The 72089-nt window shown below is 41.1% G+C and overlaps 1 protein-coding gene across 2 annotated transcripts; it reads right to left on the bottom strand.

Annotated features, from left to right (window-relative positions):
* Positions 1-987: 987 nt before the first annotated feature.
* On the bottom strand, positions 988-44640 carry XDH (xanthine dehydrogenase). 2 transcript variants are annotated; one of them, XM_008940855.1, is made up of 32 exons: positions 44391-44640; positions 37667-37724; positions 35189-35285; positions 33884-33992; positions 32750-32876; positions 31895-31956; positions 29591-29659; positions 28563-28631; positions 28021-28107; positions 26572-26713; positions 25687-25779; positions 24752-24903; positions 23745-23838; positions 22936-23045; positions 18977-19161; positions 18278-18452; positions 17739-17828; positions 16920-17089; positions 14330-14453; positions 13798-13917; positions 12146-12242; positions 10510-10634; positions 9632-9765; positions 8076-8163; positions 7353-7439; positions 5742-5933; positions 5267-5412; positions 4522-4603; positions 3835-3930; positions 2984-3112; positions 1897-1971; positions 988-1044 (listed from the first exon to the last, which is right to left on the bottom strand). In XM_008940855.1, exons 1-32 carry the CDS (start codon positions 44442-44444, stop codon positions 988-990), a joined length of 3495 nt encoding a protein of 1164 aa, XP_008939103.1. In that variant the 5' UTR covers positions 44445-44640. The 2 variants fall into 2 exon arrangements, with proteins under 2 accessions (XP_008939103.1, XP_008939104.1); XM_008940856.1 differs by having other exon boundaries at positions 31888-31956.
* Positions 44641-72089: the final 27449 nt, after the last annotated feature.

A 72089-nucleotide genomic window follows, 5' to 3' on the forward strand; every position in this document is an offset into this window, starting at 1 on the left:
TGCTAAAGCTGCTCTGTATTCCAAAACCTGACTGCAACGATCAAACTATTTTAGCCATCTTTATTTTCCCATGAACCTCAGTGTTTGTGATGACTATTATGAAATCATTCCCACTACACTAATAGCAAATCTTTTGCTTTTAGAGTGCAGTTAAACATTTCTCGGAGGTCAAAAATTTCAGAGCATAATCAAGTTGAAGCAGAAATTGGATTAAGCTAAGAACTGATTTTAGGCATAGTTCATGGCAAACTGTGTATTTGGTTACTTTATCTTGAAACTGGTTTATTAAAATACTGACAGTCATTCGGTTAAGACAAAAAAAAAAAAAACATTTCAGAGATGCAACAGAAATGAGCTCATATTGTATTTTAGTCCTAAATAGGTTCTTCTCAACATTGTGTTTAGTTTTTTATGTCAGCCCCTCTGCCTCCAAGATGATGGATCTCTGTTTTCTTTCAGCAGTTAATCTGGCTGAGAAAAGTGCCTTATTTTATAACTGAACGGGAACCAGCGAGAGTTTAGAGGGGGAGAATGAAACTGAAACACTGGTATCTGCTCATGCCACAACAGACAGGATGCCACTCTAGCCGATTGCCATAAGTAACTTTGTCCTCAAGGACAACCCCTGCCCCCTTTTTCCCTGCATGACAGTTCTAGTGCAACACTAAGTCACAAGGCTGACACAGAGCAGAGCCCCAGGCAAAGCTCTGATTTCATTCATGCCTCGTCAGACCTAGAGTGAAGTCAGATCTACCTCAGATTTACATGAGATCTGAACATGGCCCGAAGAGCTGTGCTCCATCAGGATCCAATTCTCCCCAGCTAGGGAGCATTAACCTCAGCTTAACATTTCTAGGTAGGAAAGGGAATGCAGTCCTAAGTGAGAGCAGTGACTAGGGCATAGGGGCTGTAAATGCTCCTAGAATTTCCCTGGATGCCATCCATGGAGTCAAGTAAGAACTGTGCCTCTGCAGTGTGAATATTCACTCACCTATAAAACCCGGTGGCCGACAGGCTAACACAGTTCTCGTAGGCGGCTTTAACCTGGCAAAGTGAACAAGAGTTTGAGAACAGTAGTTATCCAACCAGTCCCTGCAAAATAGCTACCCCAAACATTTCTAGAACAGCATGAGCAGAAGGTGTCCAGTGACAGATAGCTGTTATGCTACCCAGCACCAGCAGTGCCAAGGGAAACATCATGATGCAGCTGCTTCCCTGAATAGCCCCATCAGCAGCTACCAAGGGCAGAACTTGCCTGTTGGCAGAGGGATGAGACTTGTTCTTATTTGTTTGTCTCTCAGCTCCAGGTTAGACTTTCAACCTCAGAGACAAAGGTTAAACTGACAGTCATCTTGACTTCAGTGAGGCCAGGGGAAATGCTATCCTGACTTCCAAATCATGAAGTCAAAGCTCCTCAAAGAGAAGAGCTTGGATCTGAAAACAGTCTGAAAGACTTATAGCACACCGATCTCTTATTACTGAGGGTACAGAGATATTGGAGCCAAGAAGCACTATAGGAGGTGGATGGCAGCTCAACAAAGAGTCATCTTTGTTGCAGAAGCCCTTCACTACAAGTCATGTTTCTTCCTGTTCAAGACTGTAGCCTGACTAGAAAGACCTATGTAACCACTCAAGACTATCATTTGGGCAAGCTTGTCATTGTCAGGACCCAAGATCTGGAGAAATCTCAGTATTTAAGTCATAACTGATGTTTGGGGGATGACCTCTTGTGAGCTTTGGTCACTTCCCTCGCCAGGTTTCTGTTTCACTGTTTTTGCTCATATCTTTGGTAGTGAGATGCAGAAAGCCTGGAGGATATACCTGCATGCAGGGCTTGCCAATGAAAGCAATCTCTGACAATGCCCACTTGTCTCGCACAGACAACAAAAAACTTACCCAGTCTTCCCAGGATCCTTTGGGATTAGACTGTTTGATCGGCTCAAGTCTTTTTAAGATAGTCTGGCACGCATTCTGGAAGCAAAGGGAGAGAGAAGCAATTATTTTAAGATTTGAAAAGTCAGCTTATACTATTAAGAGTTCTTTAAGAGTTTCAAAGAACCTTCTGTTTAAATCAATATTGCCTTTAGGACTTTGGCATATCATAAAAAGGAACAAAGTTCACTAACAGATGTTTTGCTATATAGGAAGAAATGTTGACTGAAAAGGATTTTAAAGCAGATTGGCTGCGCTGATAGCAAAAGGGAATCCCAAACACAGCACAGAACTTTCTGAACCATGACATAAAATAACAAAAGTCCACACATTTATACAGTAACTTTATCTGTACCAAGTCATAGCAGAACATCTTAGCATATCTAGCATGTTGATCCTATAACACTGAAAAAAACATTCTTGCCATAATTGAACCCACTCAGACAAGCTGTGACAGCCTGATAGCTTTACATGACAGCTTACACCTCCCACTTTCTTTAAACCTGAGAGTGACCAGTATTAAACTCCTCTTTTCAATGTAAAACTTACTCTGCAAATGTCTGCATTGGTATTTGCTTCAATGGTATAGAACTCCACCGTGTCAGAGACAGTCATGACCATATCGTTGCTACAGAAGGATGTTTGCTTTGTATCAACACTTAGAGGTCTTTGGTTCTGGAGTACAGCCCATGGACCATCTGCTATTGATATTTGCAGCACAATATATTTGTTATAGATAAGGCTGCTTTAATTACTAAGAAGTTAGCTATTAAAATGGATGCTTTGTTATGTTTATGTAGAGTAATCACAAACACTCCATTTTAGAACTACAAAAGGATTGAAGCAGAGTTTCAAATAACTTGAAAAAAACAGTCATTCATCATCTAGCACCACCAGTTATAGCAGGTAACGAAGTTATGAGGTATCCTTAGCCTGGAATTGCCTTTTGATGGTTGTGTTTTCCTCAAGCAATAGACAAATACCCATCAACTTTTTATGTTGTGGAGTCCTAGCTTTTAACCCCCCAGTTGAAGTAACTCGGTTTCCATACATGGACAGCCATTCCATTGATGTCAGCACTGACAGATGCAGCTGTTGGGGAGGTGTTTGGGACAGTGTTTGTGCTGGTCTCACTGATGTGGATTTTGGAGGTGGGGATTCCCAGTGACCTGCTAGCAACCTGCAGAGCAAAGGTAAACACTTGGTAAGCAGCTCTTCTTGTACATGAGTATTATTATTCATTGTTCACACTGTTAGGATCCACACTGCAACCTCTACCCTCTCTCCCATCTTAAATTTAATTTTTCTTGAAGACTCAGTAGATTTGGTGACTAAGAGCTAGCCAGAACATTGTTAAAATTGCCCTTCACAGACTGAACACGTGCAAGCACATACACGTATACTTTTACCACGACAGACATTCACTGCACTGTTGTGAGACTAAAGTCTTCTCTCAACAATTATAATAGTCAGAGGATAAAGAGCCCTAGTAGATTTCCCTTTTATTTCCCTGCCAAAGCAACAGCGCTCCCTTAGGCCTTTTTAACTACAAAGGTGTTAGCATATGCAGATAAATGTTTGCAATATGACTGATTTTTTTATAAAATATGTGCAAACCGTAGTTTTATGGGATGAAATGAAACTGCCAGAGAATCTAGATTGTAAGCATAACCTGCATTATCTACCTAATAAGAGTTAAGAAGATGAAGAATCTAATTCTCATACTCATTTGTGATAATACTCTGGAAATCTACCACTGCTGCTAAAACGATTAAGAGGAATTAGTTGTGATTTGTTACCCTACTCATGCACAGAGAGAAGGTGTGAAGCTGTCTGAGGCAATACTGTACTGTGAGTGTAATTTTCTTGAAAAGATGTCTCATTCAGTTAACTCATTACTACCTGAATCATTTTGGTGTGAAGTCCTTGACCCATCTCAGTCCCGCCATGTGTAAGTAACACAGAGCCATCTGTATACACATGGACCAGGGCTCCAGCCTATAAAAGGGAACATTAATCCAAGAGTAATTATAAATGAACTAGTGAAGTACTTAGAAGATTTCAGTTACAAACTACAGAGAAAATTCACGTAGAACTAGAACCAATGCTGTTCTTCAGTGTCATCAAAGCCACTAGTTCACACTTGAGGTGAGTTTCTTTTAGTGTTGCTAACTTACTTAGAGGTTCCAATAACAAACTTCAGTCACTACTTCCAGCTCAGAAAGCAGGATGCAACCCAAGCCTGTCCTGTGAAACAGAGATGCACCCTTCACCTGAACTTGCTAACACCACTGACGGTCCATCAAGTCAGGTTAAACACAGGAGCAGTGTTCCAGTTGTTGAGGAAGAGGGAACAGGCAGGGAAATTAACATAAAATACCATGGAAATGTAGATGCATTGTGGTGTCTTTTGGACAGTATAAACTAGTAACTGTTATGTTGCTCATTTTGGTCTGAAAAATGTGTGGTTTTCCTTAACTAATTTATTATTTCTCTAAAAATCTCCAGCTTGGTACAAATAGAGGAGGGCCTGGGGGAGGCAGCATAACTCTAGTTTCTCTATTGAAAAGATGAACGACACTTACGGACCTGGTTCAGAAATGGAATAGTGAAACTGATGCCAAATTTGGTAGGAATGATGCAGATCCCTCTCTTTTTCCAGCGATTCTGCCTGCAAGGAAAAAAAAACATTATTCATAAACTCATGAGGCTCTCATTGCAACTCAGTATTATGTTTCCCTTTGACAGTTGGGTATCCAAGCAGAAATTAAATATTTGAATGCAATATAGACTGAGCTAATCAGTAATTTTTATGAAAGATTGGCTTTGCTTATGGGTCCAAACAAGAAGAAATCCAAACTGAAGAAGCTCCTCCAGGCATCATAGAAGTAACTGTCTGGACTATTTGCTATTGAGTTGTATATACAAGGCAACCGAAAAAGACTATAACGGAGGAAATGAGCCTAAACAAACTGCCTTGATAGCTATTCAGAAAGCCTAGCTGGACTTAACAGGCCACCTCTCTCTTTTGCTACATTTCCCTTATAAAATCATGGCATGCTAGGTCTTATCTCTGCATTATTCAAGTTCACTGATAGAGTTTCCTTCCCATGGTGAGGATGATGGAATTTCCAAAAGATAAATTTTTTTAAGTTAAAATAACATAATTAATATTTTATAATAATGACATAATTTTATAATTATAAAATAAAAATAAATTATCCCCCTCTGCAAATATAAGGTCTGACTTCACACCACTTCAGTTGCTGAGAGCACTTCAGAATTTGGTAGGCAACAGATGCACCCAATGACAAGACAGCCCTAGAACACCTACTTGTTGAATTCTTCAACTAGTTTCTTCCTGGCATGATAGCTAGAGCTTGACAAACATTCATCCCAGCATCTTCGCAGGGTAAATCCCTCCAGCTTTTGGTTAAAATGAGTCAGGTCTCCTTCATGATAAAGATTGAGCTTCCGCACCTTTCCAAAGAGACATATAAAGGACATGCCAAGTTTAATGCTTCAGAACAGGTCCTTTTAATGGATGACATCAAAAGCTTATTGGTTTCTAGTTTCACTTCTCTGCTTGTTCTACAGAACAATAGACATATATCTGTTTACAGGAAAATGGGGACAAAGACAATAGAGCTGGGAATTCCCAAGGGAGATTGACATTTAAGCACATTGTTAGTAATATTAAGGTACCTAGTGACTTTGGAGGACTGGATTTTTTTTTTTTAATACCTATCCTTAAAAGAGGTGCTACACGATTAAGGCTACAGAGAGGATTTAATGAAGTAGATCCGTACCTCCTCAGGTGGCAGGCCACACTTATGAGCAAGGTCACTCATCCAGCACTCAGCAATCATCATTCCTTGGGGCCCTCCAAAGCCACGGAAGGCTGTGTTGGAAGGCAAATTGGTCTTGCAAACAATGCCCACACTGCTGACATTAGGGATGTTGTAAGAGTTATCCAGATGAAGCAGGGCTCTGTCTAATACCTGGTGAAGAGAAGAAATGAAGGCAGGCACATTTGACATTAATTCCATGTCAGACTTTTCACTGGCTGCCCAAGCCAGGCTGAGGAACTTAAAGCTAATTTACAACCAGCACATTCTCTTGCACCCTGCAGTTCTGGATGAGAAGTGAGGTGCAGCCAGTACCCCCTCCCATTTGCAATGGAGTGTCAAAGCAGTATCTTCCTGAAGGACAGAACAATAAGCACACTTCTCTGCTGACAACTATGACACTGAGACAGGCTGAGCATCAAAGTCCCTTCTCAGCCCTGGGCTCGTGCTGAGCCAAACTGTTACTCAATGTCATTACCCATCTGGAAGAATAGCATCTTCTTTTAATTATACTGAATAATATCTTACTGGAAAAGAAGTCTTGCTGCTATCAAGTGACTCAGCAGTTGGGCTATGGCAGTAAGGGCAAAATAAAGATTTTTTTTCAATAACTACATCTAAACTTCAAGATTTGAGATCTTTGTCCACTAATTGTTCAAAGTGGGAAAGGGAAAAGCTTCTTTCTGGCTTGTGTTCCCAGATTTCCCTTCCAGCAGCCACACAGACAGGAGATGATGCACATCTCAACCTTATTTCAACATGGAGCACTTTCCAGTCCCCTGATTCAGACAAAGTCAATAAGACAGTTCACACAGATGTACCCTCAACCAGGCCCTTCATTAATGCAAAGGCACTTGCCTGCCATTCTGCTCTGCACAGCACCAATCACATTGCTAGCATCAAATGTGGCTCTGATAGAGAGCTCTTGCAGTTCTCACCTACTGAGACGGATTCATTTTTGCAGAAAATTATCAAAGATTCAGTGGACTAGAGAAAAGGAGCTAGGATAAATGTGACTGCTACTAAGCCATTGGGTTGGTGACTCACAAGAGAAGAAGGTAGATTTTCACTCATCAGCACAAAAATTCAGAGACAAACTCAGAACTCAGGCCTGTTCTTGTCCTTAGTACTTGTGAACCCAGTGTTAGCTTTAAGCCAGTCTTTGACAAGCTTGTTGATTTAGGCATTCTGCCCTGATCAGCCTATTGACTTGGATGTTTCTTATTCCAAGGAACTCGCTTTCCGCAAAGCCGTGGAGCTATCAGTCATCTTGTGTTGTGCAACAAGGTTCCCATCACAGCCCCGTGTAATGCAAAGCAAAAATTCTTGACCCTTTTGCCTAATCCAAGTTATTACAGCATCAATAAGAATTATGTGGCACATGCCAAGGCAGGTCAGTTGGCTCAGAGAGCAGTTACAGAAGCTCCAAAACCCCATCAAGGTCTGTTTTCAGTCATGTTGGAGAGCAGGATGTGCAAGCAGTGCCGTAGACAACTCTTTTCTGAAGTCAGAGCAAAGATTTGCACAGGGAATTGTCTTCTGCCTAGTTAGCCATCAGAAAATTTTACTTACACCATAAGAGAGGTCTACAGAGTTGCCCCCGTTGCAATAGTACGACACCTCCAAACTCTTGACTTTCCCATTCTTCATGAAACCAACCTGTCAAGAGAGTCTCCTCAGTAATCGATTTTCTACGAAATGTTTCATTTCATGCTTCCCTCCAAAAACTGAATGGACCTCATACAGGTAAAAGGCCGACTCTCCTCTGCTGCAGCACAGGCAAGCACAGGCAGCAACTGAGGAAGTTTCTCAGTAAAGGCTCCATGTATGCATCTTAACCTTGCTCCAGAGAACCCTTCCAAAATAAGTGCTGGCCACGTGTCACAGCCACACATTCCTTAACAGGTTTTCTCTTTGCAGTGCAGAAGCATTTGGATGGGGATTGAAGGGGAAAGGCAGTTACCAAATTACAAACAAGAGCACAAAACTGTAAACAAATGGAGGAGCATCGAAGAGCAATGTGATTGTCAACAGGGGCAAAGTCTTCATTTCATGGAATAGGGAAGTATTTCATGCTGAGGTGACAAGAAGGGAACCATCTGAGCCCAAAGAACTTCTGGAGGACCTTAACAGGAAAAATGCTATAACCAACCCACCTGACCTGATCCATTTGCAGCAGAGGAGATCAGCAGCAAAACAAACAGAGCCTCAGTTTTTTCACAGTATCATACTACTCTCTGATGTTTCAGGTGGCAACAGTGAGACAAGATTCATTCATTTCATCTGTATGCATACCTTGTACCTCCCCAGGAAGGGATGTCTCCCACCACTTATCAGCATGTCCTCATCTCGATCCAGCATGCATCTTACTGGCCGGCCAGTTCTGTTACAGGATACATTTATCAGGCAAAGCCTGAAACACTCAAGACAGTTCCTATAGATCAAGACTGTCTTTGGTGAACTTTATCTTTTCAGAGTGGCAGTGGGGAGTTAGGGGTAAAATTAGTTTATATATCTTCCTCTTTAAAAAATGGGAAGATTGAGTAGAAAAATAAAATTATGGTCTTAGAAGTTTGGACCTGTTTGTGAAAACTCTTGCAGAGACTCTTATGTCAAAAAGAAGGATAATTTCTTACAGAGACAGATGCTAATAACTGCGGAATCACTGATTTCCAGACTATTTCTCAAAGCACCCTCATAGCTCCTCAAGAGAGAACGCCATATGAATTATGTAACAATGCTGAGTAAGGTACTAGCTAGCCTTCAATGTGACCTTAGATTTTATTTGCTTCTTTATTATCCAAGGAGGAAAACAAGGAGGAGAGGAGGAATTGCTCTTCATTTCTGCCTTCCCAGTGCCTCTCTTCAGGTTTTAAAAATAGCTAGGGAACGCCACAGATATTATTTCATAACCTCTGGGATATAAAATGCTGGTTTGGCTGGCAGAGATAAAGGAAAGAAAAAAATGCTTTGTGTATTACTGATTAATTAGAGAAAGTAGGTGGCTTGGAACAGGAAAAATAGAGCTGATTGAAGTACAAGAGCTTCATTTTGGCTCTTCTCTTTCAGAGGTATTTTATCAAATTGCTGCTCTGTTGCAAGACCCACTTAGCATTGCCCCCAGCGTGCAAACCCACCCAGAAGGGCAGCATTGGGAAGGGCAGTGTGTTACACCCAGTGCACAAATGTCAGCTCAGAGGCCATGATCACTCACAGCCACAGAAACCTGCACAGTTAAAGATGACCCCGTATCAAAACTCCAGAAAACAAAGGCACATTGCCAATCTACACTTCACAAATGGTTACAGCCTAGGTTCATTCTCCGAGCTTTGAGGGGTTTGAAAAGGGTAGGTTTGTGTTCAGTGGCCTGCCACCCTTCCTAGGGAAAAATCCAAAGAGGAAGTTTGCAGAGGAGCAGAGAAACATTGGTGCAAGACTGGTGTGGTAGTTTTGAGCAAGGAAGAGACTCTCATACCTCTATTATATAAAACAACAAGCATGGCTAGTGCTGGATTTTGAAAGGGTTTGGGGTGACGTGGAGAAGCAGATTATTTGAGATACTAGAGTTTTCAGAGAGCACCAAAGGAACAACAGCATAAGAGGTTTTTCCTCCCTTTCCTATTAAAAGCTGACATTCCCACATAAGCTTAGCCCCTTTGAGCAGGTTCAGTTCCTCCTATCAGCTAAGAGCCCATTAGATGCTTCCTTTGGGAAATTCCCAGGTTTGCTATAAGCTGTACAATAACGACATGAAGAGTCTTGAAAGTGCTCTAGTGCAAACAATGCTCCAGAAAGAGGCAGACTGCAACGGTCTGAAAGGAACAAATCCTGTTCCCCACACCAAAACTCACTTGAAGGCTGCAACCACCACTGCAGTTGTCAAAATAGTATTCCTAGTCTCTTTTCCTCCAAATCCTCCTCCCATTCTTTTCACTCGAACCACAATCCGATTTGAAGGGACTCCCAATGCATTAGCGGCAAACTCCTAAAGAAAGACAGAATAGCAGAACACATACAGAGCTGAGCTGGTGTTAAGAACTAGATACCAACACATCACCTTCCTGTAACCATTGAAACAATGCAAATACTCCATTTCATTGCAGCCCCTGTTGGTCCTGCAGTTGGATTTGATGCAGTTGGAACCACTAATGCCAGTATTTCAACCCTGAGGTGGGAAGGCACACAGTGCTTCACCAAACTGCATCAGATTTAGGAAAAGACTGACATGAGATGAGGGTACCAATATACTGGTCTCATTTAGCACAGGGTTTGATATCCATACCACTCTGCCAGTTCTCCCCACTCTGTTATGAGACCTTTGGACAGTCTTGGTGAGTCAGTAAACAGGCCAAAGAGGCCCCATAGTACCAGTAGCTTATCTCACAAGATGGCAGATTTGGTGTATATATAGTCAGCGTTTATACCACCTCTCTTTCTGACATCATTCAAGGACCATGCCTACTGGCTAGCTGGCACCCTCCCCAGCAAGGGTTAAGAATGTAATCTCTTGTGACAAAGATGTGCTGCCAAAAGACACGTCTCTGTCACCTGTAAGCAGATTCAGGACATCAGTAGGATGAATATGAACTTTAGATCCCATACCCAACTCTAATCCTATGTGATTTTTTTTTTTAATTTAAGACAAGATAGGACTAACTGTAACACAACCATTTATCTAGTCTGAAACAGAAGCAAATACCTTTTAGATAGCAAGTCAATGAGACAGTACCTGTGTCTTCGTTGGGTTTTGGGTTGACACAAAGAGTTCCATCTCACCATCTTCTCCCTTTGGCACAGCCAAAGTACAGTGAGTTTCCAGATAAAAATGTTCCTGCCCACCAAGGTGCATCTCTCCTAGAAAATGGAAAGAAATGCCCAAAGTTAGGGTGTCCCTGCTGTATGAAGGTGTGCCTCATCATGTGCTGCCTGCAAGCTACTGACATTTTGACACGTGTTAAATAAGAGCCCTTTGCACTGCCCAGCACTGGCTATCCCTAGCTCTAAAACTGACACTCCTGGCTCTAGTTTTTTAAAAAAACTAGCACACACACAACAAACCCCACAAACCAACTAAGCCCCCACATCCCTAAAAAAAACACACAAAAACCACACATCAAACCCAGACAGTTCCTCTTCCCCCCACCCCCGCTTTCCAGAAATCTTCAGTCCAAAACACAAGTGGTTGGCATTTCAAAAATGACTGCACACCATGCCATTTACCCAGCATCCCTTCAGTTGTACTGAGTGGTGCCTTTCAGACTGCCCTGAGAACACCACTGAGACGAAGGATAAAAATAAACCAAGTGTAGTCTAGCTGAGCAGATAAAATACAAGGTTACAGACTTCAAAATGGGGGGACAAAAGTAGAAATCCAAAATGCTTTAAGAAGATCTAACTGGGAATCAACTCTGTGGTTCTTTCCCAGGACATCTTAACTGGCAGTGCTGAAGGCACAATTTCTAGTCATGCTACACACCATTAAATGTCAGAATAAACTTCCTTAGTCATGGACCTGTTCTATTCAGCCACCAAGAAAATTAATATTCACAGCAGTCCTCAAAATCCTGCTCCTCTCTTCCTTTTATTCAATTCAGCAACAATAAAACAGCTGCCTTCATTAGGTACATCAGTGAGCAATGCAGATAAGCATTTGCAGATAAGACATGAGTCTCACAGAGTATCCCAGTTCATAGCTCTGGCACTCTCCCATTACTAACTCATAGAGGTTTTAAACAGTTATTAATAATTGCTGGTTTTACTTGTGTCTGTACAATCTGTTTGGCATACTCCAAGTGAATGAAGTCAGGAAGCACACCAAAGAAACCCCATCCTCAAAGACAGACTAAAAATCAATGTTGAAAAAGTGTGACAGGGCAGTGTCATGCTCTTCATGACACCTACAGCCACCAGTGTTGGTGGATCAGGGTTTTAGATGCATACGTCCCATTTTCATAAGATACAGTTGTGTACCACATTAGAAGAACTTGACTGTCTACAAGATTCAGACCAGACTATGCCTGGACAGGGAAGAGTTCCTATATGGGTAGGTTTCAGAAAAACAAAAACAAAAAAACCCCACCTCTCTGTAGAATATTTGTTTATGTGTCCTTACATGGGAAGAGTGTGTTTACAGGGGCACAGCTGGAAGCATCCAAGTCTGTTTGAAACTGGAATTAAATCTTTCACTAGCTATTCGTATATAAATAGTTAGCTGAAACTTAACATGAAATTAATTTAGCCCTGCAAGCCTTAGTTTCATGAGTTTAGTATCATATGCATAAGAAGGAGGCTGACAGCATGACTTCTGATGTCACAAACTACTCTATTTTAAAAGATTAAAGCTTATTATTAAAGCTTATTCTCACCTTCCAAAATGTGATCAGATTCTTCAAATCCTTTCTTCACATCTCCTTTCTTAATCCTCTTTATAGGCTTAAGAAAGGATTGTTTCTCAATAGCTTCCTAGGAAACATAATGACATCATGAAATCTTTGTGGAAGTGGAGTGAAAACAAAGCTTCCTCTGACTGAAGAAGAATCCAAGATAAAAAAGCACAAGAACTTATCAGACACTGACTAAGGTAATAGCCAAGTGACTTGGCATAAAGCAGTACAGAGTAATTTTTGGCAACACAGCACTTTCACAAAAAACACCAAAACTGAATAATCTTAGATTGCTCCTTGTGACCTATTTTACATTACAGACCCATAACCTCAAGATCTGTACCCACCAAGCTATAACTTACAAGTTACATTAACTAGTCTGTGGTTCAGAAGGGAGGAAAAAGGAAATTGGGGGGGAGGGGAAAGAGACTGAAGGAGAAAACTAAATCTCTCAGACAGGATGAGAATTTCTGCAGAAGCAGTTCACTTCTGAACTAATATACAATACTCATTCTTGGGGAATTTTTAGAAACACATTTCAATTTTGCCAAAAGTGAAGCTTTCCATAACGAAAAGAAACCACAGAATGATCAAACAACAACAACAAGAAAAAACAACCCAACACATTTTTGGCTCCACTCTCCTCTTTCCTGGTTGAATAAAATACTGGAAGCCTCAGAAAAGGAAAAGTTCTCACACATTGTTTGTGAGCCTGCCAATCACATGAGCAACCCCAAACTTCTGTCCACAGATGACAGAACCAACATCTCTACTAGACAACGCACAGACTCTTTATATTTGCAAAAAATACAATTCACATTAGAAAACACATGGTATGAAATGCCATTTAAAAAATTAATTCAGATCCTGTGGTTCTAATTTCTTCTCAATAAGACTGACAATGTATTTTTTCTTATTTCTAGATGTGAATGCTGTATTAGATATTATAATTTGCTTTTACTGTCACGTAAGGAAATATTGTCAACAAACTTTCTAGTTAAAAAAAAAAGAAGCATGAAATAATCACAAATTGTAGACATTAATTTCTTCAGCTTTGAGAATAGTCACTTAAGGGCTTTGCCCGCACAGTCAGTGGAAATGTTCACAGTGGAGAGTGAACTTCTGAAAATTAATTTCATCAGCTTAGAACCTAGACAAAGTGGTCTGCAGAAATCTCAGAGAAGCAGTGCAGTGAAGGAGCTCACAGAGACAATTTCACACCCTGTTACTGAGCGTTGTAAATCAGAGAATGAAGAATGAATGAAGACCAGTGAAGTCAGCAGGGTCATGCCAAAGAATATTGAAAGCAAACACCTGTAGGCAAGAATATAACTGACTGTAACCTTGTTAATTTAAACAAATATGTGCTGAACACAATATATCTACCAGAGTTTGGTTTATTTGTTTTAGCTTTAAATAACACAGAACAAGTTAATGCAATTGCAATCAGTACCATATCAAAGGCTTGTCCTTTTTATGCTTGGATATAGAAATTTTTCCTTCTGTCCATATCCTGCTGCAAACACAAAGACTTACAAAACATGAGGCCAAATAACCACATATGTGAGAACAGAAGTCAACTAGACATCACAGGGTCTCAGCCTAACTGCAGAAGCAGATTGGAGCCATGTTACCTGAATCGTGACAATAGGTTTGAGCTCTTCATACTTAATCTTCACAGCTTTAGCCGCTCTTCTGGAATGTTCTTGCGTGTCTGCAAGCACTGCACCGATGATATGACCAACGCAAGTGACCTAAAGGCAAGAGCAGGACCCATCATCTTTTAGTGTGTATATATATGCAGTAACTGAGAGGGTCATGATAATTCTCCTAATCTGTTCCCTTTGTGCAGTTTTTCATCTGTTTGTTCAGATCAGTCTATTTAAAACCAGCCAAGGGAAAATGATCACAAACAACTTTGGATGGTAACTGAGTGAGTGAGCCTGTCCCAGTGGCCTGCAGCTTAGAGAAGAATAGTGCAGACAACACAGAGGAGAGGGGCAGGGGGCAAAGGGACTCAGGCCTTATTGAATTTGGCGCCGAGATTTCTATTGACTTCAACACAGTTAGGATTTATTTCTGTATAAGTCAAAGGATTTCACTGGACAATGAGAAATCTTATCTCTTGAGCAGTGTGATTGAAAAAGGCTATTTTTAACAACATACCACATCCTCAGCAAAGACAGTCTCATCATTAGCAATGCCAGTGATGTTACTGCCAGGTACATCCTTGGCAGAGACGAAACACACGAACCCAGGAACACTCTGGGCTTCAGATGCATCTACAGAACTGAAGAAAGAAAGGACAGGCAGTGTTATTATTTCTCATTTTTCTTTTTGTCATCACTTACGAGATACATTTTCAGGCTTGATTCCCTGAAGTCTGGCTATGTAAAAGTGGAGGAGTTTATCACATGAGTATCATGTGAGACCAAGGTAGAAAGGGCAACAAATCAGACTAAAATCATTTGGGATCCGTATGATAATCTGAATCCTAACTGAGTCTGACCACCAGTCTGCATCTTTGGACTATACTGTATCCTACATCTCTTCCTTAAGACATATCTGAACCTGATCCAATCACCACATGTACTGAAGATCCCTCAACACCCTTTACCAAAGACAGCTTGGTGTTAGTGATAGTATGCCTCCACTGCCACCTTAGCTGCCATGACTCTGTGAATGCAAGATTCCTCCCTCTCTATTGATAAACACGGAATTTTATTGCAAACACTTATTTACCATTGACCTCTAGAGAAAAATGTGGCTGTGAGTCAGGGGCAAGTTGCTGAGTATCAGTCACAAGGAAGCTGCAAAGTATTTAAAAGGATACAAAAGAAATGGCACTCCAAAAGACAAAAAGCTTCACAGAAGGCTTTCTTTAGTAATCAGCAAAAGAGATATCTCACCAAAATGCTTGTCTGCTTGAAGCATATAATCATATACAGATTTAAAACTAAATGACAAACAGGATAGAAAGTAACTAGAAAAGTGCAATATAATTTAACTTTTATTTGGAGCACTTCATAAAAAATGTATTACAAAAGACTTTCAAGCTCCTTTTGCAGTATTTTGTACATTGTCTATGTAATTGGCTTGCTTCACAAGGGGACTGTTGCAAACAAAAGCTGTGGCTTTGTTTCTGCTAACTGAATGATTTATTGTCTTCTGTAAATTGCTGCCATTTTTTCAGCATGCTTGTTTAGATTCCTGAAACTCTGATACAAATTGTGCCTGAAAGTACTTGTTTATGCATCCCAGTGAGCTGCAGACTTTTTTAAGAAGACATTAAATGTATGAATGAACTTTCCCACATGAACTCTTGGACAGCAGGAACTGAAGACAATGCTGGTTTTCTCTGGAAAGTTCACTTTCCCGTGCTTCTGCAGTAATGCCTCAGGAACAACCCCCTGGCAGTTTCCCTTAGTTAGAAATAGAGAGGCAGATGACTTCTAATTTACACTTGGTTGGCAAAATGTGGCTCAGGTGAAGCGGAAGTTTTCAGAGCCAATTTTTTGACTAACAAAACAATAGGCTGAAACACTTCTGTCACCTGATGAAATAAATATTCTGCTACTTCCTCTACAGAATGATACAGGCTCATAGCTTGAAATGTAAGTGCATGACATAAACGCAAGAGAATGTGTACAGCAGCCTCTAGAAAATACTGCACACTGTGGTCACAGGCACAGATCTGGTCCTTTCTCTATTGCCTGGTATTACTGGTAGCAGTAACAATACTTATGTGTTTGCAGCACTCATCAAGGACCACAATGCAACACCTAAAATTTAACTATGATGACAGAGCAATTTCTTCCATAACCTGGGAGTCAACTGCTACATATCTGTGCATGCATGACCACCATCCTGCCCACCCTGTGTTAGACGATTGTGGGAAACCTCTGGACAGGAAGCATTGGCTAAGGAATGAATAGCACCTCAGAGGGCTGTTGAGGTTGATGTGAGGCAATGCAATGCAGTGTCCCACATCAAGGCAGCTGAGAGCCTGCAGAGCCACCACGATGTAAGCACAATTAGAGAGTGTTGGGGAGCAGTTAGTCCCACAAATAATAGCATTAAAACTCAAATGAGAATGTCGATGGCATTATCTGCCAGGATAGGCATTTCAGAGTTGGTTAGTCCCTATTGTTATAAATTATGCATCAGTCAAGCCTTCTATGGATAAGATGTCTTCAGAGACAGCTGCACTTCCAAATACTGGCCTATCCATCTTGCTAGAGCCAAGCAAAAGCAAGTCTACATCTAATAGCTGAAGCTAACTCACACAGGACTGCTACGCAGAGGGTTGATCATAGACAGTGCAAGCAAGCACTGCATGTTACAACTTAAATTTTTAGGCAGATAGGAAAGAGTCTGTTCACACTGCATGCTCTGATTAGTGATTAAAACGACATCTCTTCAGACTTAATGGTGCTTTCGTACCCTGCTCCTGTTTAATCCTGCACCCTTGAGTATAAGAGATGGGACATGCAAGAGGGTTGCTTAGGGCTGAGTGCTATATGCTTCAATAAAGCTCCATGTTTGGTGTTAATTTCTTCATATTCCCACTCATGCAGACTTGCAAGGCAGCTGCAACACACAGAGCTCAGGTTCATAGAATCGTAGAATGCTTTGATTTGGAGGAGTTCCCACTAATGCAAAAACCTTTCGCACACCACAGCTTGACAGGTCAATGCTTTCTAAGACACCAAGTGCTGGATGCTTCCACCATCTGAATCTCAGAAGCAACACTTACAGGATCTTAGCGTGGGCTTTGGTGCTGGTCACCAGTGTTAGATACAGCTCGTTCTCATAGTGAGGGATGTCATCACAGTAAACTGCTTCTCCACATGCTTGTTTGACTGCTGCAACGTGCATCAAAGGCCGGCCCACCATATCTTCAACTGCCTGCCCCCTGGGCACTTCCTGGAGTGAAACACAGGACTGACTACTACTGTTGAGATTGCAGGGGACAAAAGCATTGATGGGAAAGAAAAATGCACCATGAGACATTCTAGTGAGATGGGGAATGGGATGGGGCTCAGTCCTGTGGCAAAAGAAGGTAAACAAGATGGAGTGGCTACACAGAGGGGGCTGTAGAGAATGAAGTGAAAGGGATTTGGGGTTTGAAACTGCTATGGAAGAGAAGGGTTTGATGTGACAGCTTGCATAAAAGGTTCCAGTTCTGAAGCTAGCTTCTGCTCTCAGAGCTGAAGAGAACAGGTCATTAATGGATAAAAAAGGAACAAGATAAATCCTTAATCTGGAGCCTGAAAGATGCAAAGAAAAGCAGGCTCTAAGTGAGGAAAGTGGAACGGCAATTTCAGTTTGGATATGGAGCTGTCTGCAGGAGGAAAGTGCTACCCACAGCAGTTTTTATGAACATGTCTTAGGCAATGACAGGAAAGAACATTGTATCCTAAAGCAAGGAAGGGACTGAGACCCAAATACAAGCCTCAGGAATGGCATTATATAAGTTCCTGTATTGCCCATACTTGAGGAGACAAGGAGATAGAAAGCACAGTCTGAGAGGCAGAGAAGCCTAGGTCTATGTCACTCAGGCACTGCTACTTACTTGGAAGAGCTGGGCATTTGCAATGGGATCTTTGTGAAAGAGCTCCGTAGCACTGACGTAGTTCGAGGGGATGGGCTCACACAGATTGTTCTGCCAGAGACATATTAAAGAATAATAATCTTCCCTGCCAGTCCCTCTCACATTCCCCAGCAGCCCAGAATATTCCTCCATTCTCCAGTGAGATAATCCATCTTTTACTGGGTGAAAAGCAAAGCAGGCTCAGGCTCTGTGCAAAGAATAGCCACAGACCCATGAAAGCAGTTGTAATGGAATGAAGGGGAGAACTCCAGAAATCCTGAGCGAACCCACAGATCAGCATCCTTCCACAGCAAGGTGGGGAGCCATGAAGAAACAAGTGGGAAGACACACTAGTGACTGTCATGAAGGTAAGGAGTAGAGTAGCTCTGGCAGCTCTTGCAACATGGAGTATGTTATCAGGTAAAACTCAGCTTGAATCTGAGCCCTCCCCATGCCTTCCCCACCAAGACAGCCCATACAGCTCCTCCTCCTCCAAACCTGCCTTCCCTAACAGCACTCACAGTGCCACTGTGGTTCTTGCTCATTTTCTGAAGGACGGTCAGGTAGAACTTGAAGAAGAAGCTGAGCGTGAGCGTGCGTCGGAATTCCACCATCCCGCCGGGCGCAGAAGGAGACAGGTCCATCTCGCCCGCCAGCAAGCGGCAGGCGTCCTGCAGCAGCTTCTCATTCCACTCTCTGCAAGGGGACAAAGGTGACACAGAGCTCTCGCCCAGCCCCAATTATCACCCGGGCAGACTGCCTCTTTTGACATGGCAGCCCCACAAGCTCTCAGGCAACAGCCCCCTCTTCTATCTCTATTTATAGTGTATGTGTCAGCTTTCTTCTCATCTTGGGCTCATGACATCTTTTCTAAAGATGTGGTAAATCTATTAAGTGATAAAAGCACAGATTTCTCAGTTCAGTTTGGAAGCAAATCCGTTTTATAGCTCATGCCCACTTCTAGCTTCTGCCCACTTCAACAGATGAGTGAAATTAGGAAGGAAATGGCTCTCTGATTGAGAGACTGACATGGATCTTTGAGGCTAAGGAGTACTGGAGGAAGCAAGACATCACACAGTGCAGACTGCTGCAGAAGTGTAGCTACACTTCTTCCCCTTTCTTCTGCGTACTATCAGAGAGGATTTAGGGTATTTGAACTGCTCCTGTAAAAATCAGCACTGTTCTATTAGACAACTTTTCTATCACAGAAAAAATCCTACCTGCCAGTGAGCTCCTGGCAAGTTTTTAGGGCCAGGATGGTTGTAGGAGCCATTCCTCCATAGCTTAGTTTTATCTCCTCCACTCGGCTAGTGCCATCTTGGAACAGGACTCTCATCCCACAGGTTACAATAGCAATGTCATCCTCCCGACGGGAAGCCTGCTTGAAAGCTGAGAAGTATTCACCCTAGAAGACAGGAAAATGTTTCTTTATTCTGTGCCTTGGCATGCTCTGAAGTATAAATAAGGACAAGCTGTTAACCTCTTTCTACATAGATGAGCTATTCCAGGGAACTCTATCTGGTTGATCCATCTTGCAGGGCCAAGCAGGACATGCTTTTTCACGCAGTGCTGTATATTTTCATATGATTCAATGATTAATTCTAATGTATTAGATCAGTGCTTATTAGCCAGCTTAGGACTGTGCAGGAAATTAGCTTTGACAGAGATCTGCTCATACCTGTCACATTTTTTCCATATCTTGAGATGAAGAACCAGGACAGATTTTTTTATTTAATAAACAAGCTTACAGCTCCTCAGGAACATTTTTTTTTTTTTTTTTACTCCTGGGCTGCTAAGCTAGAAGCCTAATCAGTAAAACTCATAGCCTAAACCCCTTCCTTTCACAAGTCTTTGAACTCTGCAAGAGTCTCACAACGGTCTCACAGTTCCAGAACAGACCAGGCTAATTAATATAAGACAATTTCAATCTGTTACTGCAAATGCAATTCTCAGTAACTATCCCAAATCCTCTGCTGGTCTCCACAGAGCAAGGAAAATCTTTTAAATGCAACGGCAACTACAACTCACAAAATTCAGCAGCCCTCCTAGGAAGAGTGGCAATAAATAGGAGATTAACACTCAACCAGTACACAACCAAGTGGTGGTGTCACCCTGGAGTCACAGTTTTTCCCCTTGCCTGTCCTGCAGATTATGACAAATTGCTGTTCAGGCATCCTGCAGACTTAGAGAGAAATGAGATCTGATGCCTTTGCATGGCCCTTCTGAAGAGTTTTCTGCCAAGTTTCTTCTCCAGTAGCTTAGCCAAGTGACTCTGCACAGCACAGCAATCTGTTCCATTAATTATTTCTAATCAGAAGGGGACAGCAATTCTTTCGTTATTGAAAAGAGCAACTCCTCTATTGTTGGCAGTGAGAACAGTTTTGCAAGTGGCTCCTTTTGTACAAGGAGAACTTGTTACTGGAGATATAACTGAAGGGTGTGTTTCATTTCCTGAATTCAAGTAATTAGTGGGCAGCCAGCAGATAATAGCAGAGGAGCATCAATATCACCCTCTCAGTGAGGACATTCTGCCACTCTGCTTGTTAAACCAATTAGCTTTCAAAGAGGAGAAGCAGCAGCATCTTCTCTTGCTGCAACACTTCAGAGATTTCCAATAACATGGTTGCAACAAGAGGGCAATATTTGCCTTCACTCCCCACAAGACACCTGAGTTTTCTTGGTACAGAGTCCTCGGAGAAAAGACTTTTGCTATTTTCCCTCACTAGGAGTGCAGGTAAAGTAACCATCACATCAGCTGCCCGTGTCTGCCCTTCCTCTTGGTAAAACAACACAGCATGTTCCCTTTAAACTATCACATTGAAAGCTTCTAGGTGTTAGTTGCTCTCAGAGTAAAACCAAATAACCCTTATTCTTGGGGGCTAAATATTTTAGGGACCTAGGTTAGTTTCCCTTCCGGACAAGATGCAACACCAGATAAGAGCACATTAAGAAATCTGCAGGCTTTAAAGAATTCATAAGCAATATTCACAATTGCAAAAATATTGTTTCCATGTCAATTTTTTCAGTCCAGTACTGGAAAAGTGGAATACAGAGGCCTGTAACAGATGAAGGTTGGAAGATACTAATTTAAAGGATGCAGTAAGACTTCACAACCACTTTCTGCCTCTTCAGGAGGGCAAAAATTGTGATATTCTGAGCCCATGATGTCAGCACTGAACAAACAGTAGGTTAAGATTGCTTTCCAAAGATAGACAGGCCATTGTGTTGTCAGGCTTTTTCTGTTTGAAAACCAGTTAATGTCTATGTGATACAGAATATCACTGTTATAAAAACTAAGTAACAGTGACAAATGTGATAGGGAAAGATGTATGCAAGGGAAAGGACATGAAAAACTGATAGTCACTGAGTAATAACACAAGCAGTGCATAACATTTGTGAACTTTATCTGGAACACTAGGAATGTTTTTACAGTCCAGAAGAGAAAGAGGTTTATTAAATAAAGGATATGTCCTGTTCTAGGAATGCCTTGTTGTATACAAAAAAACCAAGCAGTTTTCTTGTCTTGAATCTGTTTCTATTTTATCTCTAATCCAGTGAGATGTTTCCTTCTCTAAATCATGCCTGCTCAGCTGTAGTACCCTTAGAAGTATAGATTCAAAAATCTTTATTCCACAAATATCTTGAATATCTGACACACAAACTAGCAGGAGAAAAAGGCATTACCTCCTCTCCCTTAACAGCATCTCTGTGAGAAAGCCCACCCTGAGCTCAGACCCCCACAGTAACACTGAATAAACTGCTAAACCTCTTTAGTCTAATTCTTTCTGTTGTTTGGCCAGTCGTACTCTTGGTGTGACAAGTCACATCAGTGGAAGAGGTGACCATAAACATAAAACTTAGATCTTGCTGTGTGCTGACACAGCCCTGGTTCCAGTTATGAGGAAATGACAGTTCCAGAAGAGTGCCTGCCACATGCCAGCACCTTCTGACACCTGCTGAAGAACTTTAGTCTTCCTGGCTTCATGTTTGTGAGCAAAGATCAGCCAAGAAACCATGAAGCAGAGTTCAAAAGTTGTTTTAGTTATTCAGATCAATGAGCTGCATATAACCTAGGGAAAAAAAAATTGCCCTGCTGGTAAACATTTGTTTTGTGGAACTGCCATGTGACTGTCATATGGATGGAATAATATGGTGTTTCCCAATGACTGCCTCAAGTGTGTTTCTCATTGTGGCAAAAAGTGATGCCTTCTGCCATTATCACAAGATCAAGGAAGAATCATTCAGAAATAGATGGCAAAAACATCATAAATAAAATAACTGTGCTCTCTTAATAGTTAGATAGAAAAATTAGAGAGGACAGACAAAGGATTTATTTGTTCTATGCCACAATATGATGGCATTTCAAGTAAATCAATGTTTTCCATTTATAAAGAAAATGTGTCACTACACTGTGAATCTTTGCATCTCACAACTTGTAGCCTTAAGCCCTAAAAGGTTAAATACCTTCACAGACACAAAATTACAGTTCGGAGTTCTCAGCCCTAAAGGGAAAAAAAAGAGTTTTACCTCTTGGACACTCTGAATCAGTTATGGTTCATGCTGCTACAAAGAAGTGTTTATTGTTCTATTTGAAGGAAGTTTTGCAGGCTCATTTTGAAGTTGCCTTAATAATCCGTCCTTGTGGTTTCAGTTTTGCAAGACAAGAATGCAGAAACTTAATTTTCCTCTTACCCATACATACATTTTCCTATTTCTTTTCCCATTTCCATTCACAGAAATGAAGCAGGAACTTTGGGAACCATAAGTTCACTTTACTTCATGAACTGCCAGCATCTTTGCTGTGCTATTTTGCAAATAGAACCTATGAGAACCTCAGTTATAGACCGATGGGAACCTCACTTTGTCACTTTTCATCATTACTCAATGCACTCAAAAAGCTCCAGACAATAAAGTTAAATTTATATTTCTGGCACTAGAAAATTTTTTGGGCTTACCATACTTTATCAGAAAGCACAACTCCCCTTGCTTGTCAAAAAGACTATGTTGCTAGATTTGCACCAAATAATTTACTTGCTTCCTGGTCTGTTTGGGACTACGTAAGCATTTGGAGGTCATCCTCCAAGGGAAAAAAAAAAAAAAAAAATTGCCTAACATCAACAATAACACTCAAACAGCATTTTAGCTCCATGGACACTGAAGTCTTTTCCTACAAGCTCACCTTCTTGCTGTAGGGTATTTCAACAGAGAGAAGTATTTCTTCAGGCTTAACTATTGTCTTTCTGTATGCAGTGAAGAACTTCTCATCCATCGTGACAGTCCTTTTGCCTGCTGTAGAGCAAGGAGAGATCAGTGGTGGGTGAATCAATAACACGAAGAATGGCAAAGGTATGTGTGAAAGAGCCCTCAGCCTACACAAATCACTCTTGATATGGTATCAGTTTTCATTTTTCAACCCTCTTTCACCAAATCAGGAAGGATTTTCACAGATTTACTTTGCAGCTTATGTATTCTATGACAGATTCTGCCTACATACAAAGTTGTATTTGCACAGGAACTGATCAGAGACACCTCCTTTATCTAGTTAAAGCTGAGCCTTCAGGTGAACCAGTTTCCAACACCCCAGTGTAATTCCCTTTCCCCTTTCCTGCACACAAACTAATACAAGAGAAAGTCACTGATCAGACAGTCCAATTACTTCAAGGATTCTATTTTTAAAAAAATATTTCTAAGAGCAAATACCAGTTGAGATTTCTGGCTTCCTTGAAGGATATATCTGTAAGTACATATACACTACACCAGAGATTCATTCTGGCACAGAGGTTAAAAACTCTTTAAGATGCCATCATTAGCTGTAGCCTTAAGACTTCATTCTCAAAAAGGGCAAAATTCCTGAAAGACTCATACTAAGCCCATTTCATGTAATGTTAACTTCCACTTTCAAGCTCTAACCTGACCTGACAATCCATGACAGAGGACTGTTGATGATCCCACCCTTCTCAGTGCCACAGGGAAATGTAAGTAACTTACCATTTGATACCAGAGTCAGTTTGCTTCCACTTGCCATCAACACAGGATTTAAGTCAGAAATTGGGCTTGCTGTCATTATGTTCCCACCAAGAGCCTAGAGTGATAATATATGTATGTCAGATAAATACTTTAAAACCTGAATATACAGCCACAGCATCTTGTAATCAATCCTGCATTACTGCATACACAGTGCACTAGAGGTTAGCTCTGCTGGAGTTTACTTTGATAAGTTCTTTTTGCCCACTCAGCAATTTCAGGCCTTTAATTACATGGAAAAATATAAACCCTGTTTATATTTGAAACCTAAACAGTTTTAGGAATAGTCTTTGGGTAACGCATCAAAACTACCTTATGCTCAAATAATATATGCCCAGCAATGCCAAAATTCAATCACTGTAGCTGCAATTAAGGGAAGATCCGTGAAAGTATTCAGTAACATTCAAGAACCCAAGGTTTTTGGTTGCAATAGTATCTTGCACAGTATCTATGGAAGAAAATTTTATATTGGGCAGGTTGATTCATCTGCTTGCATGACATTTTTTTTTGTAGTATATGGAGTTTGAAGACAGTGAACCTACCTTCTCTTTCCCTTTAAAATGAGATGGAAATTTGCCAGATCTGATGCACTAGCACTATGACCACCATAGCTGTGCTGGCAAAATATACATACTTGCTTCTCTGAAGTTTGTCCAGGACTCTAAATATATTTTTGTTAAATTAGACAAATCACACTACAGTTTCCCCCACTTATCCAGGTAGCAGCAATGGAAGACCTGGACAATTGTCACCTTTTCCTTCCTTGCTAAATCTGGGATATTAGTGTAGCACAGACACCAGCTCAGACCCATGTTGCTATCAGTTCCTGGGATTGGTTTATGTGTCCTAGCTGCTTTGCCTACGCTTCCAGACGTTCTCATGTGAGAAGCAGAAGGCACACCAATATTGGATGAGGCAGGCCAGAGCTTAAGCTTTCGATTCCAAGTGCCTGCTGTTCCTCAGTCACTTACAGCAACATTCCTGATCTGTGGCCCTGCAAACCACCGCAGCTGCTCAAGGACAGCCTGGAAGACCTCTGTTTTGTAAGGAGGAAGCTCTGCCACCACTTTTCTCAGCACCTCCTCTACTGAGCTCAGGGTACAAGCAGCGCCAAAGGTGACCCCTGTAAACAAACAAATGAAAAGAATTGTGCTCTCCCAAACGTCAGGATACAGAAGGATGGTTATATCTATGTCTACACAGCTTAAATGCCACTGAGTTCACTTATACAGCAGGGTTTAAAGAAGACATTCAGTCACACTAGACTATTTTGTATGCACTGCACATAAACTTCATATCCTCAGAACAAAATTCACCTTTAAATCACTGCTCATGGTGGTACTGCCTCTTACAGGACAGTAATTCACCACCCTTTTGCCTCAGCACGTTAAGAACAATATTGCCCTCCTATAGGTATAAGTTTGTCCTTTGAGGAGTGAACTCCAACTCCTCTCCAGTTTCCACACCTTAAACGTGCCACCAGGCATTGTGTTGCATGCACAACATTGTCCTAATTGCTTCTATTTGTAAGGTGGGCCTGTTTCCAGCCCAAAGATAAATGCAATACTTAGTCATTTAGACTGTGAAATCCAGCATCTTTCCCCCAGTTACTAATATTAAAACCTTTCTAAATAAAAAGATTGCCCAACGAAACCGATTATGAACCCAGTTAATATATGTGAAACACCATTTACAAAACAGATAAAATAACAAATATACCTTCTAGGGAAAGCCCTCTTGGAGTCTCAAATTATTTCTACATATCACTCACTTGGTTCCCTGCATGGGAGAGGCATCCATGCGTATAGAAAGCAGTTTTTAATCTGGAGATTTTCCTTTGTATCCTCTTTATTATTCCATGGAGTCCCCACTCACTTCACAGGCATTCTGCCTCTTTTTGGCTCACCTGTTTCAGTGTGCTGAACAGCATTCATTTCAGAGATCCATGCTGGTGCTATTATCACTGGATACAACATGTTCTTCAGCCTCATCTCAATACCTTAAGGACAAGTAAGACTCCTTCAGTGACAGGCAGGTGACAGAGAGCCTAAGTTAACTGTTTCCCAGTGAAATGGCAGCAAGTCTGTTAAAGAGTCAGTTCACTAACTATCTGTTACACAGATTATGTAAGGGCACAAGGATACCAAACTAACAGTTTTTTTCCACTAATACCAGATTTCTTATAGGGAAGTTTTAGAGACTTCTTTCCTAGGCTTACAATAACCTCAAAAAGACTGTTTAGTGCTTGTGTAACCTGGCTATTGTTGTACATAAATCCTTCAGAAAAGACCAATAAATGCAATGAACCACACAAAGTTTGAGGATTGTCTCCTGAACCAGTTCCTCAGGATAACAGAATTACTAAATAGAACTGAACTCTCTTCCTCAGCACTTAGGTTTGCAGAACTATATATTTGGAGAAAAAAAAAGCAGTAAGATTTCAAGTCGTGAGAGTTTACTCACTGAAAAATCTTTCAAAATGCAGGTTTCACAACTGAATTAATTTGATTCTGAGGATGTTTTACACTGTCTCACTCTCCTTAAAATTTGACAAACTAGCATAAAAACTTGCTTGTGTAGAGAAGCATTTTTCTTCCAGCTAAGAACAAGGAAAAACATTCACTGTGATTAATCTACTTGAGAAGAAAATTTGTTCCTACATACAACCTGAATATTAAACAGCTATTTAACAGCAATGGCATGAAGGAGGTTCAAAGCTGCATTGTCCTTACAAAACACTCCACGGAAAGATTTCCAACGGCTCACAATGAGCATCAGCTCTTCCTCTTACCTACTTCCGTGTTCCCCACAACAAGCTTGGCATTGGGATACTGGGATTTGAGAGCCACCAGTTCCTTGAGAGTTGTAGGCTGGACCCACATCACCCGCTCGCCTTTGAAGCACAGCTGTTTCTGCTGTTTGTTACTCTGAGTCTGCAAAAGTGAATTCAGATAGAGCTCAGACAAGCATTAAGCCAAGAATCCCTGCTCACATGCTGCCCATGCCTATGCCAGGCCAGGCTTCATCTCCATCAAGTTGCTGACAGGTAGCTATGATATCCACACTGTTGTTGGCAGTTAGTCATTCCCCATCCTTCTGCTAGCAGTGATGAGACTCTTTTTCATGCTGACAAAAGTTTTCCCTTCCTGATACTGGCAGGTGCATCCTGCTGCCACATCTGCCTAGCAAGACTTTTGACAGCAAGCTCCATCTGGCCAAAATTCTATCAGATGCCTGTGGCTTCAGCCATCTTAGAAGCAATGGATTTTCCACTCTCATCCCACTGCAAAAATGTCAGTCCTTAGCACTGCTGAATCTGCATTACCATCTGCAAGATTCTGGTTCACTTTTTAACTCCTTCATCCCATGACTGAAGAAAACAGATTAACATGGTTGCTTCTCAGCAACATCAGATCAACCCTTAGGCAGAAGAATGCCTAAGAGAAGAAATAGAGGGGACTTATCTCAAGCTAAATATATATTACATTATGGTCTGCGAGAACCTACTCAAGCTGTAGCTCATGACACATTTAGGCTGAGTGCAGCAGAAGAACTAACAAGTGAATTTCAGTTGGTTTTACATGTAAAGGAAGCTGTAAACATGCCATATACTGGACTAGATTCTTGGCTGGGACACATTCGCTTAGGGGCAAGCTACCCAAAAAAAGACAAGAATTAAACATGAAGAGAAACTAATCTCACCTAACTTTTGATGTCAGCATGAGCCAGCCAATTTCTGCTCCTGATACACTGAGTGGGAGGAGTTGCTGCTTTTGGGAAGGCATCTAGTTAAAACATATGTTTAGCTACATCCCATAGCTCCTACTTCTCTTCCTACACTATAAAGGGAGCACGAGGCAATTAGCTCAGATTCGGCCCTATTTAATGAAGAAGCTCACATCTGACCTAGTAAATTGAAATCTAGATGTCAGCAACTGTTCCACCCCTGGATAGGCAGCAACAGAAGGCAACTCAAGAGCAAGCATGTATGGTGAGAAACATAGGGGAAAGCCAAGCAGCTGGGGCAGGCACTTGGCCTGCAGATCTTTTAAGCCACTGTGGTTTACAAGCCTTCCCTTTTACAAAGGAAGGAAGCATTCATGCCCACAGATCATCTTTTATCACCTGCCATCTTCTGCACTGCCATTTCCTCAGGGCAGAGACACTGTGGACAACTCAAACCCTCTGCAGAACAATGAAACCAACAAACCACCTACTACTGCTTTTTGCATTAACTTACCATTAACTCTGGTGGGAAGATTGGCTCCTGTGTAGGGTCCAATGGCTGGAACTCAGAAGGATTGAACAAGCTGGAGGACATCATTGTCTATGACAAAGAAAATGGAAATGGCTGCAAATGGCTGGGTGGCAGAGGAGAAAGCTATTCACATACGACTCTAACTCATTTATCTTCCCATGCAAATCCCTATTACTATCTCATGGAGCAAAGAATGGCAAACACGGCAAAAAGATGCCACCTGATCTAGCGTTTCAGTTCCTTCAGTCATATTTTTCAAATGCATACCCTTAACACACTAATATGTATTTCCCAATCAAAAGTGACATCACTTTCACATTGCCATGTTAAATCACATGTCCTTTTTTTTTTTAAATGACAGGTACCTTTTCTGAGGTAAGACCAGCCTAAAATATAGCTTATTCTAGCTGCTTTGCATAAGTTCAACTAAATGAGAAGCATTGGGCTTTGGCACAAAACAAGCAGAGACAAGACTTAAAAACATCCGAAATAGAGAAAAACCTAATAGTTGAGAGGCACTTTACCACATTATCCTCTTTTCCATTCATGCAACATCCTGGACCATTGGCTTTTCCTCCACAGCAGCCGCCATTCTGAAGAAGAAAGAAGCACACTTCAGCTATTCTACTCAAAGCCAGAACATTCCAGCTTTTACAGGATATATTCCTCCCCTTTTATCAACCCCTGGATAGTCAAAATTTGCAGTAACGTTTTTCATTAATAAACTACTTTGACAAAAGAACTCCAAGAAGTCTTAATTGCCGGAGTATTCCATGCAACACTAGATGCTTCCTCGTAAAGAATCTGCAGGAATACACTGGAGTTTCCTGACAAAGAATTTAATTATATTCTCCCGACTAAATTAATTTTATAGTCACACTACATTATGCCCTAATTACTTGTTTTCATCTCTCCACTGCTTGTACCTCAACTGGTACATAAAACATTATTAACTTTTCTTCTTCAAGATATTCCAAAAAGTTCCAATTGTATAATTTATTGGAACGGTGATTAAATTACCTCAAACTGCAAAGTTTGGGAAAGATGATACTGGAGAATTAACTAGTTTTAGATCTGTTTTCACAGAAAGATGGATCATTTCAACATACCAGAAGTGGTGACACATTGCTTACACCTGTCCCCATGCTATTCCAAGAAAGTGCTGCACCCCACAGATTCAGAAGGAATGTATGTAGTTCACTGTTGTAAAACCTGTGTCATGATGGCCAGTCATGCTAACCAAGACACATGCAGTCACAGTGTTTTCCAAGAGACAGGCAAATCAGGCCATGAACCAAGCTTCCAGTTCAGGGTTTCCTCTTAAAATAGGGCATGAGCGATATGGTTTAGTGGTGACCTGGCAGTACCAGGTTTATGGATGGACTATATGATCTGAAAGGTCTTTTCCAACCAAAACAATTCTATAATTCAAACCAGCTCAGAAGGCTCTGACTATCTGCACCACAATATAGTCAGAGAGATGACTAGTAATACATCAATACTTTAATATTATATTGCAAATTGAGGTTACAGCTTTTAAAATTCAGCTTACCATGCTGTTTTCCCTCTCAGTACGACAGCATCCAGTGCCATTGGCTACTCTGCCACAGCAATTCAAGTCCTGTAAGGATAAAATGTGTTCTGAGAAAGAAGTGCAGATTGCAAGGAAATGAAGATGATTTGATTCCCTTTTGAGAGAAATTGAAACTATATTTATTTTATCCAAAGCAGAAATGTGAGCTGGAAGATGCCAAGCAAGAAGATGTTTCCCTTGTCAATGGAAGGCAGTACCCTGCAGTGTGATGGCTAGCTCACATCCAGTCTACTGACAGGCCTCTTGTTCTGGTTTAGACCTACTCTGACCATTCAGCCAGTACCTCTGGTTCAGCTGGAGCTGTGAGGAGATACCCTGAGAAGAGTAAAGGGGTAAGCACATACAATACAATACGTAGTACTCTGCCAGTATCCAATTGCATTCAGCTCAGGAGGGCAACTTTAATCCAATGTTGTTTCTGTCTCTTTAGCAACCCTCAGTAGCCCTCCATCCAAGCACCTGCTCAGTCTCCCCTGTGTAAGTTTCTGGTGCACTCAACAGCAGGTGCTGCAGACCAGCTACCTGGTATGTGGCAGACCATTTGCCTTTGTTTTTGACCTGATTCCTACTAGTTTCTTTCCTTGACACCTTGCTCTTGTATTGAAAGAGGCAGTAAACAGCAGACACCCGCCTACATTCCACCTGCCATTCAAACTTGTAGATCTCTATCAGAGGTCAGCATAAACCTCTATATGGGCTATGTAGAGCCCCTTCCCCTCCTTGACATCTTTCATCCAGGTTGAAGCATCCCAGCACACTCAGTGATTCCTTGTATGGAAGCCAAATTACCACAGATGAGATCCTTATTCTGCTTCTCTGAATCTTTTCCTATTCTGCTGTACCCTGTTAGAGATGAGAGGACCAGAACTGCACAAACTATTCAAGTGTAGGAAGAGTCATGATGAAGACAATGGCATAGCAGCATTTCCTGTTTTTTTCTCTACCCTTTGAAATGTTTTTTTGACTGCCAGTGAGCATTGAGCTGATGCTTCCATAGAACTCTCTACCACACCTCCAAGATCATCGTCCTGCATGGTAAAAGGAAGATGATCTTGTGTCTGCTCACAGCCTATCACTTCATATGCAAAATGAGGACTGACTTTCACTCTGTAAATTGCTTTCCATTTATTTGCCCTGAATTTTCTATCTCATTCTATTCTCCAATCCCTCAGGTTCATAAAATCCTTTTGAAATTCCTCGAAGTCTATTCCTGTCTTCACTACCCAGACTAACTTGGTATCAGCTATTTTCTCATGTCACTGCTCACTCTCTTTGCCACCTCATTTAGGGGTAACTTGAACAGCCTTGCTCCCACCACAGGTCCCAGTAGAATTCCACCAGTGACCTCCCTCCATTGCAAAATGACACCACTTTCTTCTACCTGACATTTCCTGCCTTTTAACCAATCATCTTTCATCCATACAGAGATCTTCCCTCATATACCCCATGGCTGCTTATTGTCTTTAAAAGCCTTTGGTGAGACACTGTTGAAAGCCTGTTGGAAATCCAAGTAGATTATATTGACTGGGTTTATCAACCATTTGTAATGGATCCCACTCCTGCTTGTATTCGCTTTTGTTGATCATAATTCTGGATAATAAAATGAAATTAATGGGCAGCATTCTAAATTCTTTACTTTTGATTTTTGAATTCTTTTACACCAGCGTAGCCCTGTAAGTGGTTAGTAATCACTGAAGATCTAATGATCTACTTTTCTTCACAGCCTCCAGAAGCCTTTCAGGAACAAAGGAACTAGAGAAAACTTATGGCAAACTTATGGCTGGTTTGTACTTCAGCCAAACCAGCAGATGAGTTTTGGCCAAGCGCTATACAGCATCGACTTTAATTTCTTTACAGAGCTATTTTAGCGCTGCAGCTGATCTTTCAAGAAAGCAACTTTCTCATCATATTACCCCACAGTATATCCCTATTTGTGCACCATGCCTTTTCACTTTTTCCACATCAGGGATCATCTGCAAGCTGTGTTTTGTGGAGATGGTGAGTTTTTCAGAGGCTTACAGAAAAAAAGTACAGAATCTGATTACTTGTGATCCAAAAAGGGACCACAAGGCAAATCTTACTAACATGCTCTGTGTCCAGTAATCGGACTGAGTAAAGGAGCTGGTCTTCCTACATTATGAATGCATGAAGCAGAAACATATATTACCTTTCGCCCCATTTCAGCTCATGGTGTATTTTTAGTAACAGAAAGTCAGCCAGACTTCCCAATTTTTTTTTTAATCATTATCTGAAGCCACTTACTTTAGCAAATGTCCTGTATCCTTCCAGAATGGGTCTGTACCCTGTACACCGACACAAGTTCCCTGCGTTGCCAGAACAAAAAGGTAAAGATTTAGTGTCATTTGGCTGAGAACTTCTCTTCTTTTAGAACATTTTATTGTCTCTCACAAAAGCTTGTAAAATCTAGATAGAGCTAATGAAAAAACTGGGAGGAGGAAAATTCCATTAGCAATCTTGGAACAATCCTACCATTGCTTTCTGTTGAGATTTTAAACTGAAAATAATTTAGGGGGGAAAAAAAAATTGATCTGCCTTATTCAGTATTTATTTACCTCAACTGTGTGAGACTAATCAGTATACCGACTGTCCAGTCTCCTGAATTACAAAGAGGTTGCTTTCTCCTGCATCTGATTTCCTTTTGGGTCCTGGTTTGAAGCACAATAACAGTTCTAACCTCAACAATAACAGCAGCCTCTCAGATGACTTACACAGTTGGATTCTCCTTACTCCATCATGTATATTGACAGCAATGAATAAACAAGGAGATATGGAGGTTCTTATAAGCACCCCCCCCCCAGCCTCAGGACAAGCTACCTTTTGTTCTGTGTTAAGCATAGTGGGGTCCTAATCCAAGACTGAGGCCACTTACCCCTGCTTCAGAACAAACAATGAGCTACTCTGAGATTTTCCAGAGGCCATTTTTGTTCACTTCATAGCACCTGGCCAGTCTCCTAGTGGAAAGACTAGTTCTTAACCTCATAACAATCAGCTGTCTGTAACAAAATACATTAACAAAGGTGCACCTCCATCCCATTTGGTAAAGTAGATGCAATGAAAGCAGAACAGGTTGCATCTCTTCAGGGCTATGAGTATTACCTTGGAAAGCGTCTTCTATGTCCTCCATTTTGGGCTCAGGGTTGTTCCGAAGCAATGTATACATGGACATGACAATTCCTGGAGTGCAAAAGCCACACTGGGACCCATGACTTTTTGCTAATCTCTCCTGAAAAAAAGTAACAACAGACATCAGCTCATAATATCAAGGTGAGTTCACTACTGCGCTTGTTTCTGTAATACCTCTATTGAAGAAAAATAATCTCACTAGACAAGCTAAGACTATCATCAGATGTTCTCTGACGAAATGGTCAGTTAATCTGTAAAGCAGGCTTAAAAGAACACTGAAAAGTTGGTGTTTAGGCTTTGAATGCTGAGTGTAACTGAAGGTGACTTGAAGCCTCCAAAGAGATGAGGAGTTCTTCAGATTTACCATGCTAGAAAGGCTGGGGCTACCTGTATAGACCTGAGTTTGAACTTCAAAGCTTAGCTGTTACTCTTCAGGGAAGGCAGAAAAGAGAAAACAAGCAAACAAAGGTCAGACTAGTTGTCATCCATTCATGCGTGCCCAACTGATTTTTCACTTTGTTGTTTACTGTCTCAGGTATTGGCACAAGTCCTACTCACTGTACAAATTGAGGTGAATCAGTTTCCCTTAAAGAAGCAGTATCTCTGACAAAGCTGAAGCAAGTCTTCTTCCAGAAAAAGTGCATGGTAACACCTTGCTAGAAAAGCAAAGCTTCACATTCCTGTCACTCTTCCCCAAGAAGAATATTTTGGGATTCCAGAAACATTGCTGAACCAAACCTTACTGCATCACTGCAGGGAAGATTCCAAACATGCAGGATGAGAAATCAGGGTCATTCATGGAAGGCCATAGCAGAGCCAAAACCTAACTCAGATTTCCTGGCTCTCGGTCATTATATAAGTAACCTTAGAACAAAAGCATTATCAATGCAGCCAGGACAGCACCAGTTCACCTGTTAGGGCATTAACCCACGAGTTTGATTCTGCCACTTAGCAGTTTTTACTGCAAGTAAAGACTACTCGTGTGGAAAGTCAAACTCCCAACTTCAACATTATCATGGAGGTCCCAACACCCAGGAACAGGATTAACTAACAGAAGAAGAAAGCATGGAGAGAGGAGTTTTAACATTACCAGTATTAGTAGCTTACCTGCACTGGGTGAAGCCTGGATTTTGTGTTTCCTATGCCTTCAACAGTAGTTACAGCTACATGATGCAGGGCACAGACAGGGAAGAGGCAAGCATTGGCAGTATAGTGGCTAAAATAGTAAATTAAGGTCATTTCATTTGACAGTGTTCCTCAACAAAGGGAAAAGGAACAGGACTGAAGAGTACTCAGAAACCATAACAGTGGACATAATAGGAGAACATAAACAGACATGATACAGGTATTAGTTAAAAGAGAAATCCTACAACTCCTACTCAGCCAGAGTTCTCATTAGCTTCACTTGAAGCTTAAACTGAGTATGCACCATAAGATTTGACCTAGAAATCACAACTTTAAACATCCTCATTACATGTCAAGCTACAGAACCCATGGAAGCAATTTATAGGGGAAGACTAAATACCACGATATTACACAGCTGGCCTTGCCCACTCACAAGGTTATATAAGAGCATGAAGCTCTTGGCCTTTCACCTACAAAACAAGTTATAGATGGTACACATGGGGAAAAAGTCTGGGCTGAAGGTAAAATAGAACAACATTGCCAAAATTCTTACAGTAACTAGCTACTTTATTTCATTTCTATCAAGAGAATAATGACCCTAAAGAGGTCCTATTCAATGCCACATTACTAAGCAAAAGCATCAAGTTAGATGATCCCAAGTTAAAGTATCTCCAAGCATTATTCCAAATATATCCGAGATTTCAGTGTTTTCTGTTCCCCATAGTAAAACTAAACTGGGGCTTGTCCCTCTGCCTGATCCTCTCTCTCAGTTTCCCTTTTTGTTTGATTCCATCGCTTCAGTTGTCAATTAATTAAAGAGAGAACAGAAGGCAAGTTTATGTTTCAGGAAACAGGAGTCATTCTGAAGGTTACAAGAGAATTCGAGGGAAAACTTACTATCTGCTTGCATAAAGAAACCAGATAATTGTAGTAATAGAATAGTAATATTTTATCACCGTAATCATCTTTTGGATCATCACAGCAAAATGTTCCAGGACACTGCAAGAAAGGAACATAAAGGTTTCCTGATCTAGTGTGCTAGAGTCACTGCAGATATTTCAGAGCACAATGAAATAGCTCCTTATCAGCACTGTGCAATGCTGTGGGAAAAGATACCTTCTTGTCTTAGCCTTCTGAGCTTCTGTTCTGAAAGTGAAAAATTACATTTTGGCAGAAAAATACATTTCTATAACTTTTTTTAAAAATAGTTCCACATCCAGAATGTCAAGAACCTGGATCTATCCCCATTTAATTTCTCTTTTGAAGAGTTCAGACTGCAAAGGATACAGGATTTTCTTCCGAAAGGGATCATACTTGGATATCATAACAGTGCAAGCACCACATCCACCTTCTCCACAGCCTAGTTTCGTTCCACATAGGCCCACTGAGAGAACAGGAATCAAGGAAAACACAAAGAGTGTTGGCGGAAGCCTGCTCAAACAGTTGTCCATCAAGGCTTAGCAAAAAGTTCTTGCTGGAAACCAAGCATTCATTTTTCCTGCTTAATAACTTAACATAAGCAAAGCTTCAGCTGCTGCCATGTGAGTTTTGAGATCAACACCCAAAGGCCTCATAAGCAGGCAGTCCATGTTCAAGTAGACTCTTAGAATAAACAAAACATTTTTCAACTTCAGCAGTTGCTACTTTCCATTAGACTCAGAAAAGGAAATTACGTAAGGGAGACAAAGCACTCCATAAGTGCTGAGCAGGAGCTGTTCAGGCATGCAGCCACATCCTTGAGATGCACGATGACATCTGCTTCAGCACCTCTCACCAGTGGTGGTTGACTTCTTCCTACACCTGGTGATTCCTACCACTTAGAAAGTACCTAGACAGGGAAGTCATGCAGTGCTACAAATCACAAACTTTAAGCACTGACATGGGAGCTGCACTTGAACTGCTCACGAACTACCTGCATCTCAAGAGTCATGATCTGCCCATGCTAGCCTTACTCTTGGCCCCATTTATGATGACTTCCCCACTGCCAGGGACAAAACCAGCCAGGAACATAGCCCAATGGCTTGTTTCCCATAACTAACAGAAATGCACAGACACTTGGGACCTCACAAAGTATATGGACTGGCCTAAGCAGATTCCTCCAGAGGCTGCAGAGCACAGGTCTGGACAGTCAGGCATTACTTCAAGTGTTCTGCAGAGGGGTTTCAGGACAGAATTCCTCCTTACTCATGCTTTGAGTTCTTTCCTTACTCATTAGAAGGTAATTAGGTGCTGTTATTTATTGTGAAGAGGACTGGCCAATGCTGAGGGATTCTGTGGGAAAAGAACAGCTGCTTTCATTGGCAATGGCCTGTGCTGAGATAGATAATCATCTTAGCTGTGAGGAAATGCAACAGGCATCACAGGGAACTCAAATCACCTTTGCCTTCACTGCAAAGCATCTGGAATGGACTGTTTTCATAGAATCATAGAAATCACAAAATCCTTTCATTTGGAAAAAACTTTTATGATCAGCTACTCCAATGGTAAACTTGACACTGTCAAGTCCACCACTAAACTATGCCCCTAAGCACTTCTTTTCATACAGTCATGTTCCTGCTTCACCAGAGATACAGCTTTCCCAAGCAATCCAATGTTTCTTTCCTGTGCCATCCAATGTTTCTCTTGACAACAGTGCTAGTCTGTCCCAATAAAACATGATTCTCAAAGTATTTATCTGACCCTAACCAAACATCTCCAAAATAAGTTCACCAGAATGTTCATGTAGAAGATCAGAAGGTCCTGAAGAGCTCAGTTATCTCTATACAAAGCCATTTGCATTAGATATTAACAACCTTAGACATAAAAAGGTCTATCAGTAAGTGCACACAGGCACAAGAGTCATGCCACTTATTTTTTCTTGAATTTTATCCACCCAAGGTACAGTCAGACAAAATAGGGCTGTTGATAGTTCTGCTGGAAACCTCAACAAGGAGTGTGGTTTATATCCCTGTACTTCTTTCAGATATCATACAAATAGAAGAAGGAAGCATAGTGAAACAAGTATGCAGCATTTTTTTCAAGGAATACATCAACAGATGTGGATAATTTGGTGTATGTATACACCCAGCTGGTCAGACAAAAACTCAGTAAACATGGAATGACACTACCTACTGAACCAGATCTAGTAGGGCCAGCCTGGTCAGAGTAATAGCTGCCCAGCTCCTGAAGCTAACCTGACTCACGTGTTGACCCATTCCAAAGAGGAGTGAAACGTGACTACTCGCATCTGCTCATGTAAACATGCCCACAGCATGTGGTGGGAACCCCTGCCTCTGAGTTTCCATCCCTGGGTCATCTGATAAACAGGCCGCAGGATAATCAAGCTATTGGATATTAAATATCGAGTAGTATCCAAATTATTGGATGCTACAGCTAGCAGCTCAAGTGGATTTAGTGTTTTGGCCAGAAAATTTTTTAAAATCTGTATGGAACAACCCTAAATTTCCTTCAATTTTGCTGTCATCTCAATATTGCTTTCTTTCTGCCATATTCTAATTCCTAGCAATTTTTATGTTTTTCCCTCAAAAGTATTAATAAAATATTTAGAGTTTATTTAAAGTATATTATTTAAAATTTGCTGTTGTTTAAGCTTGGAATAGCAGCTGTCATCTTTGCCAGCAAGAAATACCAGGGCATGCAGAGCACTCCCTCTTACACTCTGTGCACAAGCTCTGCCTAGCGCTCAATTGACAGGCAGAACAGTAAACAATTATGAAATGCTGTAGGCATGTAAAGCCTTCTGCACTTTCTTCTGATGCTGGATACATTTTCTTCGTAGATAGGTTAGCAGGGTTGTCTCTGGGTCCACATCTTTTTCCACCACCTGCAAGAAGGGAAAGGCACTGTTACATGCAGAATGCTTTACAACACAAACGTGTCAGCTGGAAAAAGAAAGTTCAGTCTTTCTGCAACTTCTTTTCCAAAGCAGGGAGCAGAACCACTGGTTAACTTCCCTTACTAGGTTCAGCAATGTTGGTCACATGTCCAGACACAGCATTTCCTTGAATTTATTGTGACAGAGAAAAGTATATGTGTTACATACGTCAGAGTTTTTCAGCCACGACACACTGAGGCTAATCTTAAAAGAAAACCTTCATTAAAAATAGCAAAAAGAATTAGTCATGAGCAGAGAAAAAGAACTGTGCTTTTAACTCAAGTTTTGAATTCCTGACATCTCCCCAAATGGCATCTCATTTTTATTGACCATGCACAGCTAATCTCTGTCCCTTTTCCTTCTTATTATTAGAAGAGGCAATGAGCAGACAAACAGAATGATAGAAATGTCACCAGTAATAGATTTTGCAGAGAAAAAAAAACACAACAGTGGAAGCCTAATATGACCAATACAGGTAGCTGCAGGACAGACAGCAAGTAGCAGTTATCTTGAAGTTTCTCTTTCTTTCCTGCTAATGTTAAATCAATCACTGTTACATTAGTAACCATCCTAAAAGTGGGAATGTGACATTCTAAGCAAGGAGCAATCTCCTCCGAACATTTTGAGTCAGCTCTATCCTATTAGTAAACAACACTATTAGCAGTTATCTATTAGACATAAAATTAGACTTTACTTCGACCTCTGCCCAATAGTCAGAAACCAAAGTTCTGCCCTTAGCCTCCAAATGGCTGCAGAGCTTGTCTTCCCTTTTTTTCTGTTATTGAGTGTCAAGAAACTTTTCCAGATTCAGTGTGTGCCAGGATGTAATCATGTGTTCTTGGCTCTTACGATGTGCAAGTCCTAAGTACAATAGTTACAGTTTATTTAAATTAATCACTCCCGGTTTGAAGGGCAAATTGAAACAGAGGCCATTTGTGTAAGTTTTTTTCTTACTGATAAGAAACCTTCACAACTTCTGCACTGCTTCAGTTTTATGCCTTTGACACGTGACAGGGTTATTCTAAATAGACAAGGTTCGTACTTCCTATTTGAGTCCATGTTTTTAGAATTATCTGATAAAGTTGCTGCTACAAAACACAGCTCATTGTTTTTTGCACATTTCATTCCTTCATTGGGATAATCTAGAAGGAAACAGAGTTCATTCTTCTAGCTTGGGGATGTCTTTGTAAATCATGCAACACATGCAACATATTGCTGCTATTCAGAGCTGAGTGCTCCTGTTCCTTTACCTTCTGGATGCCTAAAAACAAATAAGAGCATACAGTTGCTCTCTCATGACCAGCTAGTTCAGAGTAAGCACGTATATCCCTCTGCAGTAGTCTGGCAAACAGATGTGAGTAGATAATTAAAAAAAAATGCCTGTGACTATGACAGTCCCATGGACCAAAGGCTTTCCACAGCCACTTCACAGGCGAAGAACCTTACCCAGCAATTCATACTCTCATTGTCAGGCTGAGCTTCTTCCTCAGGGCTGTGCCAGTGGCCATTGCAAGCACTTCCAAAGCAGTTTCCAAGATAGCAAGGCACAGAGAAAAAGCTTCAGAATAGTTTTCCAGATGGTTAAACAATATTGAGATTATTCTATGCTCAGATAAAAGAAGATGTCTCAAGAAATTTTCTTTAAGAAATCCAAGAAGCACTCCATTATGTACTCAAAGCAATTAGAAGTTTGGACTAATGGCTCCTTTTCAAGTAGCCAAGTAAAAAAAAATAAAGCATGGACCTAAGCCTTCATTCGGCAAAGTGTTTAGCCACTCAGCTCCACTCACTTTTAGTGAAGTACTTAAGCATTTGTTAAGCCCCAAAGTGAAACCTTTGCTCAAGTATGTCAGAAAGTGGCTCCCACTCTGCAGCAGAACATGTCCTGAACAATCCACACTCTAATGCTGTCCAAACCAATAGCCTCGATTCCTACTTTGGTCACCTCAAACTACTCCACTGTAGCTGTGTATCTGCAATGCTTGCAGAGACTTGGGAACAGAGGGAGTTAAGTGGTAAGGGTTTGGAGGACATTCTGGATTAAACCAAATCTTACACAGCAGAGAGTAATTTTTTTGTACTTGGATTCCTCATGGGGAGATGCTTGCATGGGTCTCTCTTGCTAGTCACAGAGTAAGATGTTCTTTCTGTTCCTGCCTTTTACTTCATTGTCATTGATGCTGGTTTCGTCCTCCAACATGTCATTCTGCCAGTGGTTTGTTACAATCACCTGCTGTGATTTGTTCTTAAAGTATTTTAAAACCCTGTGGGTGGGGATAACATCTTATCTTGTCTGATGCCCAGAACAATATGATTCATAGCTCGATATCGTACCCGTCAAAACAATTCTTGCTCACCCCTCCCAGCGTTGTACAAAAGGAAACTGAATTATATCCATTGTCTTCAGTGAGAGAAGGATCAACCTACTTAGATATTGCAATTAAAGAAATATTTCCTTTTTGCTCAGTTACTGGTTTTTAGGGGTTTTTTTAAACTAAAAGTCTTATTGCCAGATACATCAGATTGATGGCTACATTTTGATAGATTCAAAACTGTGGATTTTACTGCATGTTGTAGCTTAAATATTAATCAAAAGCAGAACAAAACTTTGTTAGAAATGTTAGGATGGCACTGACAGTCAAATGACTACCAACAAATTAGCTTTGCACTGCTGTGTTTGTACTACACATTTGTCTATGGATTCTAGTAATCTTAAATACTCAGATGACCTCAGCAGGGAGCCTAGCCTGATCCTACTGTTCTTCAAGCTTTAAGTGCCATGTGGAGCAACTTCCTAAGCAGTACTCTGAGAGCCTGTAGGCTGCCCCAGAGAGGTGTTGAGCTTAATTCCCTATGACTTCATATACAAAATTTGGATCTTGATAAATATTTTGTTTGCTCTCTTCTCTGTCTGCCTTTCAGTAGCTCAGAAAATTTTCCCATTACAACATAAAGCACCATATTTAAAGTAGCATTTCCACACACTTAAGGAAAGGATTTTTCAGTTTAAAAGAACAGTAGTTGAGTAAGGTAAATAGAGGAACAAAAAGGAAAAGAAAACAGAAACTTTCCTAGTTTGCCAAACAACATGCTAAACTTCCCATCAGCTAGTGAGAAACACATGATTTTCTGAACAACAAGCTCCCATTCAGTCACCAGTTCCTAGTCACTCAGCTGCAAGAAGAGAAGGTGAAAGGTTTTAACCAGACTGCCACACACAAAGTCAAACTAGTCAATGGTAAAGGTCCCCTAGGACATTAAAACCTGTGAATGTGTATTCCTGAAGTCAACAAGAGATTTCAAATTCATTCACTGAGGAAAAGGATTAGACAACAGATGAACAAACTGAATATTGCCACACAATGTAAATCTGCCATTGGTCATGAGAACATTTTGTTCTGCTTTAAACCAGCACACTGAAAGCTTGTAATTCATTGCTTATGCTGAGCCTTACAGCTCAAAAAAATCCTGTATTTTGGCTGATTCCATCTGAAATCAAACATCCACTGGCTTTGGAAGAGGTCTAATGTGTCTTTCAGCATAAACCTCCATTTAACATTCAGGGTAGAAATAGAAATATTGACTCCACATATTTGAAATAAAATTACATGCTGCATATGCAGGAGACAGACTTGTCAGCTGAGGAAAACAGAATTGCCACCATTAGCTTTAAATTGCATGTGTTGTTTTCCATTCTAGCCTAGGCAGGCTATCAAGATAACTTTGTGTTAGCTCTGTGCCAAGCTTTATGCACAGTGAAGTAAACAGGTGCTTAAAATAAACAATCCTGAATGTGAAGTATGCTCAGCTGTTCTGAGAAGACTTTTTCTTCACCACACTGCAGCCTGGGCTAGTGCAAGAGAGAAGAATTTGCTGCCATGAAAATCCCTATCTTATCAACTACCTCTTATCATGCAGTTTTGTACTATGACAGAAAATCAGCAGCCCAGTAGCAATGTCACACTGTCATAAATTCACACAGCAGTAACCTTTCCCACTGGCCATGCTATCACATTCTTTGCAGCGAACCAACTGGAATATTTCATCAGGACTCCTTGCTACCTGCTGTTTCAGCAGCATTGCCCAGGCACTGCCCATCACCCCTTCCATCACATAACCTCTCGTGCAGAAATGACCCAACAAATTCCACATTTGTTTCCACAGATGGGTTTGTCCCATGAGTCCAATTCTCTCTCCTAAACCTGCATTTGGTGTGAGAGTAACTCAAGCCCCTTTGGCAGCACACCCAAAAAGGGAATAAAAAAATTATGTCACTGGAGGCTCTGGGTAGAGCACAACCCAGGAACCAGCAGGGAAGTATGTTGAGACAGACTTGACACGTGAAATGAGTTGGTACTATTGGTAGAAGTAGTCACTCCCCAGTGGATTTTTTTAGCCAGCAACTGCCAAGCTCCCACTGTGATAAGCCACTTCACACATGCACAAAGTCAGCTCCAAGGTGTGGCTTTTGTAAACAGAAACTGCAGTTCTATAAAAATGGCTGAAATGCACCAAGGGCAATGCCGCTCACAGCGTGTTTGTTAGCTCCAGGACAGCAGATACAAAAGGAACTGGTTGTCTTGTGCTGCTAACCTTCAGGGTCTAGGCTGCTCTTTCTCCCCTCTCTGCCTCACCCCACATGCATAAGAGTACCACAGAACTAGATCTGTGCAGCTCAGTCTCTTCTCTTTTGCTTTGGCCAATACACATTTTCCTACCGATTTATAAAGAGTAATGCTCCTGTAATACCCAAGCACCAAGCAACACTGAAGCACCAGCTGTAAATGTATAGAGGAATTTGTCTATAAACACTTCGTACCTACCATGAGGGGCATATTGTTTTTGAACCTTAGCTGATCTAGCACCAGAACTACAATTCTTATCACAAGAGTATACCAGAAAAAGAAAACAAGACAGTACATTTGGCCTGTATCAGGGTCTGGATTGCCCAACATGTTTGTGGCAGCCTCCTACTAAAAGACTCAAGAAGCTCCCAGTTCACCCTCCAAAAATGTGGTCTCACAGAAGGATCTAAAGTCACTAAAACCTCACAGAGAAGAAGACAAGTGAATGGTATATCACCTGCACCCATCATAGCAGAAAATTCATCAGATGAAATTCACAGACCATCCTGTGCCACTGCTTCATGATCTCAATTGCCAGATTCAATTCTCTAGTCATAACTAACTTGGAGCTTCAAGTTTTCATCTCCCTCTAGAAACAATGAACAGCTGATATATTAATTAATGTTGCCCATTACCGAGCTGTGTGAGCAGAGCTTCACCCTTCTTTATAAAATCTCAGAACCAGGGCTGGGTTCCACATCAGTATTATATTCTAGAAGTTAGTCAACGACTTCTTGTCCCTAATAGATCAATGTCATTCTTTACCTAACTATTGATACTTAGGATAAAAAAAAAAAAAATTGATATCAAATGCTCTAGTACCCTGTAAAGTTCAAATTCCAATCCAGTTTGGTATCCAAATTCATAGCTAAAATATCTTAACTGTAGCAACAGTCTTATCCACATTTACACTTGACTAATTTAGCAAGAAAGATCAACAAAAGCAAAATTTATAGTAATCCTGTGCCAATCTGCAGTGCAGGGCACAGAGCTTTTTAACCAAATAAGAATATCGTGTGATCCCCCAGGAGACTAAAGAAATTGATTCTCTAGCCCAAAATTAGTGCTGCATGTGATTTACCCCTAAACAGTACACAGGGAGGATCCACAAACTCTTGGCTCCACAGTACACAGTGGGTATGCAACCCTCTCCCCAGTTTTCCCAGCTGGAAGCTCCTTTGGCACAAGTTTCTCTGCCCGAGTATCTCAGCAAGGGGAAGGTGTTGGGGCAAGATCAGCATTGAACTGAGCTCAGAAACAGAACTAACTTAGTACTTACAGTTCAAAAAAGAGGCAACCTTGACTTGTTACAAGCTTTTGAAGAGCCAAGGCTGCAATGCTAGTCAGGGGAAGTCCCAACTGAGAAAGGGGGCTCTGGGACAAACTGTTCAAAGGTGTCCAGCATGTGCAAGGACTACCTCACCCTCCCGTGAGACACAATCACTTCTCAGGTCATTGTCAGCAGTTAATCTAGGAAACAGTATCAGTTAATGGACTTTGATTTTAAAGAGTTTTCTAGCTTCTTAAATGGAAATACAGATAGCATTTTGCTTAAATCCCTTTTAAAAATCAAATGGCAGAATTACTAATCGAACATATGAATTATATATGGATGCTTACATTTGAGTTACATTTCCCATATCTGTTGTAATTACTGAAATTAGTTCTAGCAGAAATGCCTGTATTAAGCCAGTGCAACTTTATTTAGAAGTAGTTACCTCAGAATTGCAGTAAATTATTGCCAACAACTCCAAAATGTAAAAGGAACATTATATAGTTGTGTTACTCTGAATAATTCACAAGGTAAAGGCAAAGAAGATAAAAAGCCACCTAGCAAAGCAATACATTGTCCTCACAATTTAATATTTAAAAGTCATGGCAATTGTACTGGTATTAGAAAACTTCAAAGGAGGAAAAAGATGACTAGAAAGATAAGTAATCAAGCCATGATCCAGGAGCAAGCCGGACAGAAAACTGGAATCTTCCTTACCTTTTTACCATTCACAAAGAAAACAAGCTCATCCCCTGTCTCATTTGGAGCCATCCTGCACACCTTCCAAAATTCACTCAAATGGGGCCACAGGTCACCCTTCCAAGAGCAGCCCTACACCCCACAACGAAGTGAGCACCAGCAACACGACAAGTAACACGAGTCTGCCTCAAGAATGTTTGACTTTATTTCTACTACAGTGCCCTGTGAAACCCCATATTATATAAGAGCCAACGAAGAGGCGTGCCAGCTGCCTTTGGTTGGTGCTTCTGCAGCAGTAATGACAGAAAAGGAGCTGGAACGAGCAGAGTGACCCGCCCCCTTTTATATAGCAAGAGATCACAATTCAGCTGCATTCCCTTTAGGTTGTGCTGCCAGGCTTTGGGCACTCGGAGTGTGCCACCGCAAGGGCTGCCAGGAATTCACGGCGTTTTGCAATACAATGCAAACTTCAGGGAGGGGTAGTGGGGAGTGTGTGTGTGTGTGTCTCCCAACTGTCCCTCACCGAGTACTGACAAGAAAAAGCAGTTTTCCTTGCTCTGTGCAGAGCCACCCACACAGAGGTATTCAACGAGAGCACCTGCTTATTTAAAAACTCCTTGATCAGTGCGCAGCAGCTAGTGGACTGACTGCAAAACTGTTTCACGGTTCTTCCTTACATTTTTAAAGCTACAGTACCTTCTACCTGCAAGGACATCATGTAAACAGATATTTGTCCAGATAAAAGCAGTTCTAGAGAACCGACACTGATCCAGCAGCTCAAAAGAGGTGCAGGGCTAAGATCATAATGTTTTCTTTGAGCAGGTAAAACATTTACACTTACCTTTCTTTAGCTTAATCCTCACATCATGGATCTTAGGTACATGTTGCCAGTCAAAGAGAGAGGAAATCCAATTCTTTGAAGAATTTTTTGTACTCCATTTCCTCAGTGGTGGTTTCTTCTGGTTTCTCCGTTACGCAACTGTATATTTTGCAGTAAGTCTTCCTGGGTTTAATTCCAAAGTTGCCATAGAATTGTCCACAGATCCCTAGATATGACATGGATTGGTTTAGTGAACAAAATATCTCAATCCTAGTTCTGATTTTAAATTCCTCCACAAAACGGCACAATTCCAAAGTCTTATGGAAGTTTCCTAGCACTGTACTTAATCCTATCTGCTCCATTCTTGGTTTGGTGACTTTGCTTTCCGTCTTCAGCGTATCAAGCTTATTAGTTGCAATTAGGGGGTTTTTTTTGTTTTCTTAAAATCCCTAGGAAAGTACTACATTGAATTGCCCCTCTGAACAATTCACAAGACAACAAATCCTAATTGAATTACCCTTTTCAGAAATAGTCTTTCCTTCACTATTTTGGAAATGTGTCAGAGTGAGTACAACACATGCATTATTTTTACCAAGCTTTCATCTTCTGACTCATTCTATTGCTCAGTCTATTCCCTAGAAAAGCTATTTTATAAGGACTGTCACACACTGTCTCAGCATTTCTTTCCAGGCATTCTGTTCGCTTAAAGTATAGTTCACAGCAAACTTGTGCTTAACAACAGCTGCTTTAATCTACATTTGCAGTGAAGTTGTGAATAGCTGAACCAGTGCTGACACCTATTGTCTGGCACCTCCTTCTTAGTAACATACAAGCATTAGAAAAGTGAGACTTTTCTCAAAAAAATCTTCAAGTCTGTCACTTTATACCTACGTGCAAATTTACACAAGCACTACTGTCATGTAATCTCAAAATTAGTGTACAGAGACAGTACTCGTAAATAGTTTTGTAATATTTTATATAATAATTATTACTCATAACCACAGGTAACGTGTTACAGCAATCTTAAAGAAACTAGCCATTACAGTATTAACATAAAAATCAAACATGTTTAGTTTCCTAATCTGAGTTTTCCAGAATGCACTTATGTTTTTCTTAAGTTTAAAGAACACTTACAATTATGTAATCACTTTTCTCAAGGAATCCCATGTGCAAATTTTTGCCTAGGCTTCATGATAACCTTATAAACTATCCCTTTCTGCTAAATCAGTAAACATCATCTTATGATATTCCTTCATAATGTTTACTTTTGACCTATATGTGATATAAAAACAAAGATAAATACATCAACGATAGTTACCTCTATGTGTCAATTACACAGTAATAGAAAACACAAAGCAAATATAAATTTTATCTCCTCGCTGAGGTTTGTGAATGGATACTAGCTCATTATTCATGAATCAGTGATTATTCAGTGTTTAGCTTATAATTGTATGAACATTGTCTAATTGTATGGATTCATTTAATGAATTACGTTCTCTTCAGCTGCATTTGAAGATGGGTGGAGTTTAATTATAGTTCTTTTCCTACTCCTATCATCTGGCTTCCATTGACAGCAACAAGAAATCAACAAAGTTCATTAATTCTGCCTTCTGTTGAGAAGTGCCATTTGCCACTAGTCTTCAGAAAAATTAGCAAAGTGAAGATTTTTCCAATTAACTTGTAGTTTTTCTTCCATTACCTAGTTCCAGTGGACCAAACAAAGGATGCTTCTGATATCTGGCCTGAAAAGCAACTTACTTTCAGGCAGGTTTTTTACTGTATGTTCCTTGTCTTCAGCAGCAGCTAACTTGACACCTATCAGTTGTCTTTTACTTGCTTCCAGGGTATCATGAGAGAGAAACTTCAGATCCTTGGCCTGATAATCTAACTCAGTTATCTTCCTGGTCTTTCTCTTCATCTGCTGTCATTCTAGGAGCATCCTTCATATTTAATCATTCTAAAACTGCCCCAGGATGCACCAGAAGGAAGCAGAGTCCCCTCGCAGAGAGTGACTGTTGTCTTTGTCAGAGGCAGAGGCATTGTCTCCAGAGGGTGTTTCAAGGAGGAAAGTGGAGAAGGGAAGCTGCAACAACCATGTAGAGCTCTTCATTCTTCTGAACAGTTTCTAAATGACATCCTCTCTGGCACCAAATACCATCCTGATATTCCAAGATCCCTGAGCAGGCAAGTAGGAGCTTCTGGGCCAGTTTAAGTAAGTAAAAGCAAGTTCCCATGCCTCACTTGCATAGCACATCTCATTTTTCCACTGCTTTTTGTCACAGGAGACAGTGTCTACACAGAGTCCCGCCTCGCTTGTTTTCTTCTGCCCCTGTGAAGGTATGGATAAGTTTTGTGCAGGAGACCATGAAATCTAATTTTCTCTTATCTATATACCAGATTCAGTCTAGCATATGGCTCCCTGTCAAAACTGATACCACCTATATGATATAAATTTCCATTTAATGTACTCCACTAAACATGTCTGGGCATCTGCACAAGTCCTTTGGCTGCCCTGTGTATCTCACTGCTATTCACTTTCTCATTTTAGAATGCATTATTTTGGTTTGTTCAAAAGACAAGGTATCCTTCACAGATGCATCTGCTGACAGAAAAAAAAAGATGAACCTGACTCTGCTATCTAGGAAGGATTTGTACACCAAAATCCTGTGAGCATTCTACGACTGCTTAAGTTTAAGGAAAAGACTGTCTGTCCTCACTCACCCTGCCTAAACTGAGACCTGTATATCCTTGTACTGTGATTTCCTTTTATCTCCCAACTAGGTTCTACCATTAAGGTGACTGACAGTTGTCAAAAGTAGACATCTAGACTTCACAAGTATGACAAGTCAGACCACTAGAAACTTTGAGAAGGGCTTTGTTATCAGTGTAAAGGAGGAGAGCAGATGCCACCACCATCACCGCTGAGACAGGCTAGTTCTCTCAAATTATAGCCATCATGGTCAGATTGTATCCCCAGAATGTCTTAATTTCTCTTCAAAACAAACTCATTCCAAATTTGCCACTAAGTAGTGGTAACAGACAATAAGCATCAGGCAGGAAAGACAAAGCCCCACTGGAATATCATGGGCAGTGCTGGCTCAAGAGCAATTGCTATAAACTCAGCATGAATTGTTTAAAGTGAAAATTAGAAAACCTATAAACATTATAGAAGTAATGTTGAAGAACACCCTTCCAAGAGAAACAGTGCATGAAAAAGATTAACTGCTTTCAGAATTAACCTTGAACACCCTACAAACTGGGTAATATGCATACCTTACAGAAGTTGAAACTTAAATTATTTCAACTCCTGTGTTTCCCCTCCAATCCTACCTAATATTCAAAAGAGATTTTCTTAAGTCACGTTCCTTATATCCTACAGTCTCAACCTGAAATAAAAAAAGCCTTCATACTCCCAAAATTGTTTTATTAAGACTGGACAGGGGAGAAAGTATGTAGAAAGCCTGTAAATTATGTACATCTTAAAGATGTACATCCTGACTACTCAGAAGATATATTCTTAATTACCTGGATTATTTTCAAATGTAAGTACCCCATAGTCAGACTCACTGCTTTCAGTGACAGACTTTATGCCCAAGTATGGATATTTAAAGGCACCAAATAGAAATCTTACACCTTCATTCCTGAAGCTTTCCAATTCATGAAGAAAAAAATTTACCTTTACTTTTCAAGAATTCACTTGAAAACCAGTTAAAAGACAGATTAATGTATTCCCTACATTACATTTCTTTCTATATCTGAATGATGAACTTACAGATCCCAAATAATTCTGATCTTTTGACACGATTGCCCTTTGTACTACCTGAGGACATATACAACAGTTTTCATCTCTTTTCACATCTTCTTTTTTCAATAAAACTGTTTTCCCCATTGTTATTTTGTACCTTATGTTGCTTTATATCTGAATACAAAATATAGAACTGATAGTTTTCAGAGGTTGGCATGAGGTTACTTTGCAGAATTCAAGTGGGAAACATGAGGCTGAGATACTGCCCAACAAAGGACTGACAGGGCTGTTGCAATAAAATATCTAGCATGACTAATGCAGACACCTATACCTGTACTTCTGGGAGGAGGCTGCTGATGTATCTTCATGAAAAAACATGATTAACAACCTTGTTAAATTAAGATAAGGTGGGCTTTAACCAAACAGTTTAAAAAAATACTTAAATGATGAAAGAGTAAGATAAGGTATAAAGATATGTGGATATAGGAAAAAGCTGCTTTTCCCAGGACAAGGTAAATGTGCCCTAATGGTTAACAAGGTTGGGACTGTAGAAATCGATAACAGACTGCAAGTTGTTTTCTGTTCTCTGTTATCTCTGTTGCTAGCAATACAGGAATGTCCAATCACACCTCTGTCTGGCTTCTGCTGAGTAAACCCATGGTTTCTTTGCAATGATTTTCCAGTGATCCTTCCAGGAGATAAAACAGATCTAGACAAAGGATCACAAGTTAAGTGGTCAAAGTAGCCAGTGTTACTCACTTTATTGAGGACAACACAAAAAGTTTATATTTCCTTGAACAAATTATAACCTATTCTATATAAATAAGAACAGTGGAGTAGAATCCATCTCCCTTGAAGACTATGATAATTCCAATCCTTAACTGGATTCTGATAAGAAACTTCTGACATTTCTGTACCAGGAGAGTTACAGAGGTAGTCCTATAATATTATTGGATTTATTACTGAATAGAATACTTTCAATAAGAGGAAGATAGTTCAGTTTCTGTGACACAAAGCTTGCAAAAAAGGCTAAGAGAGCCCAGAGGAAAGAGTTTTTATCATTGTTATGATGGTGATTACTGCACTGAGAGCTAAAACACAAGATGAACTGACAGGATTCTAGCATCACTGACAGTAAGCCATTAATATCAAGTACCCAGATGCTAAGGAACTTCCATGGTCATCTGAATTAACTTTTTTTCCATCATCATATCATCCCATACCACGGCTGTGCACAACAGAAGCAATTTTTTTTTATCAGATCTTTATTTTAGTCAATTTATCTGTTGTACTAGTCAGCTAATATTTGCACGTGTTCATAGATTTTGCTTTCTACATTTAAACCCCCCAGAGCAGAAGTTTATTATTGTCACCATTTTGACTGTATAAGTGGACAAAGATGACAAACAAGGCCCCAGGCTGTTAGTTTCTTTGCCAGTTCAGAGCATGGAGTCAGCCTCTGCTCTACCATTTCCACTTTAGACAAAGCACTTGCTAAAGAACCACAATTTAGCACTCAAAATCAAGAACTGGCAGCCAATACATAATGATTATTACTTTAGAAACAGCAAAAAGTGATGTTAAACAGGTTTTCACTAGACTTTGTTCTAGCAACCACATGCTATTTCTTACACATGCCTCTTCCTTGATGAGGTGCAGACCTTAACCAAGCTGGCCTTCAAACACTACTGTTGACCCATCCATTTGGCTCATGCATTGAGTGATCTCCACTTTTCTATGAGTAGAACCAATATTTGGGGAAAAAAAAATACATTCAGATATTTTATATCCAACTTTTATATAAAAGTGTACAAATCCATCCTTTTAAAAGGAACATTCACAGAAAACCAGCTTTTATACACATCACACTTCTCATTTGCATGCAGGTTAAAAAAAAACAAAAACCAAACACTAGTTTGGGTTTGTCATCTTACAGAATAAAATCATTGCCTTACAGAAAAGTTAGACAACCTGACCAAACATCAGGACAAACAGTGATAACACCAAGGGTGAAATTTTCAAGAGTACTCAGTGGGATAGAAGTTAAATAAACATAAAATGCTTTCTGAATAATTCTATCTAGTGAGAAACCACCCACTGTTTTCACTGAGACCAGAATCTGAACCCAGAACCTAGCCCCTGTTGACTGAAACATAACATGTACATACCTCTACTTTGTTTACAGTTCCCAGCACTGATGCCCCAGCAAAAGGATGCAAAGTCAAAGACGGATCAATTAAAACAAAAATAAACACACTAGACTGTTTTCCCACACTGACCTGAAAGGCATGAAAGCAACATAGACTTGAAGAACACCATAAGTACTACTTTCTTGGAAGGGCTTTGTTTTGTTTTCTGGAGTAAGAGACAGCTATAGAGTAGCTTGTTCTGCCATACATAATCCAGTGGATTTCCAAGAGTAGAAGAGTTTAGAGAGGTCAAAGAATATTTCTGTTACCACAACTCCTATATGTCCTTTTATCTCATTCGGATAAATATCTGTAGCAACTACAGCCACTCAAGTAATCACAGAATCACAGAATCAGTATGGTTGGAAAAGACCTCTAGGATCATCAAGTCCAACCTTCATCCCAACATTTCCCTAACCACTAGACCATAGCCTCAAGTGCTACGTCTACTTGTTTTTTTGAACACCTCCAGGGATGATGACGCCACCACCTCCCTGGGCATGCTGTTCCAGTGTCTCAGTGAAGAAATCCTTCCTAATACCCAATCGAAACCCTCCCCTGGCGCAACTTGAGTCCATTTCCTCTCATCCTATCATCAGTAGTTTGGGAGAAGAGACCAACACCAGCCTCACTACAACCTCCTTTCAGGTAGCTGTAGAGAGCAATAAGGTCTCTTCTCAGTCTCCTCTTCTCTAGACTAAACAACCCCAGTTCCCTCAGCCAGTCCACATAAGGCGTGTCCTCCAGCCCTCTCACCAGCCTCACTGCCCTTCTCTGGACCCGTTCCAGCAGCTCCATGTCCTTCTTATCCTGTGGTGCCCAAAACTGGACACAGTACTCAAGGTGCAGTCTCATGAGTGCCAAGTCCAGGGGCATGAACACCTCCCTACTCCTACTGGTCACACTGTTTCTAATACAGGCTAGGATGCTCTTGGCCCTCTTGGGCACCTGGGCACGCTTCTGGGCTCATGTTCAGTTGGCTATCCAACAACACGCCCAGGTCCTTTTCCATGGTCTTAATGTTGCAGTGCCCTAAGAAATAAACTGAATAGTTTAATTTGTAGTTATTCATGTCTTTTCCTTGTGTCCCAGGAAAGTCTCTTTAGCACAAGAAATACTTTATACATTAACACTACCAATAAAAAACCCACATATGGATAAAACTGAGTATCCACCAGCTTTAAGGCACCATTGATGATATGTTTGATTTTATGAGATACTTTTCCCACGCTTCAGGCTTTTCAGGTCTCCTAACCTGACAGGTGTTCACGTCAGCATTTCATGTAAGAAAAAACATAGTTGTCCTTGATCCCTTACCTACACTGACGTAAGAGGAAGTTTGGATACAGAAAGATGACACGATGTTCAGGATAAACTAAAGAGAAAAAAAAAAAACTTTCAGGGTCTGCTGATCTATGAAAGCCTGACTTAGCAGCAGTTTAGCAAAAAGCAGGCCCCTATTGGGCAAGAAGAGGGAGCGGATCCCAGCGCTGGTCAGCTGGAGAGGTCAATGGTGGGACTAGAGGGAAGGTCAAGGCCCTGGCATCCAGTGCCTGGGCCACGTGCCCAGCAAGGGCAGGCAGGGATAGTCAGCGAGGCACCAGAAGGGTAATTCTCTTGTCTGCCCTGCTCTGGTCACTCCACAGCCCTCAGCAGGACCACGGCAGTGGGATATGGCTTACCATCCACTGATGGCAGCCCCTCCAGGCTAAGACTTTGCAGAGACTAGTTTAAATGCAGCAAACCTTCTCAAATAAGCAGATGTTATCAACAGTACTCTAGGCTGCACAAAAAGAAGCATGACCAGCAGGTTGAGGAAGGTTTTTCTCTCCCTCTGCTCCACCCTTGTAGGACCTAACCTGGAGTACTGCATCCAGTTCTGAAGACCCCAACATGAGAAGGACATGGACCCATTGGAGCATGTCCAGAGGAGAGCCATCAAGATGATCAAAGGGCTGGAACACTTCTTCTACAAGGATGGGCTGAGAGAGTTGGGGTTGTTCAGCCTGCAGAAGAAAAGCCTCCAGGAAGACCTTACAACAGCATTCCAGTACTTAAGGAAGGCCTACAGGAAAGCTGTGGAGGGACTTTTAACAAGGACTTGTAGTGATGGGACAAGCTGTCAGGGGTTTAAGCTGTAAGAGAGTAAATTTCAATTAGATATAAGGAAGAAGTTCTTCACTGTGAGGGTGATGAGAATCTGGAACAGGTTGCCCAGAGATTTTGTGGATGCTCCCTCCCAAGAAGAGCTCAGGGCCAGGTTGGATGGGACTTTGGGCAACCTGGTCTAGTGGAAGGTGTCCCTGCCCATGGCAGAGGGGTTGGAACTAGATCATCTTTAAGGTCCCTTCTAACCCAAACCATTCTATAATTCAAGAAAGGGGAATGAAAAAAAAAAAAAAAAACAAAAACAACCACACCACAAAACTATCATACACCCCAACCCAGACACCCCACTGCTTATATGAATGATAATAGAGAGCAAGTATAGCATGATAATAGAGAGCAAGTATAGACACTGTTTTGAACCTTAGTGGATGTCCGTGCCCTGCTCTCCGGCTATGGCGTGCCATCTAGTGGCTATTCGTTACAGCTTGAGATGGTCTCCACCGAACAGTCCGGGAGCAACTGCTGGTTCTAGAAGGGCCCTGAGACAAACATCAACACCAAAAGCTGAAAAAGTCAATAGCTAAAGAAAGGGAATAGCACAGACACTTCTAAAGCAGTTGACAAAAAAAAAAAAAAAAATTGTGATCACAGAAAAGTTTGATGGGACAAATACGACACATTTTCTTTCTCTGGAAGCAATTAAATTCTTCCAGCCCTACTCAGACTGACAAGTCACAGTAGGATGGCTTCCTATAAGATTCAACTTCTCCTGCATTACACACAAGATACTTCAAGAGCTGCCCTGACAAGCTATAAATAATTAACTTAATCCTCATTGTGCAAGAAAGAGGGCAAAAGATTACAAAATCCATTTATGCAACTGAGATATATTGCATTGGGACACCCAGAATACACCTCAGCAAGCTGATTGTCCTCTTCTAGTTTTTCTACTAATAGGAAAAACATAGTACAAGCTAAATTTGATTTAAAATATGGAAGTCCTAAGGTGGACCAAAAAAAAAAAAAATTAAATACTCATTGAGATTCATACAACATTACTAATGCTGAACTTCAGAAAAAGACAACACAAAAGTTGCCTATCCTATTCATTTCATTGTAAAAGGCAAAAGGGATCTAAAAATCAAGCCATCTAGACAAATCAGGATAAACAATCCATGCAACTTTTTTTCCTTTCCCCCCCTCTTCTCTTGCAATTTACGATCTAGCAAGAAGGTGACAGCTTTCCTGTAGGCTTTTTATTTTTAAAAAGACTTCACAAGTCATTCCAGCAAACCTTTCTTAATGTATTGATAATGCAAGTTCCTACAAGTGTTCTCTGAAGCACAAAAAGTTTCCAAACAATTGTGACTAATTACAGTTATTTATACCACTCCATCATTTAAATATCGTCGTACAATTGATAGCATTCCCTATCTTCCCTAGAGAAGGCAAAGTCTTGTCACTATTTCTTGGTGAGACTTTACAGCCCTCTTCACTGACTCCCAGTGGGGGGAAAAAAAAAAAAAAAATCAAGGCTAAATTCAGTATTTTGTTCTAGCCTTTCCATGTAAAGGATGTCTCAAGATCACTGCACACTCTGGAATTGTCAAACTGCTGCTTTGTTTATCCTACACCTCACACAGTATTTTAAATAAGCATCTTTGAGTTACAAGAGTGAGAGTCAGAATGAAAAGCTGGTTGCCAAGTTATGACAATGAATTGGAATTCTCTATCCTCAAGGGAAAGGAACAATTATTCCAGATGATCCCATCTTTAACATGGCATACTAGGAAAAGCACAGGCCGGCAACATTCTCAGAGAAAGAGGCCTACAGCTTTTGACCACTGAGATGTCAGAGGACATTAATTTCATCATATTTTAAAAGTCTCCTCTCAGGTATCATGGCTTTTAATCTAGGCCAAGCAATTCCACAAGAGGGTAACTGATCCTGCAGGGCTCTTGGAGTCAGGCAGTCTCACACTCTGCAGAGTTGAATGCACCCAAGGTCAAGAGGGGACTGTCTGTACAAATATGCCCACAGACCAAGTCCATGAGAGGTCACAGTGTTCACACAGTCAGACATCTCATCTGTGGTTATGACTAGGTATTTTGAGTTTCCCATCCAGTTCCACAGAACTTCTGAGTGCAAGAAAGGAAGGGCTTGAACAGACAGATCTTAATGTTTTCTTGTTGTCATTGCTCATTTCTTTCAGCCCTTAGTCTTACTCCTCCATAATCATTGTCTCAAGACCATGGCTCTTACCCTTTTCAGCCAAGAGTTTTTACTCAGAATCCACTGTATCTTTCGTTCATTCAGAACTGTGACTTCAAAAGTTCCTTCAAAGTTATCAAACAGAAAAATCATAAACATGTTTTAACAGTGATTCCCCTAGAGAAGTTTCTGAATGGATCCCACTACAATATCTATCCCCAAATCTCATGCATCTCTACTGATTATCACCAGTTCCTGAAAACCCAGGCTGTTTCAGGACGCATGCTATGTGTTTTGGTCTCCTCAAACTACATCTGCTACTTGCTAGCCTCAGAATCACACTCAGCAGCAGATCACTGCTGCCTCAAGTTCCAACCATGCTGTCAGAAGAAGGTTGATTGCCTTTCTGATCTAGGCTGTTTGTCTGGAAGCATGGCGACATATTTCCCCTTCCTTACATCTGTTCCCTGCTCAGTTGCCTATGTCTGCAGTGCAGCTTACTGAATCAAGGCTGGCTTACTGCTCCCTTCATACAGCCTTCCTGATGTACTGTTTGAATGTCCTTCCTTCATTTAATTCCCTTCTCCTTGGCTGCATTTATTTTATAAGGGCCATGCTAAAAAAAAAAAGCAGTCTTCTAGCTGACTTTTTCAAAACTTGTGTTCATGAAGGTGTTGAGGGTTTTCTTTGCTGGTGCATCTCATTATTCACACTTCATCAACAGAAATTTCTTTTCTCTTTTGATTACTGCTGGAGATCCTTAAGGCAGTTTAAGAAAAGCTAAAACTTGCCCTGATAGCATAAAAAAAACATTGCAAGCAGGTGTATCACAGGCATTCAGGTCTGTTGTGGACATAAAAGAAGGATACATTGTTCTAAAGCTAAGATAACTGCAAAAGCAGCTCTTTGATGAGCACATCTTAATAACAAGTACTTGGAGACCTGAGTATCAAAACCTGAGTAATCAGCTATACAAGTTTTATATCTTATTCAGACATCCAGTTCTGCTGTTTTCTCTCCCTCCTGTTCCTATGACACCGAGCTCTCTTCAGGGAGCATTTTATGACCACGCACACCAGAACTACCTCCCATTCTTCTATTGTCAGCTGGTTCGTCTGCCTTAGAGGAAGTCAAACCTAAGTACACACTCTGTAACAGTTCCACTCCTTTTTGAAACAGGCCCTAACACAGGTAGGATTTTGACAGATGCTGTGCACTTTTTTTCCTCAGTTGGTAAATTCAGTCTCAACCTCCTAGTTCCAAGAAAGTACAACCACTTTCTTACATCTGGTGCAAAGCAGACCTGTACCATATTACTTACTCAATACTTCCTCATTTCCCATCCCCTGATTAGTTTACTGTTTTCCTCCTGTGGTTCTTAGTCTCCAGCTTCTGGAAGAACTGGTTTAAACCCTCCTTTATGTCTGTGTTTTTCTCCCCAAACAGTTAAAGTCTTTCTGTTGCCACCCGCACAGTACTTCTTCCCATAACCAAACAAGTCAAAGGCCCCAGACAGCTTCTCTGACACAGCTACGCATTCCCCATCTAGGCTTCTATGCTCAGCTTTGAAGATTTCCCTGAACACTTCCACCCTAACTTTCTAGGCACTTTAGTATTTCCTAAGCAGCTTAGGAACTCAGGAAACTGGCTGAGAGCACAAGTATTAGGTTGAAGAATCCACAGGTATGTCCATCTGGCACAATAACACCCCAAACCCCATTAGGACAAAGTCTTGAGTATTACTCCTCTTGACTTCCTTGAGGGTGAAGTCAGTAGACCTCCATCCTTGGCTATGTAGTGCTCTTCTGCAACTCCTTTTTTATTACCTCAATGGAGTGGAGACTTGGTCGCATAAAAAGACAACCATCTTCCAAGTAGGATGGTCAGTGTTTGCCTCCTTGGTGTGGAGCCATGGGTTCTCCTCCTCACAGCAGTGTTGGTGCATTCCAGGATCAAGGCAGTTGGCTTCCTCCAGTCTGAGTATCCTGCAGATGAAAACCACATACTCCCACTTTTGCAATTCAGCCACCACCTACAGTAGTTGTTGTAGATCGTTTGGTAAGTGTTTTACCTTGGGTGGCACCACTTATCCTGGCAGCCTTTAATAAAAGTATCAGAACCACATTCCCAACAAGTCAGGACCAGCACCAAGGTGCAGACAGAAGCAGAAAGAGCAATAGAGACATTAGAATGCCTTGTTTTCCCTCTTGGGAGATAGAAAATAGGCACCTTCTGTCCCCTCTCACCTGAGGAAATCAGATGGTCTCTGCCAAGCAAACAATGGTTAACTTTGGTTTCCTTGTCACCCCTAGACCCTATTAGCAGCCTAAAGGAGAAAAAGAAAAGCCTGCAGTCCAGCATAGTTTACTGTTTCTCTAGAAGTAAACAGTGCAATGACAGCAAGCTTTGCAGGCATAAAGCAGCAGACCCCAAATAAACTTCTTCCTTTTCACACAGATTTGGCTTCATGAACTCCATGTCTGAAACACTAGACTTGGGGAGGAATGGCTGGAAAGCTGCTGGGCAGAAAGGGACCTGTGGGTGTTGATTGACAGCCAGCTGAACAAGAGCCAGCAGTGTGCCCAGGTGACCAAGAAGGCCAACGGCATCCTGGCTCGTATTAGGAATAGCATAGTCACCAGCACTAGAGAAGTGATCGTCCCATGGTACTTGGCACTGGTGAGGCCACATCTCAAGTACTGTGTTCAGTCTTGGGCACCACAGTACAAGAAGGACATCGGGATTCTAGAGGGTGCAAAGAAGGGCAACAAAGCTGGTGAAGTGCCTTGAGGGTAAGTCTTGTGAGGAACAGCTGAGGGAACTGGGGTTGTTCACCCTGGAGAAGAGGAGGCTGAGTGGAGAACTTATCGCTTTCTAAAGCTGCTTGACAGGAGGTTGTAGGGAGGCAGATGTTGGCCTCTTCTTATATGCCACAACTGACAGGACAGGAGGAAATGGTATTAAGTTATGCCAGGGGAGGTTTAGGTTTGACATTAGGAAAGACTTCTACACCAAAAGGGTGATCAAACACTGGAACAGGCTTACCAGGGGAGTGGTTGAATCACCATCCCCAGATGTATTTAAAAACTGTCTAGATGGGGTGCTCAGGGATATGGTGTAGAGGGGGCCTGGTAGAGTTAGATAATGGTTGGACTTGATCTTAAAGGTCCTTTTCAGCCATAGCGATTCTGTGTGGTCCCTGCTCTGCTCAACAGGAAACTCCAAAATTAAGCATCTCTACCTGCTTTGCCCAGCCTCTGACTTTTCCAATGTGCATGCAATTCTTTGAGAGGAGCAATTTAGACCTAGCTGGGATTTCTCTAGCCCCAGACAATTTCTTCTAATAAAGAATTTCTTTGCCAGTTACAGATTTCCCTTCTGTCCCACCCAATAACACATGATGCATCAGTTAGATCAGTGCAGTAGGAGTTCAAAGAGCATCACAATCTCTTCTTGCTGGAATTTTTGGACACTTCCCTTCTGTGTCTGTTTGGTCACCATTTAGCTTGCTACACCCAGTTCCAGATCCTTTAAACAACAGTCCCATCCTGGTGAGTATGGCAGAACCTACAGGAAGGCACTGACCTTGTTTAAGCCATCTAAGTGATACCAGGACAATAAGATAATCTAGAATGGGACAGGTCCTGCTCCCCTGCAGTAATTGTACTGCCATAAAGATCAATTAACAATATTATGACATCTTCAGGCACATTAAAGAATGCTCAGCTCTTTGCTAGTCAAACAAACATTAGTATTGATCAAATCCTGAAATGAAAGCCACACTTGACTCACAGCAAACCGTCTACAACCAGCCACACTTTGTTCCAATGAATGTTTGTGAGGCATGTGGATTGACAGGGTGGCCCAAGCCCTGTATTGACAGCTGAAGTTTCAATGAACCAAGTCAGCTTCCTTGCTGCTGGAAAGCAGAGGACTGAAGTGTCACCTCATCATCCACTGGAATGGAGAGAAAAATGCTCCAGAGCCTAACTGGAGATGCAAGGAGATGTTAACATTTGGAAATATCACATTCCTCATCCAAAGGACGTTATGCAATCCCACAATGACAAAATCTAGCTGGGAAACAGACATGTCAGAGGAACTGTGATGTCAGACATGGGATACTACACATGCCACAAAGAGCCTTCAAAGAGTACGCCAGAAACAAAGCAAATAAGATTTCTGCTCTGACTCATTCACATTATAGGGTACCTCAAATGACTCAATGGTACACTGCCAACGATGTCATTCTGGAAAGTTTATACAAGTGTTTATAATTACCCAGGAACAGTTCATAAATTTGCAGACCAAAGGAGACATCTCATTCATGACATAATCCTGCTGTATCCTCCTAGTGTGGCTCTGAAACTAATAGAATATGAAGAGTAAATTTAAAACCATCTGATTGGAACCCAATTTACCCATCAGGTACGGGCCAAAAATTACACTGTATAGATGAAAGAGCACATACAAAAATATTGACATTTTGCCAAAGAAAACATTGCAAGAATAAAAATAATAGGGCACAAGAGATGCCAAAAAAGAATTATATAATAAGAGAATGAAGATGTTTCTCTGTATTAATTCAGTGTTACACACAAGATGTTGCTGATGCATATACACCAACTACAGCAGTGACTTCAAAGCCATACCTGTAGAAAGCTGTAGAATGGTGTCATCACAGAGGAAGCATCTTATGAAAGTGCTATGCAGGCTAGTTTTGGTCAGCCAGACTGCTTACTAAAAAATCCTAAATTGCCACAAACTCACTCTTTTCTACAAAGCTCAGTTGTTCTTTTCATCTGGGATTTTTCCAGGGTATACAGCCCCAGGAGAGTTATAAGCTTAACCCTCTGTATCTCCCAAAGTCAGTTATTAAAGGCTTGGAATTAAAGTTATTCAAATACAAAATTTTACATCTTCAATATGCATAATAATGATTTGACAAGAGCCTGTAGGAAATACCAGAACTCCTTTAAGTCTACTTTACCCAATATTTAACATTAATTTGTTAACAAATGCTTGAAAAATTCAACAGATGTATTCATTCACTTTTGCACATTGCTAGCACTGGGGCACATATTATTATTTTTTCCATGTAGTAACTTCATGGTGCTATGTTGCCAAGAGCTAGAATAATCTTATTAACATTAATTAACATTTGCACAACACCCTGCACTAAGAGGAACTCTTAGATCATATCAGTAGTAGCACAGGAAGAGAGACAATAAATCCACACTCCCATTTCAACAATGTCTGGGCTAGGCGTTTTTTAAGTGACTAAACCATCCAACCAATTCCATTACTCCAAATTATTGCTTCAAAATAATTTATTGAAATTCATGTTACAGCTTTCCGCCCAATGCTGATGGGTTTGCTTTTCATTTACTCTAGATTCTAGGTAAGAAAAATCAAAGTTCCTTAAATTATTAGAAAGCAGCAACTGCAATACTGTAGAGCTAAATTAAGAAAATTTCCATGATTTCACTTCCAATTCCCACCTGCTTCTGTTGCAGAATGGGTAGGGAAGAAGAGTTTTCCAGGTCTACATATACAGAAATTTCTACTAGACTCACCCAGCAGATCCAGCAACAAACCACAGTACAAAACACTGATTATAGCTAAGTTCTTTACTTTCCTTTTGCCTGCGGATTCCTCCTTTCTCAATCACATTGTCCAGCTGTTACCCAACATGATCTTTCGGTTACAGCTCTACCTTCCCACACATCATATCCATTTGCTGTAGCATTTTTAGAGCAGAACACGAACTGTCAACTTCAGAGCCCTCCTCAAAGGAGGATCTGACGTGCACACACTCAGGGAAAAATCAAGTTCCCAGTCTCGCCCTACCCCACATGCTACTCAGACACAATGAACACTCTCCTGTAATAAACATGGCCATGCAGGAAGAATTGTCCTGTAGAGACAAATTCAGGCCATATATCAGCTCAAAGACTCCCCTCATGTGTAAGGATCACTTCCAGATGTGTCTGTCTCTTCTGAAGGTTTAATTTTTGACTATTAAAAGACCATTCAAAGAATTGCACATGCTTGGTGTCCTTCACCAAGGGACACAAAACTGAGCAGTTATGCAGACTGCTCCAGGGGCTACCAATTGCACAAGCTTTGTAGAATGTTATTTGTCATTTTATCTTGTCAATTTGTTTGCACAGTAGTTGGAAAGTGGTACTGATTAAATTTCTCCTGCAGTTTGATGTGCCAGTGCTAACTTGCCTCTGGTTCAAAGCCAAAACATAAAATAAAGTGAAAACTAAAGTATTCATAAAATCCAGTGTCTTGTGATTAATAAAGTTGCTAATGTTTCTCTTAAATTTAGGTAGCTATTTCCTAGTTGGCATTTTACTAATTCCTCTAAGGTAACCAGAGCCCTTATCAATTACAGACTCCACTGCAGTTAAATCTTACTTTTTAAATATCCACTCTTTAGCAGTTCTCTCTTTTGAAGTTTGTTCCTTCTAAATAGAGAACTTATCCAACCCAAAGTGATCTTAACTGATTTATGTCAGTTAAGAATCTGAAAAGGTTTGCTGCTGCCTGAAAGAGATGTGTACTTATTCTTGCCACTCCTTCCAGATTAATATCCATAGTTGCCACTGATGGAGTTTTCCTGTGTATTCAGTTTAACGCTGATAAAATCAGCAAGGTTATGTAATTAGGGAGATACTGGCCAATATTTTGATTAGATTTTAACATTCAGAAGTTCTACATAAAGACTTATGCTGCTGGGTTGTACAACTAATACAACTGTGGTCTTGGCAGTTAGGTTCAAAATTCATTCTCCGTGTTCTTGTAACAACTTGGACACCCTGAAGTTCATTAATCCTGGTAATGATATAATCAATAAAGCACTTGTGTTTATTCTAGAGCCAGTACCCTGAGCTTTTGTGCCCAAAATGCAGTCTACAGGTGACACTTCATTCCTTAGTTAGAATGAAGACAAGTACAAGTAGTATCAAGCCAGTAATGATGATTTTATAGGCAACGGTGTCCATTCTATTTCCAGCTCAGATAATGAAATATCCTACAAAACTATGTTTACAACCACTTGGTGAGACCACACTAAACTGAAGCAATTCAAACTAGTTGTGCATTTCCTCCACTTCCATTAACAAAGAATATCATGAGATCTGCATTATCATGAGATCTTTTTAGATTATAAATCCATCATTTGCAATAAATGATGTTAATACTTTAACAAATCATACGAAAGCACTCATTACTACCTGACCAGCTTCCGCTTATGCTTAACCACAGTAGAAGCAAATTACTCCCACAGCCTCCAACTGAGTGACACACCTCAGAAAGCCTAACACTAGGTCATTTTTACAGATGTGTGTATGCTCTCCCATTGCAATCACAAAAGAGCAAACATGGACAGGTTTAAGTAATCTGTTGTTTTGTGATGAGTACGTGAAGAACTATTGCGACCTTGATCCATCCTTGTGTAGCAAATGTCTAGATGACCTATCTGGTGCAGCTTGCAACACCTTTTCCTGCCTCTTCCCTGCTTAGGTTGAATGGCACAACCCCAGCAGAGCCAATGCACTTTGGAACATTCACCAAGTATTTTACTGTTCCCACAGAACTTAAGGATTATGCATGACAGGAACACCCATGTCATTAGTCCTCTTGGCAAAGGGTAGAAATAGAAAATGCTAGAATTACAGCTTCTCAAGAGTGATCTTAAATGTCAAGATTTTGACCAAGTACAGTGAGAGCCTACAAAGCATATTCTGATGAAACACAGCACTCTTACCTACAGTTAGAGTAGTCACAGTAACCTTACCTTCTGCCTTCAGGGAAGAGTTTCTTAGAAACAGTGCTATCATCTAGCCTCTCCCTGCTGTAGTACTCCTTACATTTAATTTAACAACATCTGGGGAAATACGCATATGTTCCCCTTATTTGCAAAACATTATATGTGGTTCTCATGTCAGTGAGAAGGTGAATAGGGGGAAAAGGCACACAGTGCCTTCCAAAAGAAGATGAAACTAATTTTGGGTATTTTTCTAGTTCAGGTTGCCTTTGGCATTGCACAGATGAAGAATATTCAGCTGTGCAGAGCTTTCCAAATCTTCTAGTCACACCTTCTTGCAAGTTCAGGTGTTAGACCTAGAGTTTCCTGCACACACTAATCTATTGTTGAGACAGGCAGGCACTCCCTGAAAAATGGTTTGTCATATCCTTCTAAAGACCTTGTGTCATAGCTTAGAACTTGTGGGTAGCAGTACGTGTAGTTACCCTGCATGAACCAGGTCTTGAGCCATTTAATCTCCTGCCTCTAAAGGCAATCATACTGCCTTTCAAAAGCTATTTATATAATATTTTGTTGTACTCTGTTTCTCCTTTTATTATTTTCACAACATCAAAATATGTTCAAGTAACTTCATCACTGCATTACAAAATTTCTTCTCCAAGGCACCTAGACCCCACGGCCTTCCCAGCCATGGCACATCAGGAAAGCACTTTCCTGCAGTCATCCACATTGATTATGCAGGTTGCACTCTCTGCAAAGGTAACTTTGCCACACCCTGCCAATTCCCTTCCAAACCCAAGTTCTCCTGAGTTTCAAGTTACTTCTCCCATTTAGCTAAGCCCAAGGCAAGTACTTATCCCTGATGTTGACCTATGTGATGTAGTGAACTTGCCTGGCTTGTACTCACTACAGAGGCAGCACTAATGCTTTTTTAGCCAGTGGAAATCACCATATCATATCCATGAAGGACTTTCCTGAGAAGAACTGCTGCGTGCAGCTAACACAGGAGGCCTGGTTTCCACCTGACACGTTGCTGCATCAGCAGAGCAAAGACAAGCTAGTATGCCCTGCTTCCAACTGTGTCACAAAACCAAGATCCTACATTGGATTGACACTACACTGGTCACACCTCTTTCAGGTACTCTTGCTAGCTGTCCCAAAGAATGAATATGTAGAGTGTACAGACTACACTTTCTACTTGCCCTCAAATGTCACCCTTCCAACTTGTTAAGGTAGAACTTTTGCCCCTTAAGTCTAAAATCAAAGATCTTCGGAACATCCAGAAGTTCCAGGATACTCCGGTGTTGTAGGACACCTCTTCCCCCTTTAGTTTAAGAAGCTCAGGCAACACAGACAACAGAACTGCTAATAATCTTGTAGGTTTGTTGCTGGGTTTTTTGGATTTTGGTTTGGTGTTTTGTTGTTGTTTTTTGGGTGTTTTTTTGGTTTGTTTTTTTTGTGGTTTTGTTTGTGGTTTTTGTTTTGTTTTTGTTTGTTTGTTGGTTTGTTTTTTTGTTTGTGTTTGGGGTTTTTTTCGGTTTTGTTTGGTTTTGTTTTTAAAGCAAGCCAGTCAAGAAAGATCCTTTCTCCTCATCTCTGCCAACATTAGTTCAGCCCACTCACTACTTTTTCAGGCAGGCAAGTTCAGCCACATCTCTAACCTTGAAATCTGATCAGGCAATATGTTAAAAATACCTGCAGTGAAGGTGTAAGCTATCGATGACATGCAGCTCCTCAGATGTGCCAGCATTTTTAGGAGACGACTAGTCGTAACAGTAGCTGGATCCTTTAACCTAGAAGCATGCAGAAAATAATTCAACTGAGTAGACTGCTAAAAAAACCTGCTAATTAACTTCCCCCAGGACCAGTCTATCAGTAACTTGTAGCTTGAAGCAATTAAGCACAGAAGATTTTTATAACTTTGCTGTTTCATTTTCTAACTGCTTTGCTCTAGCTGCACAGACACTGAACCTTGAAGACCAGTTTGCACTGCATTACTTACACCAGCCTGTTCTGAAGACATATCCTATAACTGCATTTCTGTAGGCAGCTGGAGTATGACATAATATTAAGTCACTAGCTCAAATTTTAATGAGCAACAGTGAGGTTTGCAGAGCATCACAGAAGTTATGCCTGCACAATATACGAGGCAGGTTTCCCTCAGCTGAGCTTAGCAAGTAAAGGTTGGAAAAGTTTATCTGGCATTACAAAGGAGCATAGCTACCAGGGCTCCTCTTTACTCACTAAGCAATCTGCTTCTTCACAATACTGCTAATTCCCCCAGACACTCTTCTATCTCCATGGAAATCAAGAAACACTTGATTAATGAATTTCATAGGCTGTGGGCTGGGGTTTTAGCTTTCATGGAACCTTGTGATTCAGACAAGACAACTGCAGTTGTTCGCTTTCTACAAAGGGAAACTACTAGCCTTGGCTCCTAAAGAAGACACCTACCTTCTAACTGTTCTTTGATAGCAGTAAAAAGCACATGTTGAACAAGAAAGGAGAGGTTACGCTGCAGGCAGATTAATTCAGTGAAAGCAGAAGTGCCTTTCATAGACAGCAAAAATTAACTTGCATTAGCAATGTCTCCTAACATCCTAGTCTAGGTCAGCATTCTTTCAAAGTTCCTGTACTCACCAGCAGCAGCCAGAGAGCTGCTTGCCCAAAGCCAGGGCAGTGGCAAATATTGCAGGCATCCAGTGTAGGGCATGACCAGCCATAGAGGAAGAGGCTTTGCTCCTGCTTACAGGGAGCTTAAGCCAGAGGCACAGCAGCCCAGGCCTGTTTGCTGAGGACACCAGGACACCAGCCATCCCTGGAGTTACAAAGCACATCAGTTTACCCCCATCTGTCTCAGACCCCTTTCTGTAGAGTAAAGCACTTGAACCTGAACCTCACTGATGAGAAGGTCACACCAAGCAAGCTGCCAGCAAGCCCCCAAGACCTGCACCTCAGGTAAAGAAAGATCACACACCGTCTCAGACTGCTCTGCCCAACTCCTCAGAAAGGGCAGGAACCTTCTTACAGGGAGCTGCTCTGGGTAGGAGAACGCACAGACCCCACTGACAGGGGGGTGGGAGGACTCCCAAGGAAGACGCCATGGGCACACTTCATCCCTGCAACAGGCCCCGCTCGCACCAGGAGAAAGCCAGGAGGAACCACTGGACTGGCTCCTCAAGCAAGCATTGCCTCCAGCAGCCCCTCCAGTGCCCTGCTTTCAAGGAGCTCCCGTGCAGAGGGGACAGAGGACTGCAGAGCTCCAGGTAATGAACAGATGGACTGCAGGGCTGTCACCCTCACTCCACCCCCAGCACAGACAGCCACACTGCCCAAAATGCTGCTAAGAGGTCTGCTTCCACCCTAACATACAGGGCACGCAGCCCAGGGCTGGAACAAGTACTGCTGCACCACTCAAAACACAATACAGAGGTTTGCTTGCTTGTACATGAGAAAGAACAAGCTCCTTCACACATCAAAAGCCTCCTCAGAGTAGGAAGGAGGCTCCAGCCTGCCAGCCATTTTGCTTACCCATCAGCAGGGGGACAGTTAGGCACACACTTAGGACATTTGGAAGCCCACAGCACTCAACAAACCAAGGAGCTTCAGAGGATTCCAGATAGCAAACACTAGAGCATAGCGCTGCTAGGCCAAGCAGGGGCCATCATAACAGAGGTAACTCCACCCTCAGAGCAGACACAACTCTTCACAACAAAACACTGCAGTACCAGAGGAGATCTCATAGCAGCACCCAGTGCTCAAGCAGCCCTTTTCCTCCCTTTCCTCTGCATTTATTAAGCATATACAGGTGCACTCAGTTTGTGTTGCCCACCCATGCCCTTCCCCAGACCATCACTGAAGATAAAAAGCCTTATTCATCCTCCTCTTTCACTGTTATTCTCTTCTACTTTTTATTTTTAACATCAACATGAGTATTTTGTCTCACCTGCAGTTCCAGCCTTTTTTCAGTGAGCTGTATACTAACGCACTTGTTTCCCTATGCTCTGCTGTCCTCATCATTGCTCAGCTGCCCTATGTCAAAGGATTAGCAAAAGGATCTCTGATCCTTTCTTACCTTCTCTTTGGGTTGAAAGAAATAAACTTAATTGTGCCTTGCATTTAAACACATATCCTTCCAGTGAGTTATTTACCCTCTCCACCTGAGAGCCCAGTTAATTTGAGAAGCACTCATCTGACCCTGCAAGCTTCTGGGTAGACACCACAGTCCTGTCATAAACTGGGTGAGCAACTTCAGGCAAAGTACAGCAACTGAAACAGCCATTGCTGCCAGAGGGGTTATTAACCCTTCCCTGCAGAAAGAAGGGATTAGGTTCAGTACCTCATTAGGACAGTACCTCATTGCAACACATTACTCATATCATGGTGGCCTCAGTAAGGTCCAGTAAAGTTATAAGCTCCTCCATTCTGTAAGTACATAGCTGCAGCCCTAGATGCCTGAAATTTAAGTAGGTAAGACAGACAAAGAGTGGAGAAATGAAGTAGAATTTAAATTACTTTCCCAAAGTCACTCAGGAGGTCTGTGACAAGCTGAAGTACAAACCCCAAGCCTTTGGCATCCAGTTGTTAACTACAGAGGCCTCCTTCCTTCATCTCCCACTCGGTACATCTAAAATACATTTTGCCTCCTGCCTTCCTCCTCATTAATGTTGCTTCATTTCTGAGATTTAGCTCCTGGCCCATGCCACATTTGGCAAATCTGTCTGCACGTCACAGCCCCAGGAGCTGTTATGTTATTATACTTGTCTATTTTAATAATGGTATGTGTCTCTGTCTTCCCTGCTTTGCTTTGTCATGTTCTCCACCTGGTGTTTCTGATTGTTTTTACAGTCTGCAACGCTGTTCAAACCCAGGGACTGATATACAGGTACTGGGAGTTGGTTGAAGTGAGGATGATAGTGCTGCATCACAGATGTGTCCTCAATGGCCATCACACAAAAAATGTCTCCTTAAAAAGCCTATAAAGTCAAGTAAGTAGTGTCATATTTTCTGAGACTTTTGAAACCACAAGAGTTTGTTCTTGCCTCTTCATGTCTCATGTTCTTCAAGTGTGTCTGCACTCAACAATGATGCTTAAAATCTCATATCAGAAATATTCTTATTGTTAAAGAATCATAATCTGTCTATTTTCTTCCTAGTTATCAAATAACATTACTGATTGGGCCCCTCGGAGAGAGAGGAAAGTTTCTACATAACTGACTCATGAAACTTTCACAGGAACACTGGGATTCAGGGATCTTCTCTGATCCCCAGGACAACATCTCACAAAACCAGCTCACACAGGCTCCTTGGGGAAGCCGGTGTTTGTTGATGCTTGGACTTCAGTAACCTATTTTATAGGTTCACCACACTCTGGGATAAGGAAAAGTTCTGCCACTAGGCAGACATCCTGAGATTCAAATCAGGTTAACGGAAATGGCAAACAAACATTTATAACAAATTTAAATATGAAACAAAATTTAAGCAAAAAAAGGCAATGTAGAGACTCATACTTAAAAAAGATACAGATGAAGACATGAAAGGGAAAAAAAAGTATAATTTATTTGTACCAAGGTTAAATTCTCAAAACACCTTTCCATCATCACAACTGAAGTACTGCAATTATTTTCTGTATGCATATTGAGACTGTTTAATTAACATGTGAAGGGATCTTGACAGATTAAATTCCCTTCTTTAACTTCTCTGCCATTCTCAACAACCTCATATAATTCGTATTCATTTAGGAGACAGACTTGGTATTTTCTAACTAATGAAGAAAGTGAGAGAACATTTATTTTAATCAATATCAGTCAAAATCAGGACTCTATGTTCTCAGAGCGTGCATTTCAGTTCAAAGCCTCTCACCACCAAACTATGTATTTGATTATCAAATTGTCCATAAAAATATGCATGTTACAAGCATGTAAGGAAAATTGGGTCATTAAGTTCATAACTAGTTCTTGCTCAAGACTGGACAAAAAAATACTATGTGGAGGCAGTTGACCCTTTAGCATCTACACTTTAAAGATTCAATACCATCAACATACTCATAGGTCTTCATTATATTTAGGCAAACATTTCAGGTTCAGATTTCCTCTGCTCATATTTCTGCAAAGCTACAACAGCTTTCTGTGTCACATTGGCAGCTTCTCCTAAAAGAAGCATAAAGATGAGCCACTGCTTACTGTGAGGTGACAGACAAGAGTTTTGTGTGTACCTAGGCGCATAGAATCCATTAATTTTCTTGATCTATTAAAATACTGTGATTATTTTTTTTTTTCACCTGGGATGCTTTTCAGTTTCTCAGCACAGAGTAAATTATGTGATACAAGTCTAAACAGAATTCAGAGAATTCATGCAGCTTTGGGTTTAGATTCCCTTTTACTTCAATTTTCTCTTATGATGCACTCAGAGACATCACAATTTTTAGGACTATTTTCAGTATTACTCATGTCATCTAAGCCTCCTCAAATATATACGTGTGGAGGAGAGGGAAGTTATTAGGATGACAGATGCTGCCAAACTGATTCTAGAGCATCTGCCTTGTGCTGTCCAAAGCTACAAAGTGATGGCATTGTCAGGCAATATGCAACCTAAGAAAAGTGAGGATTAAATTTGCATCAGGCTCAGAGAAAAATACTGTCTATGTACTACCCAACCTCATACTATTTGCAGTTGCCATCAGATTCCATGAGTTCAAACATGGCAACATGTGCCACAAGTCCCCAGTAGTGAGAGATGCTTCAACAAGGGAAGTACATCTTTGGCTACTGCAGGACAGTGACACTAGTTCCTCGGTGTATTTTCCCTAACCTTCATAATAATATCACCATTTAATACAGACTACTTGTAAGTAAACCAGTCTACAGGCAGGTCCTAATATTTGGCAATCCTGAATAACAGGAAAATAGTTCACCCAGGTTAGGTGAAAAGGAGTTGCAGAGTTACTTCATGAGAGCAATGCACTCTGAGAAAGGTAGACATTATTTTGAATAGACAAGGTTAGTAGAACTCCTTGTTTCTAAAGCTGCCTGGTGCTTCCCATCGCAGAGCACTTCTTTCAGTTGCTTATGGATTTGTCAGCCAAATCTGCTGGGCTGTAATTTTCCATTATAGGTGAAAACCCATTAGCCTTAGTGCCCCATTATTTGGAAAATGTTCAATCAAGACTATCCATCCATGTTTAAGAACAAGGCCAAGGGTTGACTTTGATGTTAAAAAATGACAATGTTGACATCTGTTCTTTTTGGGGGGAGGGAGGATGTTTTTTAATTTTACTAGAGGAAAGCTAGAGAAGCATTTTATATGGAGAAGAGAGTTTAAAATTGACTTGGACCAAGAATTCCATAGAAAATCCACCCAAGTTTGCAAAAAATACAAAGCCTTTGAACAAGAGTCTGTTCATCTTCAGCAGAGTTGCTAGCTTCATGTAAAGGCTAGAATTTCATCCTCACCAAGCGTGCATTCATGCACCTCTTCTGCCTGCCAGGGTTGTGCATGGCCCCCCCACAGAGCAACCATCCACGCCTAAACCTCGTAGGTCCTTTGTGTTACTGTACTATACATTTATACACCATCCTCACAAGAACACAGCCCAGGCACACATGTGGCAGAAGTAAGTTTTCTCTGTGTAGCTACCTGTTTGCAGTGTCTCTGGGCCAGAGTGATGCATGAGCAAGGGAAACCTAGGAGGCAGTTTGTCTGTCCCTCCTGCTGACAGTATGGGGAAGGAAAGTGCCTCTTCTATGGCAGGACATAAACAGAGGACATGGGAAATAAAGTCTAGAAAGTAAATTGGAGAAAAGCACATGAGCAACATAGCCTGGAATGGAGGTGGTAAAGATTTTTTGAGGACTCCTTGAGGTCCGTGGAGAATAAGGAGGAATTGGAGGGCAAGCAAAGGATTAAGGGTAGGAAGGAATGTAGGTTAAGGACACACAGAGAAAGAGGAACTAATAGAGGAAGGACATTATGTCTAGGAACAACACTGATGGAAGGTAATATGTGGAGGTATGAACAGATAAATCTATGGCAACCTGAACTTTTTCTTCCAAGTCCTGGAATGACAGGCAAGACCTCAAGGCTTCCACACTGTCAGAAAGCACCAATGAAACCTGTCTGAAAAGAGTCCTGACCCCTTCTGGTACTGATCTGCTAAAGACATGATAGCCTCTTCCTTGTGGAAGTCTCACCAGGATCCTCAAGAAATCTCTCTCTATTCAGCCTGACTGTTGTTTAAAGCAGAGAAAAATTAGAAACAAGCTGAAAATACGAAAGAAGCATTTTTCACATTGCAGAATCAATCACCCCAAAGTGATTCCAAAATGTGCAGAAGAGCTCAACGATGACAACCCAAAGCAAACAAAGGTGCACACTGATTTCAGCTGGCTTTTTTCAGACCAAAAAATAAGGCTAGCTGATAGTATACAATAGTGTGAAAACAAACTTGTCACGCTGAAAATACTGTTGCCACTCACTGAGGAGTCACACCAAAGCACAGTGACTTTTTTTCAGCCTCCCACTGGTACAACATAGGAGCATTCACCTGGGTCAGCCACTGGTATGCAAACCTTGCTGTGCTTTAACCCTCGCACAAAGAACAAGCTCTGTAGGACAGTGTGGTTCATGTTCTGCTAGTCACCCTAGCTTTATTTACACAGAGCAAATCTGTTGCTCGTTGCAGTGAGAATTTTTAGGGAAGGACAAACATGGGATTATCACTCAGAAATTATTGGCTTCTTTCTCTGTGCTCAGAGCCTTGTGTGAGGCCACCCACACAGCCACAGCCGGGGTTAGCTGGGGTTGCACACAGGAGTCCTTGGCTCCTAATCCCATGCTCAATTACGCGACCTCTCTGGCAGCTCTGCT

This window comes from Merops nubicus, unplaced genomic scaffold (assembly GCF_000691845.1).
Source record: "Merops nubicus isolate BGI_N331 unplaced genomic scaffold, ASM69184v1 scaffold9505, whole genome shotgun sequence".
In the NCBI taxonomy this organism is placed as follows: Eukaryota; Metazoa; Chordata; class Aves; order Coraciiformes; family Meropidae; genus Merops; species Merops nubicus.

What these genes read in the sequence shown, in the direction of transcription:
- XDH (XM_008940855.1), bottom strand. Translation starts at nt 44,444, where the DNA reads ATGGCTCCAAATGAGACAGGGGATGAGCTTGTTTTCTTTGTGAATGGT. An exon ending in GTGGTGGTTGCAGCCTTCAA is followed by an intron (nt 8,164 to 9,631) that starts GTGAGTTTTGGT and finishes ATCCTGTAACAG; the next exon opens with AACTGGCCGGCCAGTAAGAT. An exon ending in TTCACACCAAAATGATTCAG is followed by an intron (nt 3,113 to 3,834) that starts GTAGTAATGAGT and finishes TTTGCTCTGCAG; the next exon opens with GTTGCTAGCAGGTCACTGGG.